The sequence below is a fragment of the Balaenoptera ricei genome, chromosome 4 (genome assembly GCF_028023285.1).
Source record: "Balaenoptera ricei isolate mBalRic1 chromosome 4, mBalRic1.hap2, whole genome shotgun sequence".
Lineage (NCBI taxonomy): Eukaryota > Metazoa > Chordata > Mammalia > Artiodactyla > Balaenopteridae > Balaenoptera > Balaenoptera ricei.
Window position 1 is genome coordinate 40,100,048 of NC_082642.1, and position 66,266 is coordinate 40,166,313.

The 66,266-nt window shown below is 53.6% G+C and overlaps 7 protein-coding genes across 7 annotated transcripts; all 7 read right to left on the reverse strand.

Annotated features, from left to right (window-relative positions):
• Positions 1-8,414: 8,414 nt before the first annotated feature.
• LOC132364338 (double homeobox protein 4-like protein 4) lies at positions 8,415-13,679 on the reverse strand. The gene is made up of 5 exons (XM_059919954.1): positions 13,637-13,679; positions 11,748-11,902; positions 10,187-10,307; positions 9,625-9,779; positions 8,415-9,104 (listed from the first exon to the last, which is right to left on the reverse strand). The coding sequence occupies exons 1-5, from the start codon at positions 13,677-13,679 to the stop codon at positions 8,415-8,417; spliced, it is 1,164 nt and encodes a 387-aa protein (XP_059775937.1).
• A 3,060-nt stretch (positions 13,680-16,739) lies between these two features.
• On the reverse strand, positions 16,740-22,002 carry LOC132364339 (double homeobox protein 4-like protein 4). The gene is made up of 5 exons (XM_059919955.1): positions 21,960-22,002; positions 20,071-20,225; positions 18,512-18,632; positions 17,950-18,104; positions 16,740-17,429 (listed from the first exon to the last, which is right to left on the reverse strand). Exons 1-5 carry the CDS (start codon positions 22,000-22,002, stop codon positions 16,740-16,742), a joined length of 1,164 nt encoding a protein of 387 aa, XP_059775938.1.
• A 3,065-nt stretch (positions 22,003-25,067) lies between these two features.
• Positions 25,068-30,322, reverse strand: LOC132364340 (double homeobox protein 4-like protein 4). Its single transcript, XM_059919956.1, has 5 exons — positions 30,280-30,322; positions 28,391-28,545; positions 26,840-26,960; positions 26,278-26,432; positions 25,068-25,757 (listed from the first exon to the last, which is right to left on the reverse strand). The coding sequence occupies exons 1-5, from the start codon at positions 30,320-30,322 to the stop codon at positions 25,068-25,070; spliced, it is 1,164 nt and encodes a 387-aa protein (XP_059775939.1).
• Positions 30,323-33,381: 3,059 nt separating this feature from the next.
• Positions 33,382-38,640, reverse strand: LOC132364341 (double homeobox protein 4-like protein 4). Its single transcript, XM_059919958.1, has 5 exons — positions 38,598-38,640; positions 36,709-36,863; positions 35,154-35,274; positions 34,592-34,746; positions 33,382-34,071 (listed from the first exon to the last, which is right to left on the reverse strand). Exons 1-5 carry the CDS (start codon positions 38,638-38,640, stop codon positions 33,382-33,384), a joined length of 1,164 nt encoding a protein of 387 aa, XP_059775941.1.
• A 3,067-nt stretch (positions 38,641-41,707) lies between these two features.
• LOC132364342 (double homeobox protein 4-like protein 4) lies at positions 41,708-46,966 on the reverse strand. Its single transcript, XM_059919959.1, has 5 exons — positions 46,924-46,966; positions 45,035-45,189; positions 43,480-43,600; positions 42,918-43,072; positions 41,708-42,397 (listed from the first exon to the last, which is right to left on the reverse strand). The coding sequence occupies exons 1-5, from the start codon at positions 46,964-46,966 to the stop codon at positions 41,708-41,710; spliced, it is 1,164 nt and encodes a 387-aa protein (XP_059775942.1).
• A 3,067-nt stretch (positions 46,967-50,033) lies between these two features.
• Positions 50,034-54,997, reverse strand: LOC132364343 (double homeobox protein 4-like protein 4). Its single transcript, XM_059919960.1, has 7 exons — positions 54,992-54,997; positions 54,393-54,460; positions 53,732-53,748; positions 53,351-53,505; positions 51,806-51,926; positions 51,244-51,398; positions 50,034-50,723 (listed from the first exon to the last, which is right to left on the reverse strand). Exons 1-7 carry the CDS (start codon positions 54,995-54,997, stop codon positions 50,034-50,036), a joined length of 1,212 nt encoding a protein of 403 aa, XP_059775943.1.
• Positions 54,998-58,347: 3,350 nt separating this feature from the next.
• LOC132364344 (double homeobox protein 4-like protein 4) lies at positions 58,348-63,604 on the reverse strand. Its single transcript, XM_059919961.1, has 5 exons — positions 63,562-63,604; positions 61,673-61,827; positions 60,120-60,240; positions 59,558-59,712; positions 58,348-59,037 (listed from the first exon to the last, which is right to left on the reverse strand). Exons 1-5 carry the CDS (start codon positions 63,602-63,604, stop codon positions 58,348-58,350), a joined length of 1,164 nt encoding a protein of 387 aa, XP_059775944.1.
• Positions 63,605-66,266: the final 2,662 nt, after the last annotated feature.

Consider the following 66,266-nt stretch of genomic DNA (forward strand, 5'->3'; position numbering starts at 1 on the left):
TTCTCCTTTCTCTCGCCCGTGGCTCTGCCTCCCAGGAAAGGAGGCTTGAACGGGGCTCGGGGGAAGGTCTTCCTACCTCCCCCTAAGCCTGTGGCACTGGGGAGCCTGGCAGCATGTCGAGCAAGGCCTGGAATTCTTCCTCGCTGAGGGGGGCTTCCAGGGTTGCGGCAAGTTCCTCTTCCTCTGCGTCCGCATTCGGAAAAGGGCCTGCCTTGTCCAGAATGTCCGCGTCTGACAAGAGTTCATCCAGGAGGCTTGAGGAGCCTGGAAGGGCTGAGTGCTGGGGCTGTTGCTCCAGCTGGGGAGATGTCTCTTCACTTGAGGTTGGCTGCTGCGGCCAGAAGTGTGTCTCTGGGGGTGCAGGCGGCAAGATGTCCCCCTGGGCAGGCTGCCCACTGGCGATGACAGCATGTGTCCCTTCGCCCCACGGAACTGTGACCGGCAGAGGCTGCGGGTACTGGCATCCCTGAAGTGCTGCCAGGCTGGGCTGGACCACGATGAACATCAACGGGTGGCCCACACAGCACCCAGAGGCAGCCCCTGGCACAAGAAAGGTGGGGGAGAAAACAGGAGTGGCCGCAGCAAAGGACTGCGTGCTCTCAGGTGCATGAGAGGGAGGATAACGATGAGAGCTGCTATGGACAGTGGGCGGGGGGCTTTGGTCCGACAGGGCAGTCACGGCTGATGTGGCATCTGGTCCTTCGGCCAGGGCATTCACAGGCCCACTAGCGCTCTGCTTTGGGTGCCGAGCTCTTCGGTTCTGGAACCATATCTAGGGAACCATATGGGGAGACAGGAACATTAGCAGCGCGACAGTCCAGATCTACTTGCCGCCGCCCCATCCCCGGCCGGCCCCGCCCCGGCCCGCCCTGCCCTGCCCTGCCCTGCCCTGCCCTGCCCTCCAATCTGTCAGGTCCATGGCAAGTACTGGTGGGCCTCATCTAAGGGCCATTTAACCTAGAGCTTTCGCCTTGGCTCTTGAAAATGCGGGAGGACGTCAGGGCAGCACAGGACCCACCCCACCCCTCCCCACCCCTGGCTTTGAGGAGAGCCGTCATTGACCGGCTACAACCTCAGGCCCCTCCCTGGCTGCCCAGGACTTCCATTGCCCTCTCCTCTTCCGGAAAGGGATGCCTTCAGATCAGCCCCCTTAGTGTATTCGTAGGACGAAGGGAACCTCCTCCCAATCCCCCCTCGCCAAGCCTACCTATATCCAGCAGCAACACGTCACAAGGTTTAACACTCCTTCCTCGTGGGAGAAGCCAAGTCCCACCCACTGGTGGAGAACTTACCTGGATTCGAGGTTCGGGAATTCCTGTCTGGTGAGCCAATTCTTCCCTGGCAGCAATGGATGGAAATCGATCCCTCTCAAAGGCTTGCACAAGGACCCTTGTTTGAGAAGGAGAGATGAAAGTCCTCTTTCGCCTGGCCTCTCTTCCCAAGCTTTCTGAAGAAGAACACACAGAGAAGAGAGGACATTCAGGCCAATTGCAGCACATTCACGGCAGATGCAGTGTGTGGTATGTAGGAAGTGGTATGTCATAGATCAAGATCGATACATCGATACGTCTTATTCAGTGCTACGTGAAAATGCCCCATGTGATGGAAGAAGGGATTTCTGCACATCCGGGCAGGTTCTGGACCCGAAGATTCCAAGCCTTCCCGGCCATGCATCTCCCCACCCTCCAACAGGGCCATGATGCTCCTGTGTGGAACAGGAATGGGGCAAGAAGCCAAGATATCATGGTTTCCTCTCTGAAGCGTTCCTGGCCTCCCACGGTCATCCACGTTCAGAGATGATTGTGTCTCAAGGGGATGCTCGGGGGAAAGGCCTTTGGATTGCTGGGTACTTACCTCGAGTCAAAGCCTGAGGTGGTGGCGGCCGCAGCGGCTGCGACTGCCCTCCTTTGAAGGCATTCTCCGACAGCAATCGGCTCTGCTTTAGGCGTCTTCTTCGTTGGTTTTGAAATCAAACCTGGGTACAAAGAAAGAAAGCCTTGTCACTCAATGCTCATGCACGTACTTCCAAGATCGATTGCAGGGATGCACCACAGAACAAACGCACAAACGCGCCAGCCAGCCAGCCAGCCAGCAACAAGCCGACTACTGGAGACCCAGTATGGCCCCTCTGCCCCCAGTGGAAATAGTTACGAGTCAAAGGGACTGAACTCTCACTGGCAGGTAGAATGTAGACTCCCACTTTCACCTCTGAAGAAGTGCACCAGATTCCAGAATACACAATCTGTGTCCGTGAAAATAATCCTTCCTCTTCGAGTCACCTTACTGGTGCCCAGAGTAATGACTTGTGACACAGGAGGAGACAATGCTTGCTTTCCCACAGTCAGAATGGGCTGGATAGCTACCTCTCTCTCTCTCTCTCTCTCTCTCTCTCTCTCTCTCTCTCTCCCCCGCCCCACCCCTCCTCATCAAAACTACCAGTTTCTCTCTGGGTCTTTTGGTCTCCGTCTACGATTCTCCGCATCTACCTGTTGACGTCTGTCTCTGTTGCCACCCGCCCGCCTGCCCACCTGCCTGCCTGCCTGCCTTCCCCTCTCTCTGTCTCTGTCCCAGGCTCTCAGGCTCAATCTCCTTTCCCTCATTTGCTCTCTTTGCCTCCCCTTTGGCATGGTCCATGCCCGATTCATGGTTCCCTGCCTCTCTTATGTCCCCACAGGCGGTACTGTCTCATAACACGCAATCATATCCATTAGCAAGTGCCCCCATGAAAACCACACTTCCCATGCTGCCTGGGAACTACTCATTGACAGTCACTTCTCAGGGACTACATGCCTCCATCACTCTTAGGTCAGGAGACTCTTATGTACCCGCTCCCCATCTTCAGAATATGTGTCCTTGTCTTCAACAGTGAAGCCGTGTGCATGCTACCTCATTCCCCGAGGCCGAAGTGCAGTGTGGACCTGTGCTTGTGTGCGTGTGTGTGTGCATGTTTTTAGACGTTTCTGACGGTGGTGTGTGGAAAATGTGACGCCCTGAGAAAACGTGTTCGTAGGGAAAGCCAATCAGTCTTTGGCGACGCTTTGTAAGGTCGCAGGCGAGGTGTTCCTACCTTTGGTGACTCCTCTCCAACCTGCCCAGAGAGGGAAGTCTTCAGCACGGCTAGTTCCTCGGAGGCCAGCCATCAAGGGAACACCTCCCTGGCACCACCAGGCCCTCCTGCTTCCTTGGCCCCTCGCCCTTTATTCTTGACCACCCATTTGAATGGACCTCTCGCCACACAGCTCAGTCTGGCCACGTTTTCCAAAGGGAGCCACCTTCCTTGCCAAGATTCGAGTCCCTGCTGTCTGGAGCACCCAGAAGAGGAAGCCCCAAGGGCAAGGACTCCAGCTGGCATAGGGCGACTTGCGTCTGGACATGGACCCCGAGAGGGAGGATGGATCGAGAGACTCGGACGTACCTGAATTCTGCTTTCTGGAATGCCCAGTTCTCGTGCCAGCCGTTCTCTGGTCGTTATCCCGGGGTAGGGGTTCTGTTGAAAGAGTGCTTGCAGGGTGTCCTTCTGACTCAGCCTCAGAACCAGTCTCCTCCTTCGAGATGGTCTTGAGAGTCGGCCTGTGGGAGAGAAAAGGGGGAATGTGTCAGGGGCGAATCCATGGAGGTGCAAACCAATGGTACCGGCACAGCGCTGGTCTTTGTGCCACGTGAAAAATCTCTAAGCCAGGGGAAGACTCTGCATTTGGAACAACCGTGGGCACACCCTGAAAGCCACGCTGAGTGGGACTCTGTGGGCTCAAGCTAAGCTGAGGGTCAAGGCTAGGGGGATCCCCCCACCACTCGCCAAGGATCCACAGGGCGCCATGCAAGCAGAAGGGGAAAGCCCTAGAAAAACAGGCTAACGTGACCAAAATGGGTGGAAGGATTGTCCACCTGTGGAGGCCTCAGAAAGTCTTGATGGCTCCTACCAGATTTACCTTGACCTCTATGCTAACGAGAGGAGCCCGGCTTCTGGCCTGTCATACGCACAGGGCACATCCGCTTTCACTATTTGAAAGGAAATGAGACGAAAGCCAAACGAAGCCAGACAAACACACAAGCCAACCCCAAACACAGAACTCACTAGGAGATTGTTAAGAAGACCCAATTTTTTGAGATAAGGACCAACGTGGGGCCCCGTCTGATGGCGCCCACCCACCCACACACCCACAACAGCCCAGTATTCTTCGGAAGATGAGTTTCCCTTTCCAGGCACCAAGGTCTTGCTGACTCGCCCTGTGTGTGTGCTATTCTTTCAGTTGGGCAGCCTTGAAGGGCTGCCCCCATCCCTGTCCTATTGGAGGTTGCGTCTTTCTGGTGGCAAGGGAATAGATGGGTGTTTGTTTCCTGCCTTCTAAGGCGGGAGCCGGGTGTGATGGCCAGGGTGGGTGTGGTTTCAGGCACGTCCTGCACATCCTTGAGATTTGAGTTTCCTGAACTCTCTCCAACTCTAGGACAACACCAACCCTTCTGCAAGGGCCACCCGCTCTAGCAGCTGGCAGCTGGTGACGTAGGGTCGTCTCCAGGTCTCGCGCTGGAAGGAGACAAGGCAAGGCAAGGGTTTCGGACCCCCAACGGGGACTTCCTTTAAAAGCGCCCTTCCTTCCTGCCAGCTCCAAGGAAAATCTTTGGAAAGCACTCAAGGAACGAACGTGTCACACTGCGGATTTTGCCTTTCCAGAGGCTCCTGCACTGGCTACCTTGGAGTCCAATGAGAGACAGTTCGAGTGCTCCTGGAATCTCTGTTTCCCAGGCTCTAGCTTTCAGTTGTGCTCAAAGAAAAACTCTCTTTTTCTTCTATTCTTAATACATACTGGATGTGGATTCTTTCCATGGACACCATGGAAGTTAACCAGTTCAAATGGAACACGAAACCAAAGAGAGCAAATCCGTAACAACAGCAAGAATAGAACATGGGAAACCAACTCAAAATCCCAAACACGGTCAACTGGAAAAGAGTGTCAGTTTAGTTGGGAACGTTTTCAAACACTCGTGTTCCGTTCAGTGCAACCACAGGCTGGGATTTTTGGTAGAGAAGCCATTGTCAGGCAACAGGCCTACCTACTTCCATGTCGATTTCAAGAAGGAAAACAAACGAACCATCAAACCAGAAATATGTACGTGAATTGCCCAAACCAAGGTGCATCCTTTTGCCCAACTGATTCCAGAAACATGTCCCAGCATATCTGTCCGTGCCAATTAGTGGTCATTGGGAAACTTCAACCTTCGTGGTGATCAACCCTTGGGGTGGGGAGGTGCATGAGTGTATTTGGAGGACCCAACCCCAGAGCCCAGATGCTGAGGGCAACGTACCTGTGGAGGTGCTGTATGTGCCGGACGAGCTCGACGAATCCATGGTGGGAGACCCACACGGATGGCATGGAAGCTGCTGGCCAACTGCTCAGTGCTGAGAAGCTCAGGATTTATAATGGATGAGGATGCCCCGCCCCTATTTATGTAAATAGCCGCAGATGGTGGGGAACCCTTCCTTGCAAATTGAGAACCTGGAAGGAATCCCGTGAGGCAAGTGGGCGTTGGAATGGAAGGCCTGTTCGGAGGCTCCCAGGTCTCTTTGAAGCTGCCGCCCTCGTCATCCTTTCCCAGAATGCTTGGGGTCCAGTGCTCTCTCGTTTTCACACCTTTTCACATTCCACACATAGTTTTGCTCTCCGTGGAATTCCCCAACTCTGAGTCCCTCACGCTTAGCTGTGTCACTGTACTTTCCAAAATGGAGAGAGAACCTGGAGCCTAGCTTTCCTCGAGTACGTTTCCCACTTCGTTCATCACCACCAGGACGTCATTGCCTCCCACTCTTAAAGCATTTCCTTGGCTGGGGTTTGAGTTCCCGATAATTCACACACTAAGCTTGACTGCTTATCTAGGGTCTACCCATGGTCCTCAACAGTTCGGGACTTTTTCAGAGGTACCCTGAAACCCACCCCCTTGCTCACATGCCATGGAGAGACCAGAGAAAGGGGCAGGCCACACGTGTAGGTTTCACAAGCCAAGGAACTTAATTTCAGTGCTTGTCCTTGGCGTCCACAAGACGAAGTCGGGTTCACTTTCACTGGTCAACTGGCATCTGGAAGAAGAAGAAGAGAGGAAGAAGAAGAGGAGGAGGAGGAGGAGGAAGAAGAAGAAGAGGAGGAAGAAGGAGAGGGATATGAAGCAAGTTATATGATGGATGATGACACAGCTTGGTTTGAAAGGAATGCTTTGGATTCCAAATACAACCATCCCAACATTTTCGGGGCGTTTGCGCTGCAGAGAATTGAAAACTTAGAAGCAAACAAACAAAACAACCACACAGAAACACAGAACCATCTCTAATGTGTTCTTCTGCCACCACGTGGATTAACATGAGGACAGTGAGCTTATTTAGAAACAGTGGGGAATTGGAGTAATTACACCACTAATTCGTGAAAATATGGCTGGGGCGTGTGTGTTTGTGTGATCTGTGTGTTTGATTTTCTGCACCCACCCACTAAGGGCGGTTGTCGGGTGGTCCCCGTGGACGGATGCCACCGGGGCTAGTAGGAGTCTGCAAGTCCCAGGAGGCCCAGGAGGATGTCCTGAGGAGGTGCAGGTCCTCGTCCCTTGCCCTCAAGTGCCAGAGATCAGAGGGGGGGGGGCGTGACCATCTTGTTGGATCAGGGTGGTTTTTCCCGAGAAGGTGGAAGTTTTGGCTGAGATAATCACGGAAACATGGGATTTGCTGGCTCCTCCCAGAAGGCACGGGCTTCCAGACTTGGACCGGCTCCCTCCTGGACAATCCAGGTGGGGTAAGCTTGCTTGGGAGAGTAGAAGCTTTGATCAGCATGGCAGCCAGGACATCCTGAGAGCCCGCAGGTGTGTTTATGCACAGTCCACCAGTGGCCTCCCTGTGGACGTTCCGCTGCCCGTCCCTGGGCTCCGAGATTTCGCTGGAGCAGCCAGCATTGAACCCCCAAGATGGTAAAGCCACAGCTCCTAGCTCTAGCTAGCGTCTGTGCAAGTCCTGCCACCCACAATGATCTCAGTGTTTCCCGGCACACTGTGACCCAGTGTTCCTCCCGCCCTCTTGAAAGCACCATCTTTTCCATAAGCTGTCTCTTACCGCATCTCCAGTCATACTTGTCCTGACGCTATCGTGGCCAGATTCTTTGCCCAGAAGCCCTATGCCACCTGTATGGCCCTTGAAACTGACGTTTCCTTTCTGCCCAAGGGAAAGAAGGAGAGAGAGAGAGAGAGAGGAAGAGAGAGACAGAGAGGGAGAGAGACAGAGAGAGAGAGAGACAGAGAGAGAGGGCTGTATATTGCTCTAGAGCTCTGGAGAAAGGGGAGCCTAAGACAGAGGAGTGACTGGGAGGGAGCTGAGGACTAGATGTGTCTGCAGAGATATACACACTATAGAGCTAGAGACCCGGATGCAGTTGTAGCTAGAGACTCAGATACATCGGTGTACACACATTCAAGTGGCAACTCTCAGATTATTTTCCTACTTCGTGCCGCTGACACACCCATGCTGGACATGGGGAGCACGGATTGAGCCAATCGAGAATCACTCAACACAGAGTGTACGAGGCACATGTGTTGGAAAATATTTTTGAAAGAAGCAGTGGAAGGGATCACCTGCCACGACGTTACGATGCCACAGGCATTTGGTTTTTCAGTTCCTTTGTGCATCGCTTTAGTTGTAACACGGCTTATCTTTTGAGAGGTGTGCGCGTGTGGTGTGTGGCCGTAGACAGACAATGAGAGAGAGAGAGGGACGGAGAGAGATTATTTGCCTGCATAATAAACTGGGCACAGTTGTTACTATGAACTCTGGCAATGAAAGTGTTTGCATAGTTCTGTCCTTGTGTGCAAAGGGCGATACCCTTAGGAACCCTTCCACACCATGCACCCAGAAACCAAGTGAAGGTTGTCACTGAGAGACTGTTTTCTTGATTCCACTAGGGTGTGTTTGTGGCTACAAGCTACGGGACTAGACAGGGGCGTCTGGACCACCTTCCCATGCTGTCCCAGGCCAAGGGAGGGATTTCACCTCCCCGAGGAAATGCGGGAGAATACAAAGCGACCAAAGCACAACGAAGAACTTGAACTGAGTGCCAAGATTTATTGATTGGATCAATGGAATGTCACATACAACGGGGAAATCCAGTTCAGCCTTGGGTCCTCCTCGTTGTCATTGGAAGGCTAGAATTCCTTGAGGCTTCGGAGGTGGTGTCCCTCCTGGTGCCCATGCTTCCTGACAGTCCGTGTGGAGCATGGCATTGCTCGTAGACACAACGCAGTTGCGGTCGACAGTCTTCTTGCCTTGGTCGCCCTGCCAGACACTATCATGAGCGTTGCTTGTTCCTTCTCCTTTCTCTCGCCCGTGGCTCTGCCTCCCAGGAAAGGAGGCTTGAACGGGGCTCGGGGGAAGGTCTTCCTACCTCCCCCTAAGCCTGTGGCACTGGGGAGCCTGGCAGCATGTCGAGCAAGGCCTGGAATTCTTCCTCGCTGAGGGGGGCTTCCAGGGTTGCGGCAAGTTCCTCTTCCTCTGCGTCCGCATTCGGAAAAGGGCCTGCCTTGTCCAGAATGTCCGCGTCTGACAAGAGTTCATCCAGGAGGCTTGAGGAGCCTGGAAGGGCTGAGTGCTGGGGCTGTTGCTCCAGCTGGGGAGATGTCTCTTCACTTGAGGTTGGCTGCTGCGGCCAGAAGTGTGTCTCTGGGGGTGCAGGCGGCAAGATGTCCCCCTGGGCAGGCTGCCCACTGGCGATGACAGCATGTGTCCCTTCGCCCCACGGAACTGTGACCGGAAGAGGCTGCGGGTACTGGCATCCCTGAAGTGCTGCCAGGCTGGGCTGGACCACGATGAACATCAACGGGTGGCCCACACAGCACCCAGAGGCAGCCCCTGGCACAAGAAAGGTGGGGGAGAAAACAGGAGTGGCCGCAGCAAAGGACTGCGTGCTCTCAGGTGCATGAGAGGGAGGATAACGATGAGAGCTGCTATGGACAGTGGGCGGGGGGCCTTGGTCCGACAGGGCAGTCACGGCTGATGTGGCATCTGGTCCTTCGGCCAGGGCATTCACAGGCCCACTAGCGCTCTGCTTTGGGTGCCGAGCTCTTCGGTTCTGGAACCATATCTAGGGAACCATATGGGGAGACAGGAACATTAGCAGCGCGACAGTCCAGATCTACTTGCCGCCGCCCCATCCCCGGCCGGCCCCGCCCCGGCCCGCCCTGCCCTGCCCTGCCCTGCCCTGCCCTGCCCTCCAATCTGTCAGGTCCATGGCAAGTACTGGTGGGCCTCATCTAAGGGCCATTTAACCTAGAGCTTTCGCCTTGGCTCTTGAAAATGCGGGAGGACGTCAGGGCAGCACAGGACCCACCCCACCCCTCCCCACCCCTGGCTTTGAGGAGAGCCGTCATTGACCGGCTACAACCTCAGGCCCCTCCCTGGCTGCCCAGGACTTCCATTGCCCTCTCCTCTTCCGGAAAGGGATGCCTTCAGATCAGCCCCCTTAGTGTATTCGTAGGACGAAGGGAACCTCCTCCCAATCCCCCCTCGCCAAGCCTACCTATATCCAGCAGCAACACGTCACAAGGTTTAACACTCCTTCCTCGTGGGAGAAGCCAAGTCCCACCCACTGGTGGAGAACTTACCTGGATTCGAGGTTCGGGAATTCCTGTCTGGTGAGCCAATTCTTCCCTGGCAGCAATGGATGGAAATCGATCCCTCTCAAAGGCTTGCACAAGGACCCTTGTTTGAGAAGGAGAGATGAAAGTCCTCTTTCGCCTGGCCTCTCTTCCCAAGCTTTCTGAAGAAGAACACACAGAGAAGAGAGGACATTCAGGCCAATTGCAGCACATTCACGGCAGATGCAGTGTGTGGTATGTAGGAAGTGGTATGTCATAGATCAAGATCGATACATCGATACGTCTTATTCAGTGCTACGTGAAAATGCCCCATGTGATGGAAGAAGGGATTTCTGCACATCCGGGCAGGTTCTGGACCCGAAGATTCCAAGCCTTCCCGGCCATGCATCTCCCCACCCTCCAACAGGGCCATGATGCTCCTGTGTGGAACAGGAATGGGGCAAGAAGCCAAGATATCATGGTTTCCTCTCTGAAGCGTTCCTGGCCTCCCACGGTCATCCACGTTCAGAGATGATTGTGTCTCAAGGGGATGCTCGGGGGAAAGGCCTTTGGATTGCTGGGTACTTACCTCGAGTCAAAGCCTGAGGTGGTGGCGGCCGCAGCGGCTGCGACTGCCCTCCTTTGAAGGCATTCTCCGACAGCAATCGGCTCTGCTTTAGGCGTCTTCTTCGTTGGTTTTGAAACCAAACCTGGGTACAAAGAAAGAAAGCCTTGTCACTCAATGCTCATGCACGTACTTCCAAGATCGATTGCAGGGATGCACCACAGAACAAACGCACAAACGCGCCAGCCAGCCAGCCAGCCAGCAACAAGCCGACTACTGGAGACCCAGTATGGCCCCTCTGCCCCCAGTGGAAATAGTTACGAGTCAAAGGGACTGAACTCTCACTGGCAGGTAGAATGTAGACTCCCACTTTCACCTCTGAAGAAGTGCACCAGATTCCAGAATACACAATCTGTGTCCGTGAAAATAATCCTTCCTCTTCGAGTCACCTTACTGGTGCCCAGAGTAATGACTTGTGACACAGGAGGAGACAATGCTTGCTTTCCCACAGTCAGAATGGGCTGGATAGCTACCTCTCTCTCTCTCTCTCTCTCTCTCTCTCTCTCTCTCTCTCTCCCCCGCCCCACCCCTCCTCATCAAAACTACCAGTTTCTCTCTGGGTCTTTTGGTCTCCGTCTACGATTCTCCGCATCTACCTGTTGACGTCTGTCTCTGTTGCCACCCGCCCGCCTGCCCACCTGCCTGCCTGCCTGCCTTCCCCTCTCTCTGTCTCTGTCCCAGGCTCTCAGGCTCAATCTCCTTTCCCTCATTTGCTCTCTTTGCCTCCCCTTTGGCATGGTCCATGCCCGATTCATGGTTCCCTGCCTCTCTTATGTCCCCACAGGCGGTACTGTCTCATAACACGCAATCATATCCATTAGCAAGTGCCCCCATGAAAACCACACTTCCCATGCTGCCTGGGAACTACTCATTGACAGTCACTTCTCAGGGACTACATGCCTCCATCACTCTTAGGTCAGGAGACTCTTATGTACCCGCTCCCCATCTTCAGAATATGTGTCCTTGTCTTCAACAGTGAAGCCGTGTGCATGCTACCTCATTCCCCGAGGCCGAAGTGCAGTGTGGACCTGTGCTTGTGTGCGTGTGTGTGTGCATGTTTTTAGACGTTTCTGACGGTGGTGTGTGGAAAATGTGACGCCCTGAGAAAACGTGTTCGTAGGGAAAGCCAATCAGTCTTTGGCGACGCTTTGTAAGGTCGCAGGCGAGGTGTTCCTACCTTTGGTGACTCCTCTCCAACCTGCCCAGAGAGGGAAGTCTTCAGCACGGCTAGTTCCTCGGAGGCCAGCCATCAAGGGAACACCTCCCTGGCACCACCAGGCCCTCCTGCTTCCTTGGCCCCTCGCCCTTTATTCTTGACCACCCATTTGAATGGACCTCTCGCCACACAGCTCAGTCTGGCCACGTTTTCCAAAGGGAGCCACCTTCCTTGCCAAGATTCGAGTCCCTGCTGTCTGGAGCACCCAGAAGAGGAAGCCCCAAGGGCAAGGACTCCAGCTGGCATAGGGCGACTTGCGTCTGGACATGGACCCCGAGAGGGAGGATGGATCGAGAGACTCGGACGTACCTGAATTCTGCTTTCTGGAATGCCCAGTTCTCGTGCCAGCCGTTCTCTGGTCGTTATCCCGGGGTAGGGGTTCTGTTGAAAGAGTGCTTGCAGGGTGTCCTTCTGACTCAGCCTCAGAACCAGCCTCCTCCTTCGAGATGGTCTTGAGAGTCGGCCTGTGGGAGAGAAAAGGGGGAATGTGTCAGGGGCGAATCCATGGAGGTGCAAACCAATGGTACCGGCACAGCGCTGGTCTTTGTGCCACGTGAAAAATCTCTAAGCCAGGGGAAGACTCTGCATTTGGAACAACCGTGGGCACACCCTGAAAGCCACGCTGAGTGGGACTCTGTGGGCTCAAGCTAAGCTGAGGGTCAAGGCTAGGGGGATCCCCCCACCACTCGCCAAGGATCCACAGGGCGCCATGCAAGCAGAAGGGGAAAGCCCTAGAAAAACAGGCTAACGTGACCAAAATGGGTGGAAGGATTGTCCACCTGTGGAGGCCTCAGAAAGTCTTGATGGCTCCTACCAGATTTACCTTGACCTCTATGCTAACGAGAGGAGCCCGGCTTCTGGCCTGTCATACGCACAGGGCACATCCGCTTTCACTATTTGAAAGGAAATGAGACGAAAGCCAAACGAAGCCAGACAAACACACAAGCCAACCCCAAACACAGAACTCACTAGGAGATTGTTAAGAAGACCCAATTTTTTGAGATAAGGACCAACGTGGGGCCCCGTCTGATGGCGCCCACCCACCCACACACCCACAACAGCCCAGTATTCTTCGGAAGATGAGTTTCCCTTTCCAGGCACCAAGGTCTTGCTGACTCGCCCTGTGTGTGTGCTATTCTTTCAGTTGGGCAGCCTTGAAGGGCTGCCCCCATCCCTGTCCTATTGGAGGTTGCGTCTTTCTGGTGGCAAGGGAATAGATGGGTGTTTGTTTCCTGCCTTCTAAGGCGGGAGCCGGGTGTGATGGCCAGGGTGGGTGTGGTTTCAGGCACGTCCTGCACATCCTTGAGATTTGAGTTTCCTGAACTCTCTCCAACTCTAGGACAACACCAACCCTTCTGCAAGGGCCACCCGCTCTAGCAGCTGGCAGCTGGTGACGTAGGGTCGTCTCCAGGTCTCGCGCTGGAAGGAGACAAGGCAAGGCAAGGGTTTCGGACCCCCAACGGGGACTTCCTTTAAAAGCGCCCTTCCTTCCTGCCAGCTCCAAGGAAAATCTTTGGAAAGCACTCAAGGAACGAACGTGTCACACTGCGGATTTTGCCTTTCCAGAGGCTCCTGCACTGGCTACCTTGGAGTCCAATGAGAGACAGTTCGAGTGCTCCTGGAATCTCTGTTTCCCAGGCTCTAGCTTTCAGTTGTGCTCAAAGAAAAACTCTCTTTTTCTTCTATTCTTAATACATACTGGATGTGGATTCTTTCCATGGACACCATGGAAGTTAACCAGTTCAAATGGAACACGAAACCAAAGAGAGCAAATCCGTAACAACAGCAAGAATAGAACATGGGAAACCAACTCAAAATCCCAAACACGGTCAACTGGAAAAGAGTGTCAGTTTAGTTGGGAACGTTTTCAAACACTCGTGTTCCGTTCAGTGCAACCACAGGCTGGGATTTTTGGTAGAGAAGCCATTGTCAGGCAACAGGCCTACCTACTTCCATGTCGATTTCAAGAAGGAAAACAAACGAACCATCAAACCAGAAATATGTACGTGAATTGCCCAAACCAAGGTGCATCCTTTTGCCCAACTGATTCCAGAAACATGTCCCAGCATATCTGTCCGTGCCAATTAGTGGTCATTGGGAAACTTCAACCTTCGTGGTGATCAACCCTTGGGGTGGGGAGGTGCATGAGTGTATTTGGAGGACCCAACCCCAGAGCCCAGATGCTGAGGGCAACGTACCTGTGGAGGTGCTGTATGTGCCGGACGAGCTCGACGAATCCATGGTGGGAGACCCACACGGATGGCATGGAAGCTGCTGGCCAACTGCTCAGTGCTGAGAAGCTCAGGATTTATAATGGATGAGGATGCCCCGCCCCTATTTATGTAAATAGCCGCAGATGGTGGGGAACCCTTCCTTGCAAATTGAGAACCTGGAAGGAATCCCGTGAGGCAAGTGGGCGTTGGAATGGAAGGCCTGTTCGGAGGCTCCCAGGTCTCTTTGAAGCTGCCGCCCTCGTCATCCTTTCCCAGAATGCTTGGGGTCCAGTGCTCTCTCGTTTTCACACCTTTTCACATTCCACACATAGTTTTGCTCTCCGTGGAATTCCCCAACTCTGAGTCCCTCACGCTTAGCTGTGTCACTGTACTTTCCAAAATGGAGAGAGAACCTGGAGCCTAGCTTTCCTCGAGTACGTTTCCCACTTCGTTCATCACCACCAGGACGTCATTGCCTCCCACTCTTAAAGCATTTCCTTGGCTGGGGTTTGAGTTCCCGATAATTCACACACTAAGCTTGACTGCTTATCTAGGGTCTACCCATGGTCCTCAACAGTTCGGGACTTTTTCAGAGGTACCCTGAAACCCACCCCCTTGCTCACATGCCATGGAGAGACCAGAGAAAGGGGCAGGCCACACGTGTAGGTTTCACAAGCCAAGGAACTTAATTTCAGTGCTTGTCCTTGGCGTCCACAAGACGAAGTCGGGTTCACTTTCACTGGTCAACTGGCATCTGGAAGAAGAAGAAGAGAGGAAGAAGAAGAGGAGGAGGAGGAGGAGGAAGAAGAAGAAGAGGAGGAAGAAGGAGAGGGATATGAAGCAAGTTATATGATGGATGATGACACAGCTTGGTTTGAAAGGAATGCTTTGGATTCCAAATACAACCATCCCAACATTTTCGGGGCGTTTGCGCTGCAGAGAATTGAAAACTTAGAAGCAAACAAACAAAACAACCACACAGAAACACAGAACCATCTCTAATGTGTTCTTTTGCCACCACGTGGATTAACATGAGGACAGTGAGCTTATTTAGAAACAGTGGGGAATTGGAGTAATTACACCACTAATTCGTGAAAATATGGCTGGGGCGTGTGTGTTTGTGTGATCTGTGTGTTTGATTTTCTGCACCCACCCACTAAGGGCGGTTGTCGGGTGGTCCCCGTGGACGGATGCCACCGGGGCTAGTAGGAGTCTGCAAGTCCCAGGAGGCCCAGGAGGATGTCCTGAGGAGGTGCAGGTCCTCGTCCCTTGCCCTCAAGTGCCAGAGATCAGAGGGGGGGGGGGCGTGACCATCTTGTTGGATCAGGGTGGTTTTTCCCGAGAAGGTGGAAGTTTTGGCTGAGATAATCACGGAAACATGGGATTTGCTGGCTCCTCCCAGAAGGCACGGGCTTCCAGACTTGGACCGGCTCCCTCCTGGACAATCCAGGTGGGGTAAGCTTGCTTGGGAGAGTAGAAGCTTTGATCAGCATGGCAGCCAGGACATCCTGAGAGCCCGCAGGTGTGTTTATGCACAGTCCACCAGTGGCCTCCCTGTGGACGTTCCGCTGCCCGTCCCTGGGCTCCGAGATTTCGCTGGAGCAGCCAGCATTGAACCCCCAAGATGGTAAAGCCACAGCTCCTAGCTCTAGCTAGCGTCTGTGCAAGTCCTGCCACCCACAAGGATCTCAGTGTTTCCCGGCACACTGTGACCCAGTGTTCCTCCCGCCCTCTTGAAAGCACCATCTTTTCCATAAGCTGTCTCTTACCGCATCTCCAGTCATACTTGTCCTGACGCTATCGTGGCCAGATTCTTTGCCCAGAAGCCCTATGCCACCTGTATGGCCCTTGAAACTGACGTTTCCTTTCTGCCCAAGGGAAAGAAGGAGAGAGAGAGAGAGAGAGGAAGAGAGAGGGAGAGAGACAGAGAGAGAGAGAGACAGAGAGAGAGGGCTGTATATTGCTCTAGAGCTCTGGAGAAAGGGCAGCCTAAGACAGATGAGTGACTGGGAGGGAGCTGAGGACTAGATGTGTCTGCAGAGATATACACACTATAGAGCTAGAGACCCGGATGCAGTTGTAGCTAGAGACTCAGATACATCGGTGTACACACATTCAAGTGGCAACTCTCAGATTATTTTCCTACTTCGTGCCGCTGACACACCCATGCTGGACATGGGGAGCACGGATTGAGCCAATCGAGAATCACTCAACACAGAGTGTACGAGGCACATGTGTTGGAAAATATTTTTGAAAGAAGCAGTGGAAGGGATCACCTGCCACGACGTTACGATGCCACAGGCATTTGGTTTTTCAGTTCCTTTGTGCATCGCTTTAGTTGTAACACGGCTTATCTTTTGAGAGGTGTGCGCGTGTGGTGTGTGGCCGTAGACAGACAATGAGAGAGAGAGAGGGACGGAGAGAGATTATTTGCCTGCATAATAAACTGGGCACAGTTGTTACTATGAACTCTGGCAATGAAAGTGTTTGCATAGTTCTGTCCTTGTGTGCAAAGGGCGATACCCTTAGGAACCCTTCCACACCATGCACCCAGAAACCAAGTGAAGGTTGTCACTGAGAGACTGTTTTCTTGATTCCACTAGGGTGTGTTTGTGGCTACAAGCTACGGGACTAGACAGGGGCGTCTGGACCACCTTCCCATGCTGTCCCAGGCCAAGGGAGGGATTTCACCTCCCCGAGGAAATGCGGGAGAATACAAAGCGACCAAAGCACAACGAAGAACTTGAACTGAGTGCCAAGATTTATTGATTGGATCAATGGAATGTCACATACAACGGGGAAATCCAGTTCAGCCTTGGGTCCTCCTCGTTGTCATTGGAAGGCTAGAATTCCTTGAGGCTTCGGAGGTGGTGTCCCTCCTGGTGCCCATGCTTCCTGACAGTCCGTGTGGAGCATGGCATTGCTCGTAGACACAACGCAGTTGCGGTCGACAGTCTTCTTGCCTTGGTCGCCCTGCCAGACACTATCATGAGCGTTGCTTGTTCCTTCTCCTTTCTCTCGCCCGTGGCTCTGCCTCCCAGGAAAGGAGGCTTGAACGGGGCTCGGGGGAAGGTCTTCCTACCTCCCCCTAAGCCTGTGGCACTGGGGAGCCTGGCAGCATGTCGAGCAAGGCCTGGAATTCTTCCTCGCTGAGGGGGGCTTCCAGGGTTGCGGCAAGTTCCTCTTCCTCTGCGTCCGCATTCGGAAAAGGGCCTGCCTTGTCCAGAATGTCCGCGTCTGACAAGAGTTCATCCAGGAGGCTTGAGGAGCCTGGAAGGGCTGAGTGCTGGGGCTGTTGCTCCAGCTGGGGAGATGTCTCTTCACTTGAGGTTGGCTGCTGCGGCCAGAAGTGTGTCTCTGGGGGTGCAGGCGGCAAGATGTCCCCCTGGGCAGGCTGCCCACTGGCGATGACAGCATGTGTCCCTTCGCCCCACGGAACTGTGACCGGAAGAGGCTGCGGGTACTGGCATCCCTGAAGTGCTGCCAGGCTGGGCTGGACCACGATGAACATCAACGGGTGGCCCACACAGCACCCAGAGGCAGCCCCTGGCACAAGAAAGGTGGGGGAGAAAACAGGAGTGGCCGCAGCAAAGGACTGCGTGCTCTCAGGTGCATGAGAGGGAGGATAACGATGAGAGCTGCTATGGACAGTGGGCGGGGGGCCTTGGTCCGACAGGGCAGTCACGGCTGATGTGGCATCTGGTCCTTCGGCCAGGGCATTCACAGGCCCACTAGCGCTCTGCTTTGGGTGCCGAGCTCTTCGGTTCTGGAACCATATCTAGGGAACCATATGGGGAGACAGGAACATTAGCAGCGCGACAGTCCAGATCTACTTGCCGCCGCCCCATCCCCGGCCGGCCCCGCCCCGGCCCGCCCTGCCCTGCCCTGCCCTGCCCTGCCCTGCCCTCCAATCTGTCAGGTCCATGGCAAGTACTGGTGGGCCTCATCTAAGGGCCATTTAACCTAGAGCTTTCGCCTTGGCTCTTGAAAATGCGGGAGGACGTCAGGGCAGCACAGGACCCACCCCACCCCTCCCCACCCCTGGCTTTGAGGAGAGCCGTCATTGACCGGCTACAACCTCAGGCCCCTCCCTGGCTGCCCAGGACTTCCATTGCCCTCTCCTCTTCCGGAAAGGGATGCCTTCAGATCAGCCCCCTTAGTGTATTCGTAGGACGAAGGGAACCTCCTCCCAATCCCCCCTCGCCAAGCCTACCTATATCCAGCAGCAACACGTCACAAGGTTTAACACTCCTTCCTCGTGGGAGAAGCCAAGTCCCACCCACTGGTGGAGAACTTACCTGGATTCGAGGTTCGGGAATTCCTGTCTGGTGAGCCAATTCTTCCCTGGCAGCAATGGATGGAAATCGATCCCTCTCAAAGGCTTGCACAAGGACCCTTGTTTGAGAAGGAGAGATGAAAGTCCTCTTTCGCCTGGCCTCTCTTCCCAAGCTTTCTGAAGAAGAACACACAGAGAAGAGAGGACATTCAGGCCAATTGCAGCACATTCACGGCAGATGCAGTGTGTGGTATGTAGGAAGTGGTATGTCATAGATCAAGATCGATACATCGATACGTCTTATTCAGTGCTACGTGAAAATGCCCCATGTGATGGAAGAAGGGATTTCTGCACATCCGGGCAGGTTCCGGACCCGAAGATTCCAAGCCTTCCCGGCCATGCATCTCCCCACCCTCCAACAGGGCCATGATGCTCCTGTGTGGAACAGGAATGGGGCAAGAAGCCAAGATATCATGGTTTCCTCTCTGAAGCGTTCCTGGCCTCCCACGGTCATCCACGTTCAGAGATGATTGTGTCTCAAGGGGATGCTCGGGGGAAAGGCCTTTGGATTGCTGGGTACTTACCTCGAGTCAAAGCCTGAGGTGGTGGCGGCCGCAGCGGCTGCGACTGCCCTCCTTTGAAGGCATTCTCCGACAGCAATCGGCTCTGCTTTAGGCGTCTTCTTCGTTGGTTTTGAAACCAAACCTGGGTACAAAGAAAGAAAGCCTTGTCACTCAATGCTCATGCACGTACTTCCAAGATCGATTGCAGGGATGCACCACAGAACAAACGCACAAACGCGCCAGCCAGCCAGCCAGCCAGCAACAAGCCGACTACTGGAGACCCAGTATGGCCCCTCTGCCCCCAGTGGAAATAGTTACGAGTCAAAGGGACTGAACTCTCACTGGCAGGTAGAATGTAGACTCCCACTTTCACCTCTGAAGAAGTGCACCAGATTCCAGAATACACAATCTGTGTCCGTGAAAATAATCCTTCCTCTTCGAGTCACCTTACTGGTGCCCAGAGTAATGACTTGTGACACAGGAGGAGACAATGCTTGCTTTCCCACAGTCAGAATGGGCTGGATAGCTACCTCTCTCTCTCTCTCTCTCTCTCTCTCTCTCTCTCTCCCCCGCCCCACCCCTCCTCATCAAAACTACCAGTTTCTCTCTGGGTCTTTTGGTCTCCGTCTACGATTCTCCGCATCTACCTGTTGACGTCTGTCTCTGTTTGTTGCCACCCGCCCGCCTGCCCACCTGCCTGCCTGCCTGCCTTCCCCTCTCTCTGTCTCTGTCCCAGGCTCTCAGGCTCAATCTCCTTTCCCTCATTTGCTCTCTTTGCCTCCCCTTTGGCATGGTCCATGCCCGATTCATGGTTCCCTGCCTCTCTTATGTCCCCACAGGCGGTACTGTCTCATAACACGCAATCATATCCATTAGCAAGTGCCCCCATGAAAACCACACTTCCCATGCTGCCTGGGAACTACTCATTGACAGTCACTTCTCAGGGACTACATGCCTCCATCACTCTTAGGTCAGGAGACTCTTATGTACCCGCTCCCCATCTTCAGAATATGTGTCCTTGTCTTCAACAGTGAAGCCGTGTGCATGCTACCTCATTCCCCGAGGCCGAAGTGCAGTGTGGACCTGTGCTTGTGTGCGTGTGTGTGTGCATGTTTTTAGACGTTTCTGACGGTGGTGTGTGGAAAATGTGACGCCCTGAGAAAACGTGTTCGTAGGGAAAGCCAATCAGTCTTTGGCGACGCTTTGTAAGGTCGCAGGCGAGGTGTTCCTACCTTTGGTGACTCCTCTCCAACCTGCCCAGAGAGGGAAGTCTTCAGCACGGCTAGTTCCTCGGAGGCCAGCCATCAAGGGAACACCTCCCTGGCACCACCAGGCCCTCCTGCTTCCTTGGCCCCTCGCCCTTTATTCTTGACCACCCATTTGAATGGACCTCTCGCCACACAGCTCAGTCTGGCCACGTTTTCCAAAGGGAGCCACCTTCCTTGCCAAGATTCGAGTCCCTGCTGTCTGGAGCACCCAGAAGAGGAAGCCCCAAGGGCAAGGACTCCAGCTGGCATAGGGCGACTTGCGTCTGGACATGGACCCCGAGAGGGAGGATGGATCGAGAGACTCGGACGTACCTGAATTCTGCTTTCTGGAATGCCCAGTTCTCGTGCCAGCCGTTCTCTGGTCGTTATCCCGGGGTAGGGGTTCTGTTGAAAGAGTGCTTGCAGGGTGTCCTTCTGACTCAGCCTCAGAACCAGCCTCCTCCTTCGAGATGGTCTTGAGAGTCGGCCTGTGGGAGAGAAAAGGGGGAATGTGTCAGGGGCGAATCCATGGAGGTGCAAACCAATGGTACCGGCACAGCGCTGGTCTTTGTGCCACGTGAAAAATCTCTAAGCCAGGGGAAGACTCTGCATTTGGAACAACCGTGGGCACACCCTGAAAGCCACGCTGAGTGGGACTCTGTGGGCTCAAGCTAAGCTGAGGGTCAAGGCTAGGGGGATCCCCCCACCACTCGCCAAGGATCCACAGGGCGCCATGCAAGCAGAAGGGGAAAGCCCTAGAAAAACAGGCTAACGTGACCAAAATGGGTGGAAGGATTGTCCACCTGTGGAGGCCTCAGAAAGTCTTGATGGCTCCTACCAGATTTACCTTGACCTCTATGCTAACGAGAGGAGCCCGGCTTCTGGCCTGTCATACGCACAGGGCACATCCGCTTTCACTATTTGAAAGGAAATGAGACGAAAGCCAAACGAAGCCAGACAAACACACAAGCCAACCCCAAACACAGAACTCACTAGGAGATTGTTAAGAAGACCCAATTTTTTGAGATAAGGACCAACGTGGGGCCCCGTCTGATGGCGCCCACCCACCCACACACCCACAACAGCCCAGTATTCTTCGGAAGATGAGTTTCCCTTTCCAGGCACCAAGGTCTTGCTGACTCGCCCTGTGTGTGTGCTATTCTTTCAGTTGGGCAGCCTTGAAGGGCTGCCCCCATCCCTGTCCTATTGGAGGTTGCGTCTTTCTGGTGGCAAGGGAATAGATGGGTGTTTGTTTCCTGCCTTCTAAGGCGGGAGCCGGGTGTGATGGCCAGGGTGGGTGTGGTTTCAGGCACGTCCTGCACATCCTTGAGATTTGAGTTTCCTGAACTCTCTCCAACTCTAGGACAACACCAACCCTTCTGCAAGGGCCACCCGCTCTAGCAGCTGGCAGCTGGTGACGTAGGGTCGTCTCCAGGTCTCGCGCTGGAAGGAGACAAGGCAAGGCAAGGGTTTCGGACCCCCAACGGGGACTTCCTGTAAAAGCGCCCTTCCTTCCTGCCAGCTCCAAGGAAAATCTTTGGAAAACACTCAAGGAACGAACGTGTCACACTGCGGATTTTGCCTTTCCAGAGGCTCCTGCACTGGCTACCTTGGAGTCCAATGAGAGACAGTTCGAGTGCTCCTGGAATCTCTGTTTCCCAGGCTCTAGCTTTCAGTTGTGCTCAAAGAAAAACTCTCTTTTTCTTCTATTCTTAATACATACTGGATGTGGATTCTTTCCATGGACACCATGGAAGTTAACCAGTTCAAATGGAACACGAAACCAAAGAGAGCAAATCCGTAACAACAGCAAGAATAGAACATGGGAAACCAACTCAAAATCCCAAACACGGTCAACTGGAAAAGAGTGTCAGTTTAGTTGGGAACGTTTTCAAACACTCGTGTTCCGTTCAGTGCAACCACAGGCTGGGATTTTTGGTAGAGAAGCCATTGCCAGGCAACAGGCCTACCTACTTCCATGTCGATTTCAAGAAGGAAAACAAACGAACCATCAAACCAGAAATATGTACGTGAATTGCCCAAACCAAGGTGCATCCTTTTGCCCAACTGATTCCAGAAACATGTCCCAGCATATCTGTCCGTGCCAATTAGTGGTCATTGGGAAACTTCAACCTTCGTGGTGATCAACCCTTGGGGTGGGGAGGTGCATGAGTGTATTTGGAGGACCCAACCCCAGAGCCCAGATGCTGAGGGCAACGTACCTGTGGAGGTGCTGTATGTGCCGGACGAGCTCGACGAATCCATGGTGGGAGACCCACACGGATGGCATGGAAGCTGCTGGCCAACTGCTCAGTGCTGAGAAGCTCAGGATTTATAATGGATGAGGATGCCCCGCCCCTATTTATGTAAATAGCCGCAGATGGTGGGGAACCCTTCCTTGCAAATTGAGAACCTGGAAGGAATCCCGTGAGGCAAGTGGGCGTTGGAATGGAAGGCCTGTTCGGAGGCTCCCAGGTCCCTTTGAAGCTGCCGCCCTCGTCATCCTTTCCCAGAATGCTTGGGGTCCAGTGCTCTCTCGTTTTCACACCTTTTCACATTCCACACATAGTTTTGCTCTCCGTGGAATTCCCCAACTCTGAGTCCCTCACGCTTAGCTGTGTCACTGTACTTTCCAAAATGGAGAGAGAACCTGGAGCCTAGCTTTCCTCGAGTACGTTTCCCACTTCGTTCATCACCACCAGGACGTCATTGCCTCCCACTCTTAAAGCATTTCCTTGGCTGGGGTTTGAGTTCCCGATAATTCACACACTAAGCTTGACTGCTTATCTAGGGTCTACCCATGGTCCTCAACAGTTCGGGACTTTTTCAGAGGTACCCTGAAACCCACCCCCTTGCTCACATGCCATGGAGAGACCAGAGAAAGGGGCAGGCCACACGTGTAGGTTTCACAAGCCAAGGAACTTAATTTCAGTGCTTGTCCTTGGCGTCCACAAGACGAAGTCGGGTTCACTTTCACTGGTCAACTGGCATCTGGAAGAAGAAGAAGAGAGGAAGAAGAAGAGGAGGAGGAGGAGGAGGAAGAAGAAGAAGAGGAGGAAGAAGGAGAGGGATATGAAGCAAGTTATATGATGGATGATGACACAGCTTGGTTTGAAAGGAATGCTTTGGATTCCAAATACAACCATCCCAACATTTTCGGGGCGTTTGCGCTGCAGAGAATTGAAAACTTAGAAGCAAACAAACAAAACAACCACACAGAAACACAGAACCATCTCTAATGTGTTCTTCTGCCACCACGTGGATTAACATGAGGACAGTGAGCTTATTTAGAAACAGTGGGGAATTGGAGTAATTACACCACTAATTCGTGAAAATATGGCTGGGGCGTGTGTGTTTGTGTGATCTGTGTGTTTGATTTTCTGCACCCACCCACTAAGGGCGGTTGTCGGGTGGTCCCCGTGGACGGATGCCACCGGGGCTAGTAGGAGTCTGCAAGTCCCAGGAGGCCCAGGAGGATGTCCTGAGGAGGTGCAGGTCCTCGTCCCTTGTCCTCAAGTGCCAGAGATCAGAGTGGGGGTCGTGACCATCTTGTTGGATCAGGGTGGTTTTTCCCGAGAAGGTGGAAGTTTTGGCTGAGATAATCACGGAAACATGGGATTTGCTGGCTCCTCCCAGAAGGCACGGGCTTCCAGACTTGGACCGGCTCCCTCCTGGACAATCCAGGTGGGGTAAGCTTGCTTGGAAGAGTAGAAGCTTTGATCAGCATGGCAGCCAGGACATCCTGAGAGCCCGCAGGTGTGTTTATGCACAGTCCACCAGTGGCCTCCCTGTGGACGTTCCGCTGCCCGTCCCTGGGCTCCGAGATTTCACTGGAGCAGCCAGCATTGAACCCCCAAGATGGTAAAGCCACAGCTCCTAGCTCTAGCTAGCGTCTGTGCAAGTCCTGCCACCCACAAGGATCTCAGTGTTTCCCGGCACACTGTGACCCAGTGTTCCTCCCGCCCTCTTGAAAGCACCATCTTTTCCATAAGCTGTCTCTTACCGCATCTCCAGTCATACTTGTCCTGACGCTATCGTGGCCAGATTCTTTGCCCAGAAGCCCTATGCCACCTGTATGGCCCTTGAAACTGACGTTTCCTTTCTGCCCAAGGGAAAGAAGGAGAGAGAGAGAGAGAGAGGAAGAGAGAGACAGAGAGGGAGAGAGACAGAGAGAGAGAGAGACAGAGAGAGAGGGCTGTATATTGCTCTAGAGCTCTGGAGAAAGGGGAGCCTAAGACAGAGGAGTGACTGGGAGGGAGCTGAGGACTAGATGTGTCTGCAGAGATATACACACTATAGAGCTAGAGACCCGGATGCAGTTGTAGCTAGAGACTCAGATACATCGGTGTACACACATTCAAGTGGCAACTCTCAGATTATTTTCCTACTTCGTGCCGCTGACACACCCATGCTGGACATGGGGAGCACGGATTGAGCCAATCGAGAATCACTCAACACAGAGTGTACGAGGCACATGTGTTGGAAAATATTTTTGAAAGAAGCAGTGGAAGGGATCACCTGCCACGACGTTACGATGCCACAGGCATTTGGTTTTTCAGTTCCTTTGTGCATCGCTTTAGTTGTAACACGGCTTATCTTTTGAGAGGTGTGCGCGTGTAGTGTGTGGCCGTAGACAGACAATGAGAGAGAGAGAGGGACGGAGAGAGATTATTTGCCTGCATAATAAACTGGGCACAGTTGTTACTATGAACTCTGGCAATGAAAGTGTTTGCATAGTTCTGTCCTCGTGTGCAAAGGGCGATACCCTTAGGAACCCTTCCACACCATGCACCCAGAAACCAAGTGAAGGTTGTCACTGAGAGACTGTTTTCTTGATTCCACTAGGGTGTGTTTGTGGCTACAAGCTACGGGACTAGACAGGGGCGTCTGGACCACCTTCCCATGCTGTCCCAGGCCAAGGGAGGGATTTCACCTCCCCGAGGAAATGCGGGAGAATACAAAGCGACCAAAGCACAACGAAGAACTTGAACTGAGTGCCAAGATTTATTGATTGGATCAATGGAATGTCACATACAACGGGGAAATCCAGTTCAGCCTTGGGTCCTCCTCGTTGTCATTGGAAGGCTAGAATTCCTTGAGGCTTCAGAGGTGGTGTCCCTCCTGGTGCCCATGCTTCCTGACAGTCCGTGTGGAGCATGGCATTGCTCGTAGACACAACGCAGTTGCGGTCGACAGTCTTCTTGCCTTGGTCGCCCTGCCAGACACTATCATGAGCGTTGCTTGTTCCTTCTCCTTTCTCTCGCCCGTGGCTCTGCCTCCCAGGAAAGGAGGCTTGAACGGGGCTCGGGGGAAGGTCTTCCTACCTCCCCCTAAGCCTGTGGCACTGGGGAGCCTGGCAGCATGTCGAGCAAGGCCTGGAATTCTTCCTCGCTGAGGGGGGCTTCCAGGGTTGCGGCAAGTTCCTCTTCCTCTGCGTCCGCATTCGGAAAAGGGCCTGCCTTGTCCAGAATGTCCGCGTCTGACAAGAGTTCATCCAGGAGGCTTGAGGAGCCTGGAAGGGCTGAGTGCTGGGGCTGTTGCTCCAGCTGGGGAGATGTCTCTTCACTTGAGGTTGGCTGCTGCGGCCAGAAGTGTGTCTCTGGGGGTGCAGGCGGCAAGATGTCCCCCTGGGCAGGCTGCCCACTGGCGATGACAGCATGTGTCCCTTCGCCCCACGGAACTGTGACCGGAAGAGGCTGCGGGTACTGGCATCCCTGAAGTGCTGCCAGGCTGGGCTGGACCACGATGAACATCAACGGGTGGCCCACACAGCACCCAGAGGCAGCCCCTGGCACAAGAAAGGTGGGGGAGAAAACAGGAGTGGCCGCAGCAAAGGACTGCGTGCTCTCAGGTGCATGAGAGGGAGGATAACGATGAGAGCTGCTATGGACAGTGGGCGGGGGGCTTTGGTCCGACAGGGCAGTCACGGCTGATGTGGCATCTGGTCCTTCGGCCAGGGCATTCACAGGCCCACTAGCGCTCTGCTTTGGGTGCCGAGCTCTTCGGTTCTGGAACCATATCTAGGGAACCATATGGGGAGACAGGAACATTAGCAGCGCGACAGTCCAGATCTACTTGCCGCCGCCCCATCCCCGGCCGGCCCCGCCCCGGCCCGCCCTGCCCTGCCCTGCCCTGCCCTGCCCTGCCCTCCAATCTGTCAGGTCCATGGCAAGTACTGGTGGGCCTCATCTAAGGGCCATTTAACCTAGAGCTTTCGCCTTGGCTCTTGAAAATGCGGGAGGACGTCAGGGCAGCACAGGACCCACCCCACCCCTCCCCACCCCTGGCTTTGAGGAGAGCCGTCATTGACCGGCTACAACCTCAGGCCCCTCCCTGGCTGCCCAGGACTTCCATTGCCCTCTCCTCTTCCGGAAAGGGATGCCTTCAGATCAGCCCCCTTAGTGTATTCGTAGGATGAAGGGAACCTCCTCCCAATCCCCCCTCGCCAAGCCTACCTATATCCAGCAGCAACACGTCACAAGGTTTAACACTCCTTCCTCGTGGGAGAAGCCAAGTCCCACCCACTGGTGGAGAACTTACCTGGATTCGAGGTTCGGGAATTCCTGTCTGGTGAGCCAATTCTTCCCTGGCAGCAATGGATGGAAATCGATCCCTCTCAAAGGCTTGCACAAGGACCCTTGTTTGAGAAGGAGAGATGAAAGTCCTCTTTCGCCTGGCCTCTCTTCCCAAGCTTTCTGAAGAAGAACACACAGAGAAGAGAGGACATTCAGGCCAATTGCAGCACATTCACGGCAGATGCAGTGTGTGGTATGTAGGAAGTGGTATGTCATAGATCAAGATCGATACATCGATACGTCTTATTCAGTGCTACGTGAAAATGCCCCATGTGATGGAAGAAGGGATTTCTGCACATCCGGGCAGGTTCCGGACCCGAAGATTCCAAGCCTTCCCGGCCATGCATCTCCCCACCCTCCAACAGGGCCATGATGCTCCTGTGTGGAACAGGAATGGGGCAAGAAGCCAAGATATCATGGTTTCCTCTCTGAAGCGTTCCTGGCCTCCCACGGTCATCCACGTTCAGAGATGATTGTGTCTCAAGGGGATGCTCGGGGGAAAGGCCTTTGGATTGCTGGGTACTTACCTCGAGTCAAAGCCTGAGGTGGTGGCGGCCGCAGCGGCTGCGACTGCCCTCCTTTGAAGGCATTCTCCGACAGCAATCGGCTCTGCTTTAGGCGTCTTCTTCGTTGGTTTTGAAACCAAACCTGGGTACAAAGAAAGAAAGCCTTGTCACTCAATGCTCATGCACGTACTTCCAAGATCGATTGCAGGGATGCACCACAGAACAAACGCACAAACGCGCCAGCCAGCCAGCCAGCCAGCAACAAGCCGACTACTGGAGACCCAGTATGGCCCCTCTGCCCCCAGTGGAAATAGTTACGAGTCAAAGGGACTGAACTCTCACTGGCAGGTAGAATGTAGACTCCCACTTTCACCTCTGAAGAAGTGCACCAGATTCCAGAATACACAATCTGTGTCCGTGAAAATAATCCTTCCTCTTCGAGTCACCTTACTGGTGCCCAGAGTAATGACTTGTGACACAGGAGGAGACAATGCTTGCTTTCCCACAGTCAGAATGGGCTGGATAGCTACCTCTCTCTCTCTCTCTCTCTCTCTCTCTCTCTCCCCCGCCCCACCCCTCCTCATCAAAACTACCAGTTTCTCTCTGGGTCTTTTGGTCTCCGTCTACGATTCTCCGCATCTACCTGTTGACGTCTGTCTCTGTTGCCACCCGCCCGCCTGCCCACCTGCCTGCCTGCCTGCCTTCCCCTCTCTCTGTCTCTGTCCCAGGCTCTCAGGCTCAATCTCCTTTCCCTCATTTGCTCTCTTTGCCTCCCCTTTGGCACGGTCCATGCCCGATTCATGGTTCCCTGCCTCTCTTATGTCCCCACAGGCGGTACTGTCTCATAACACGCAATCATATCCATTAGCAAGTGCCCCCATGAAAACCACACTTCCCATGCTGCCTGGGAACTACTCATTGACAGTCACTTCTCAGGGACTACATGCCTCCATCACTCTTAGGTCAGGAGACTCTTATGTACCCGCTCCCCATCTTCAGAATATGTGTCCTTGTCTTCAACAGTGAAGCCGTGTGCATGCTACCTCATTCCCCGAGGCCGAAGTGCAGTGTGGACCTGTGCTTGTGTGCGTGTGTGTGTGCATGTTTTTAGACGTTTCTGACGGTGGTGTGTGGAAAATGTGACGCCCTGAGAAAACGTGTTCGTAGGGAAAGCCAATCAGTCTTTGGCGACGCTTTGTAAGGTCGCAGGCGAGGTGTTCCTACCTTTGGTGACTCCTCTCCAACCTGCCCAGAGAGGGAAGTCTTCAGCACGGCTAGTTCCTCGGAGGCCAGCCATCAAGGGAACACCTCCCTGGCACCACCAGGCCCTCCTGCTTCCTTGGCCCCTCGCCCTTTATTCTTGACCACCCATTTGAATGGACCTCTCGCCACACAGCTCAGTCTGGCCACGTTTTCCAAAGGGAGCCACCTTCCTTGCCAAGATTCGAGTCCCTGCTGTCTGGAGCACCCAGAAGAGGAAGCCCCAAGGGCAAGGACTCCAGCTGGCATAGGGCGACTTGCGTCTGGACATGGACCCCGAGAGGGAGGATGGATCGAGAGACTCGGACGTACCTGAATTCTGCTTTCTGGAATGCCCAGTTCTCGTGCCAGCCGTTCTCTGGTCGTTATCCCGGGGTAGGGGTTCTGTTGAAAGAGTGCTTGCAGGGTGTCCTTCTGACTCAGCCTCAGAACCAGCCTCCTCCTTCGAGATGGTCTTGAGAGTCGGCCTGTGGGAGAGAAAAGGGGGAATGTGTCAGGGGCGAATCCATGGAGGTGCAAACCAATGGTACCGGCACAGCGCTGGTCTTTGTGCCTCGTGAAAAATCTCTAAGCCAGGGGAAGACTCTGCATTTGGAACAACCGTGGGCACACCCTGAAAGCCACGCTGAGTGGGACTCTGTGGGCTCAAGCTAAGCTGAGGGTCAAGGCTAGGGGGATCCCCCCACCACTCGCCAAGGATCCACAGGGCGCCATGCAAGCAGAAGGGGAAAGCCCTAGAAAAACAGGCTAACGTGACCAAAATGGGTGGAAGGATTGTCCACCTGTGGAGGCCTCAGAAAGTCTTGATGGCTCCTACCAGATTTACCTTGACCTCTATGCTAACGAGAGGAGCCCGGCTTCTGGCCTGTCATACGCACAGGGCACATCCGCTTTCACTATTTGAAAGGAAATGAGACGAAAGCCAAACGAAGCCAGACAAACACACAAGCCAACCCCAAACACAGAACTCACTAGGAGATTGTTAAGAAGACCCAATTTTTTGAGATAAGGACCAACGTGGGGCCCCGTCTGATGGCGCCCACCCACCCACACACCCACAACAGCCCAGTATTCTTCGGAAGATGAGTTTCCCTTTCCAGGCACCAAGGTCTTGCTGACTCGCCCTGTGTGTGTGCTATTCTTTCAGTTGGGCAGCCTTGAAGGGCTGCCCCCATCCCTGTCCTATTTGAGGTTGCGTCTTTCTGGTGGCAAGGGAATAGATGGGTGTTTGTTTCCTGCCTTCTAAGGCGGGAGCCGGGTGTGATGGCCAGGGTGGGTGTGGTTTCAGGCACGTCCTGCACATCCTTGAGATTTGAGTTTCCTGAACTCTCTCCAACTCTAGGACAACACCAACCCTTCTGCAAGGGCCACCCGCTCTAGCAGCTGGCAGCTGGTGACGTAGGGTCGTCTCCAGGTCTCGCGCTGGAAGGAGACAAGGCAAGGCAAGGGTTTCGGACCCCCAACGGGGACTTCCTGTAAAAGCGCCCTTCCTTCCTGCCAGCTCCAAGGAAAATCTTTGGAAAGCACTCAAGGAACGAACGTGTCACACTGCGGATTTTGCCTTTCCAGAGGCTCCTGCACTGGCTACCTTGGAGTCCAATGAGAGACAGTTCGAGTGCTCCTGGAATCTCTGTTTCCCAGGCTCTAGCTTTCAGTTGTGCTCAAAGAAAAACTCTCTTTTTCTTCTATTCTTAATACATACTGGATGTGGATTCTTTCCATGGACACCATGGAAGTTAACCAGTTCAAATGGAACACGAAACCAAAGAGAGCAAATCCGTAACAACAGCAAGAATAGAACATGGGAAACCAACTCAAAATCCCAAACACGGTCAACTGGAAAAGAGTGTCAGTTTAGTTGGGAACGTTTTCAAACACTCGTGTTCCGTTCAGTGCAACCACAGGCTGGGATTTTTGGTAGAGAAGCCATTGTCAGGCAACAGGCCTACCTACTTCCATGTCGATTTCAAGAAGGAAAACAAACGAACCATCAAACCAGAAATATGTACGTGAATTGCCCAAACCAAGGTGCATCCTTTTGCCCAACTGATTCCAGAAACATGTCCCAGCATATCTGTCCGTGCCAATTAGTGGTCATTGGGAAACTTCAACCTTCGTGGTGATCAACCCTTGGGGTGGGGAGGTGCATGAGTGTATTTGGAGGACCCAACCCCAGAGCCCAGATGCTGAGGGCAACGTACCTGTGGAGGTGCTGTATGTGCCGGACGAGCTCGACGAATCCATGGTGGGAGACCCACACGGATGGCATGGAAGCTGCTGGCCAACTGCTCAGTGCTGAGAAGCTCAGGATTTATAATGGATGAGGATGCCCCGCCCCTATTTATGTAAATAGCCGCAGATGGTGGGGAACCCTTCCTTGCAAATTGAGAACCTGGAAGGAATCCCGTGAGGCAAGTGGGCGTTGGAATGGAAGGCCTGTTCGGAGGCTCCCAGGTCCCTTTGAAGCTGCCGCCCTCGTCATCCTTTCCCAGAATGCTTGGGGTCCAGTGCTCTCTCGTTTTCACACCTTTTCACATTCCACACATAGTTTTGCTCTCCGTGGAATTCCCCAACTCTGAGTCCCTCACGCTTAGCTGTGTCACTGTACTTTCCAAAATGGAGAGAGAACCTGGAGCCTAGCTTTCCTCGAGTACGTTTCCCACTTCGTTCATCACCACGAGGACGTCATTGCCTCCCACTCTTAAAGCATTTCCTTGGCTGGGGTTTGAGTTCCCGATAATTCACACACTAAGCTTGACTGCTTATCTAGGGTCTACCCATGGTCCTCAACAGTTCGGGACTTTTTCAGAGGTACCCTGAAACCCACCCCCTTGCTCACATGCCATGGAGAGACCAGAGAAAGGGGCAGGCCACACGTGTAGGTTTCACAAGCCAAGGAACTTAATTTCAGTGCTTGTCCTTGGCGTCCACAAGACGAAGTCGGGTTCACTTTCACTGGTCAACTGGCATCTGGAAGAAGAAGAAGAGAGGAAGAAGAAGAGGAGGAGGAGGAGGAGGAAGAAGAAGAAGAGGAGGAAGAAGGAGAGGGATATGAAGCAAGTTATATGATGGATGATGACACAGCTTGGTTTGAAAGGAATGCTTTGGATTCCAAATACAACCATCCCAACATTTTCGGGGCGTTTGCGCTGCAGAGAATTGAAAACTTAGAAGCAAACAAACAAAACAACCACACAGAAACACAGAACCATCTCTAATGTGTTCTTCTGCCACCACGTGGATTAACATGAGGACAGTGAGCTTATTTAGAAACAGTGGGGAATTGGAGTAATTACACCACTAATTCGTGAAAATATGGCTGGGGCGTGTGTGTTTGTGTGATCTGTGTGTTTGATTTTCTGCACCCACCCACTAAGGGCGGTTGTCGGGTGGTCCCCGTGGACGGATGCCACCGGGGCTAGTAGGAGTCTGCAAGTCCCAGGAGGCCCAGGAGGATGTCCTGAGGAGGTGCAGGTCCTCGTCCCTTGCCCTCAAGTGCCAGAGATCAGAGGGGGGGGGGCGTGACCATCTTGTTGGATCAGGGTGGTTTTTCCCGAGAAGGTGGAAGTTTTGGCTGAGATAATCACGGAAACATGGGATTTGCTGGCTCCTCCCAGAAGGCACGGGCTTCCAGATTTGGACCGGCTCCCTCCTGGACAATCCAGGTGGGGTAAGGTTGCTTGGGAGAGTAGAAGCTTTGATCAGCATGGCAGCCAGGACATCCTGAGAGCCCGCAGGTGTGTTTATGCACAGTCCACCAGTGGCCTCCCTGTGGACGTTCCGCTGCCCGTCCCTGGGCTCCGAGATTTCGCTGGAGCAGCCAGCATTGAACCCCCAAGATGGTAAAGCCACAGCTCCTAGCTCTAGCTAGCGTCTGTGCAAGTCCTGCCACCCACAAGGATCTCAGTGTTTCCCGGCACACTGTGACCCAGTGTTCCTCCCGCCCTCTTGAAAGCACCATCTTTTCCATAAGCTGTCTCTTACCGCATCTCCAGTCATACTTGTCCTGACGCTATCGTGGCCAGATTCTTTGCCCAGAAGCCCTATGCCACCTGTATGGCCCTTGAAACTGACGTTTCCTTTCTGCCCAAGGGAAAGAAGGAGAGAGAGAGAGAGAGAGGAAGAGAGAGGGAGAGAGACAGAGAGAGAGAGAGACAGAGAGAGAGGGCTGTATATTGCTCTAGAGCTCTGGAGAAAGGGCAGCCTAAGACAGAGGAGTGACTGGGAGGGAGCTGAGGACTAGATGTGTCTGCAGAGATATACACACTATAGAGCTAGAGACCCGGATGCAGTTGTAGCTAGAGACTCAGATACATCGGTGTACACACATTCAAGTGGCAACTCTCAGATTATTTTCCTACTTCGTGCCGCTGACACACCCATGCTGGACATGGGGAGCACGGATTGAGCCAATCGAGAATCACTCAACACAGAGTGTACGAGGCACATGTGTTGGAAAATATTTTTGAAAGAAGCAGTGGAAGGGATCACCTGCCACGACGTTACGATGCCACAGGCATTTGGTTTTTCAGTTCCTTTGTGCATCGCTTTAGTTGTAACACGGCTTATCTTTTGAGAGGTGTGCGCGTGTGGTGTGTGGCCGTAGACAGACAATGAGAGAGAGAGAGGGACGGAGAGAGATTATTTGCCTGCATAATAAACTGGGCACAGTTGTTACTATGAACTCTGGCAATGAAAGTGTTTGCATAGTTCTGTCCTTGTGTGCAAAGGGCGATACCCTTAGGAACCCTTCCACACCATGCACCCAGAAACCAAGTGAAGGTTGTCACTGAGAGACTGTTTTCTTGATTCCACTAGGGTGTGTTTGTGGCTACAAGCTACGGGACTAGACAGGGGCGTCTGGACCACCTTCCCATGCTGTCCCAGGCCAAGGGAGGGATTTCACCTCCCCGAGGAAATGCGGGAGAATACAAAGCGACCAAAGCACAACGAAGAACTTGAACTGAGTGCCAAGATTTATTGATTGGATCAATGGAATGTCACATACAACGGGGAAATCCAGTTCAGCCTTGGGTCCTCCTCGTTGTCATTGGAAGGCTAGAATTCCTTGAGGCTTCAGAGGTGGTGTCCCTCCTGGTGCCCATGCTTCCTGACAGTCCGTGTGGAGCATGGCATTGCTCGTAGACACAACGCAGTTGCGGTCGACAGTCTTCTTGCCTTGGTCGCCCTGCCAGACACTATCATGAGCGTTGCTTGTTCCTTCTCCTTTCTCTCGCCCGTGGCTCTGCCTCCCAGGAAAGGAGGCTTGAACGGGGCTCGGGGGAAGGTCTTCCTACCTCCCCCTAAGCCTGTGGCACTGGGGAGCCTGGCAGCATGTCGAGCAAGGCCTGGAATTCTTCCTCGCTGAGGGGGGCTTCCAGGGTTGCGGCAAGTTCCTCTTCCTCTGCGTCCGCATTCGGAAAAGGGCCTGCCTTGTCCAGAATGTCCGCGTCTGACAAGAGTTCATCCAGGAGGCTTGAGGAGCCTGGAAGGGCTGAGTGCTGGGGCTGTTGCTCCAGCTGGGGAGATGTCTCTTCACTTGAGGTTGGCTGCTGCGGCCAGAAGTGTGTCTCTGGGGGTGCAGGCGGCAAGATGTCCCCCTGGGCAGGCTGCCCACTGGCGATGACAGCATGTGTCCCTTCGCCCCACGGAACTGTGACCGGAAGAGGCTGCGGGTACTGGCATCCCTGAAGTGCTGCCAGGCTGGGCTGGACCACGATGAACATCAACGGGTGGCCCACACAGCACCCAGAGGCAGCCCCTGGCACAAGAAAGGTGGGGGAGAAAACAGGAGTGGCCGCAGCAAAGGACTGCGTGCTCTCAGGTGCATGAGAGGGAGGATAACGATGAGAGCTGCTATGGACAGTGGGCGGGGGGCTTTGGTCCGACAGGGCAGTCACGGCTGATGTGGCATCTGGTCCTTCGGCCAGGGCATTCACAGGCCCACTAGCGCTCTGCTTTGGGTGCCGAGCTCTTCGGTTCTGGAACCATATCTAGGGAACCATATGGGGAGACAGGAACATTAGCAGCGCGACAGTCCAGATCTACTTGCCGCCGCCCCATCCCCGGCCGGCCCCGCCCCGGCCCGCCCTGCCCTGCCCTGCCCTGCCCTGCCCTGCCCTCCAATCTGTCAGGTCCATGGCAAGTACTGGTGGGCCTCATCTAAGGGCCATTTAACCTAGAGCTTTCGCCTTGGCTCTTGAAAATGCGGGAGGACGTCAGGGCAGCACAGGACCCACCCCACCCCTCCCCACCCCTGGCTTTGAGGAGAGCCGTCATTGACCGGCTACAACCTCAGGCCCCTCCCTGGCTGCCCAGGACTTCCATTGCCCTCTCCTCTTCCGGAAAGGGATGCCTTCAGATCAGCCCCCTTAGTGTATTCGTAGGACGAAGGGAACCTCCTCCCAATCCCCCCTCGCCAAGCCTACCTATATCCAGCAGCAACACGTCACAAGGTTTAACACTCCTTCCTCGTGGGAGAAGCCAAGTCCCACCCACTGGTGGAGAACTTACCTGGATTCGAGGTTCGGGAATTCCTGTCTGGTGAGCCAATTCTTCCCTGGCAGCAATGGATGGAAATCGATCCCTCTCAAAGGCTTGCACAAGGACCCTTGTTTGAGAAGGAGAGATGAAAGTCCTCTTTCGCCTGGCCTCTCTTCCCAAGCTTTCTGAAGAAGAACACACAGAGAAGAGAGGACATTCAGGCCAATTGCAGCACATTCACGGCAGATGCAGTGTGTGGTATGTAGGAAGTGGTATGTCATAGATCAAGATCGATACATCGATACGTCTTATTCAGTGCTACGTGAAAATGCCCCATGTGATGGAAGAAGGGATTTCTGCACATCCGGGCAGGTTCCGGACCCGAAGATTCCAAGCCTTCCCGGCCATGCATCTCCCCACCCTCCAACAGGGCCATGATGCTCCTGTGTGGAACAGGAATGGGGCAAGAAGCCAAGATATCATGGTTTCCTCTCTGAAGCGTTCCTGGCCTCCCACGGTCATCCACGTTCAGAGATGATTGTGTCTCAAGGGGATGCTCGGGGGAAAGGCCTTTGGATTGCTGGGTACTTACCTCGAGTCAAAGCCTGAGGTGGTGGCGGCCGCAGCGGCTGCGACTGCCCTCCTTTGAAGGCATTCTCCGACAGCAATCGGCTCTGCTTTAGGCGTCTTCTTCGTTGGTTTTGAAACCAAACCTGGGTACAAAGAAAGAAAGCCTTGTCACTCAATGCTCATGCACGTACTTCCAAGATCGATTGCAGGGATGCACCACAGAACAAACGCACAAACGCGCCAGCCAGCCAGCCAGCCAGCAACAAGCCGACTACTGGAGACCCAGTATGGCCCCTCTGCCCCCAGTGGAAATAGTTACGAGTCAAAGGGACTGAACTCTCACTGGCAGGTAGAATGTAGACTCCCACTTTCACCTCTGAAGAAGTGCACCAGATTCCAGAATACACAATCTGTGTCCGTGAAAATAATCCTTCCTCTTCGAGTCACCTTACTGGTGCCCAGAGTAATGACTTGTGACACAGGAGGAGACAATGCTTGCTTTCCCACAGTCAGAATGGGCTGGATAGCTACCTCTCTCTCTCTCTCTCTCTCTCTCTCTCTCTCTCTCCCCCGCCCCACCCTTCCTCATCAAAACTACCAGTTTCTCTCTGGGTCTTTTGGTCTCCGTCTACGATTCTCCGCATCTACCTGTTGACGTCTGTCTCTGTTGCCACCCGCCCGCCTGCCCACCTGCCTGCCTGCCTGCCTTCCCCTCTCTCTGTCTCTGTCCCAGGCTCTCAGGCTCAATCTCCTTTCCCTCATTTGCTCTCTTTGCCTCCCCTTTGGCATGGTCCATGCCCGATTCATGGTTCCCTGCCTCTCTTATGTCCCCACAGGCGGTACTGTCTCATAACACGCAATCATATCCATTAGCAAGTGCCCCCATGAAAACCACACTTCCCATGCTGCCTGGGAACTACTCATTGACAGTCACTTCTCAGGGACTACATGCCTCCATCACTCTTAGGTCAGGAGACTCTTATGTACCCGCTCCCCATCTTCAGAATATGTGTCCTTGTCTTCAACAGTGAAGCCGTGTGCATGCTACCTCATTCCCCGAGGCCGAAGTGCAGTGTGGACCTGTGCTTGTGTGCGTGTGTGTGTGCATGTTTTTAGACGTTTCTGACGGTGGTGTGTGGAAAATGTGACGCCCTGAGAAAACGTGTTCGTAGGGAAAGCCAATCAGTCTTTGGCGACGCTTTGTAAGGTCGCAGGCGAGGTGTTCCTACCTTTGGTGACTCCTCTCCAACCTGCCCAGAGAGGGAAGTCTTCAGCACGGCTAGTTCCTCGGAGGCCAGCCATCAAGGGAACACCTCCCTGGCACCACCAGGCCCTCCTGCTTCCTTGGCCCCTCGCCCTTTATTCTTGACCACCCATTTGAATGGACCTCTCGCCACACAGCTCAGTCTGGCCACGTTTTCCAAAGGGAGCCACCTTCCTTGCCAAGATTCGAGTCCCTGCTGTCTGGAGCACCCAGAAGAGGAAGCCCCAAGGGCAAGGACTCCAGCTGGCATAGGGCGACTTGCGTCTGGACATGGACCCCGAGAGGGAGGATGGATCGAGAGACTCGGACGTACCTGAATTCTGCTTTCTGGAATGCCCAGTTCTCGTGCCAGCCGTTCTCTGGTCGTTATCCCGGGGTAGGGGTTCTGTTGAAAGAGTGCTTGCAGGGTGTCCTTCTGACTCAGCCTCAGAACCAGCCTCCTCCTTCGAGATGGTCTTGAGAGTCGGCCTGTGGGAGAGAAAAGGGGGAATGTGTCAGGGGCGAATCCATGGAGGTGCAAACCAATGGTACCGGCACAGCGCTGGTCTTTGTGCCACGTGAAAAATCTCTAAGCCAGGGGAAGACTCTGCATTTGGAACAACCGTGGGCACACCCTGAAAGCCACGCTGAGTGGGACTCTGTGGGCTCAAGCTAAGCTGAGGGTCAAGGCTAGGGGGATCCCCCCACCACTCGCCAAGGATCCACAGGGCGCCATGCAAGCAGAAGGGGAAAGCCCTAGAAAAACAGGCTAACGTGACCAAAATGGGTGGAAGGATTGTCCACCTGTGGAGGCCTCAGAAAGTCTTGATGGCTCCTACCAGATTTACCTTGACCTCTATGCTAACGAGAGGAGCCCGGCTTCTGGCCTGTCATACGCACAGGGCACATCCGCTTTCACTATTTGAAAGGAAATGAGACGAAAGCCAAACGAAGCCAGACAAACACACAAGCCAACCCCAAACACAGAACTCACTAGGAGATTGTTAAGAAGACCCAATTTTTTGAGATAAGGACCAACGTGGGGCCCCGTCTGATGGCGCCCACCCACCCACACACCCACAACAGCCCAGTATTCTTCGGAAGATGAGTTTCCCTTTCCAGGCACCAAGGTCTTGCTGACTCGCCCTGTGTGTGTGCTATTCTTTCAGTTGGGCAGCCTTGAAGGGCTGCCCCCATCCCTGTCCTATTGGAGGTTGCGTCTTTCTGGTGGCAAGGGAATAGATGGGTGTTTGTTTCCTGCCTTCTAAGGCGGGAGCCGGGTGTGATGGCCAGGGTGGGTGTGGTTTCAGGCACGTCCTGCACATCCTTGAGATTTGAGTTTCCTGAACTCTCTCCAACTCTAGGACAACACCAACCCTTCTGCAAGGGCCACCCGCTCTAGCAGCTGGCAGCTGGTGACGTAGGGTCGTCTCCAGGTCTCGCGCTGGAAGGAGACAAGGCAAGGCAAGGGTTTCGGACCCCCAACGGGGACTTCCTGTAAAAGCGCCCTTCCTTCCTGCCAGCTCCAAGGAAAATCTTTGGAAAGCACTCAAGGAACGAACGTGTCACACTGCGGATTTTGCCTTTCCAGAGGCTCCTGCACTGGCTACCTTGGAGTCCAATGAGAGACAGTTCGAGTGCTCCTGGAATCTCTGTTTCCCAGGCTCTAGCTTTCAGTTGTGCTCAAAGAAAAACTCTCTTTTTCTTCTATTCTTAATACATACTGGATGTGGATTCTTTCCATGGACACCATGGAAGTTAACCAGTTCAAATGGAACACGAAACCAAAGAGAGCAAATCCGTAACAACAGCAAGAATAGAACATGGGAAACCAACTCAAAATCCCAAACACGGTCAACTGGAAAAGAGTGTCAGTTTAGTTGGGAACGTTTTCAAACACTCGTGTTCCGTTCAGTGCAACCACAGGCTGGGATTTTTGGTAGAGAAGCCATTGTCAGGCAACAGGCCTACCTACTTCCATGTCGATTTCAAGAAGGAAAACAAACGAACCATCAAACCAGAAATATGTACGTGAATTGCCCAAACCAAGGTGCATCCTTTTGCCCAACTGATTCCAGAAACATGTCCCAGCATATCTGTCCGTGCCAATTAGTGGTCATTGGGAAACTTCAACCTTCGTGGTGATCAACCCTTGGGGTGGGGAGGTGCATGAGTGTATTTGGAGGACCCAACCCCAGAGCCCAGATGCTGAGGGCAACGTACCTGTGGAGGTGCTGTATGTGCCGGACGAGCTCGACGAATCCATGGTGGGAGACCCACACGGATGGCATGGAAGCTGCTGGCCAACTGCTCAGTGCTGAGAAGCTCAGGATTTATAATGGATGAGGATGCCCCGCCCCTATTTATGTAAATAGCCGCAGATGGTGGGGAACCCTTCCTTGCAAATTGAGAACCTGGAAGGAATCCCGTGAGGCAAGTGGGCGTTGGAATGGAAGGCCTGTTCGGAGGCTCCCAGGTCCCTTTGAAGCTGCCGCCCTCGTCATCCTTTCCCAGAATGCTTGGGGTCCAGTGCTCTCTCGTTTTCACACCTTTTCACATTCCACACATAGTTTTGCTCTCCGTGGAATTCCCCAACTCTGAATCCCTCACGCTTAGCTGTGTCACTGTACTTTCCAAAATGGAGAGAGAACCTGGAGCCTAGCTTTCCTCGAGTACGTTTCCCACTTCGTTCATCACCACCAGGACGTCATTGCCTCCCACTCTTAAAGCATTTCCTTGGCTGGGGTTTGAGTTCCCGATAATTCACACACTAAGCTTGACTGCTTATCTAGGGTCTACCCATGGTCCTCAACAGTTCGGGACTTTTTCAGAGGTACCCTGAAACCCACCCCCTTGCTCACATGCCATGGAGAGACCAGAGAAAGGGGCAGGCCACACGTGTAGGTTTCACAAGCCAAGGAACTTAATTTCAGTGCTTGTCCTTGGCATCCACAAGACGAAGTCGGGTTCACTTTCACTGGTCAACTGGCATCTGGAAGAAGAAGAAGAGAGGAAGAAGAAGAGGAGGAGGAGGAGGAGGAAGAAGAAGAAGAGGAGGAAGAAGGAGAGGGATATGAAGCAAGTTATATGATGGATGATGACACAGCTTGGTTTGAAAGGAATGCTTTGGATTCCAAATACAACCATCCCAACATTTTCGGGGCGTTTGCGCTGCAGAGAATTGAAAACTTAGAAGCAAACAAACAAAACAACCACACAGAAACACAGAACCATCTCTAATGTGTTCTTCTGCCACCACGTGGATTAACATGAGGACAGTGAGCTTATTTAGAAACAGTGGGGAATTGGAGTAATTACACCACTAATTCGTGAAAATATGGCTGGGGCGTGTGTGTTTGTGTGATCTGTGTGTTTGATTTTCTGCACCCACCCACTAAGGGCGGTTGTCGGGTGGTCCCCGTGGACGGATGCCACCGGGGCTAGTAGGAGTCTGCAAGTCCCAGGAGGCCCAGGAGGATGTCCTGAGGAGGTGCAGGTCCTGGTCCCTTGTCCTCAAGTGCCAGAGATCAGAGTGGGGGTCGTGACCATCTTGTTGGATCAGGGTGGTTTTTCCCGAGAAGGTGGAAGTTTTGGCTGAGATAATCACGGAAACATGGGATTTGCTGGCTCCTCCCAGAAGGCACGGGCTTCCAGACTTGGACCGGCTCCCTCCTGGACAATCCAGGTGGGGTAAGCTTGCTTGGGAGAGTAGAAGCTTTGATCAGCATGGCAGCCAGGACATCCTGAGAGCCCGCAGGTGTGTTTATGCACAGTCCACCAGTGGCCTCCCTGTGGACGTTCCGCTGCCCGTCCCTGGGCTCCGAGATTTCACTGGAGCAGCCAGCATTGAACCCCCAAGATGGTAAAGCCACAGCTCCTAGCTCTAGCTAGCGTCTGTGCAAGTCCTGCCACCCACAAGGATCTCAGTGTTTCCCGGCACACTGTGACCCAGTGTTCCTCCCGCCCTCTTGAAAGCACCATCTTTTCCATAAGCTGTCTCTTACCGCATCTCCAGTCATACTTGTCCTGACGCTATCGTGGCCAGATTCTTTGCCCAGAAGCCCTATGCCACCTGTATGGCCCTTGAAACTGACGTTTCCTTTCTGCCCAAGGGAAAGAAGGAGAGAGAGAGAGAGAGAGAGGAAGAGAGAGACAGAGAGGGAGAGAGACAGAGAGAGAGAGAGACAGAGAGAGAGGGCTGTATATTGCTCTAGAGCTCTGGAGAAAGGGGAGCCTAAGACAGAGGAGTGACTGGGAGGGAGCTGAGGACTAGATGTGTCTGCAGAGATATACACACTATAGAGCTAGAGACCCGGATGCAGTTGTAGCTAGAGACTCAGATACATCGGTGTACACACATTCAAGTGGCAACTCTCAGATTATTTTCCTACTTCGTGCCGCTGACACACCCATGCTGGACATGGGGAGCACGGATTGAGCCAATCGAGAATCACTCAACACAGAGTGTACGAGGCACATGTGTTGGAAAATATTTTTGAAAGAAGCAGTGGAAGGGATCACCTGCCACGACGTTACGATGCCACAGGCATTTGGTTTTTCAGTTCCTTTGTGCATCGCTTTAGTTGTAACACGGCTTATCTTTTGAGAGGTGTGCGCGTGTAGTGTGTGGCCGTAGACAGACAATGAGAGAGAGAGAGGGACGGAGAGAGATTATTTGCCTGCATAATAAACTGGGCACAGTTGTTACTATGAACTCTGGCAATGAAAGTGTTTGCATAGTTCTGTCCTTGTGTGCAAAGGGCGATACCCTTAGGAACCCTTCCACACCATGCACCCAGAAACCAAGTGAAGGTTGTCACTGAGAGACTGTTTTCTTGATTCCACTAGGGTGTGTTTGTGGCTACAAGCTACGGGACTAGACAGGGGCGTCTGGACCACCTTCCCATGCTGTCCCAGGCCAAGGGAGGGATTTCACCTCCCCGAGGAAATGCGGGAGAATACAAAGCGACCAAAGCACAACGAAGAACTTGAACTGAGTGCCAAGATTTATTGATTGGATCAATGGAATGTCACATACAACGGGGAAATCCAGTTCAGCCTTGGGTCCTCCTCGTTGTCATTGGAAGGCTAGAATTCCTTGAGGCTTCAGAGGTGGTGTCCCTCCTGGTGCCCATGCTTCCTGACAGTCCGTGTGGAGCATGGCATTGCTCGTAGACACAACGCAGTTGCGGTCGACAGTCTTCTTGCCTTGGTCGCCCTGCCAGACACTATCATGAGCGTTGCTTGTTCCTTCTCCTTTCTCTCGCCCGTGGCTCTGCCTCCCAGGAAAGGAGGCTTGAACGGGGCTCGGGGGAAGGTCTTCCTACCTCCCCCTAAGCCTGTGGCACTGGGGAGCCTGGCAGCATGTCGAGCAAGGCCTGGAATTCTTCCTCGCTGAGGGGGGCTTCCAGGGTTGCGGCAAGTTCCTCTTCCTCTGCGTCCGCATTCGGAAAAGGGCCTGCCTTGTCCAGAATGTCCGCGTCTGACAAGAGTTCATCCAGGAGGCTTGAGGAGCCTGGAAGGGCTGAGTGCTGGGGCTGTTGCTCCAGCTGGGGAGATGTCTCTTCACTTGAGGTTGGCTGCTGCGGCCAGAAGTGTGTCTCTGGGGGTGCAGGCGGCAAGATGTCCCCCTGGGCAGGCTGCCCACTGGCGATGACAGCATGTGTCCCTTCGCCCCACGGAACTGTGACCGGAAGAGGCTGCGGGTACTGGCATCCCTGAAGTGCTGCCAGGCTGGGCTGGACCACGATGAACATCAACGGGTGGCCCACACAGCACCCAGAGGCAGCCCCTGGCACAAGAAAGGTGGGGGAGAAAACAGGAGTGGCCGCAGCAAAGGACTGCGTGCTCTCAGGTGCATGAGAGGGAGGATAACGATGAGAGCTGCTATGGACAGTGGGCGGGGGGCTTTGGTCCGACAGGGCAGTCACGGCTGATGTGGCATCTGGTCCTTCGGCCAGGGCATTCACAGGCCCACTAGCGCTCTGCTTTGGGTGCCGAGCTCTTCGGTTCTGGAACCATATCTAGGGAACCATATGGGGAGACAGGAACATTAGCAGCGCGACAGTCCAGATCTACTTGCCGCCGCCCCATCCCCGGCCGGCCCCGCCCCGGCCCGCCCTGCCCTGCCCTGCCCTGCCCTGCCCTGCCCTCCAATCTGTCAGGTCCATGGCAAGTACTGGTGGGCCTCATCTAAGGGCCATTTAACCTAGAGCTTTCGCCTTGGCTCTTGAAAATGCGGGAGGACGTCAGGGCAGCACAGGACCCACCCCACCCCTCCCCACCCCTGGCTTTGAGGAGAGCCGTCATTGACCGGCTACAACCTCAGGCCCCTCCCTGGCTGCCCAGGACTTCCATTGCCCTCTCCTCTTCCGGAAAGGGATGCCTTCAGATCAGCCCCCTTAGTGTATTCGTAGGACGAAGGGAACCTCCTCCCAATCCCCCCTCGCCAAGCCTACCTATATCCAGCAGCAACACGTCACAAGGTTTAACACTCCTTCCTCGTGGGAGAAGCCAAGTCCCACCCACTGGTGGAGAACTTACCTGGATTCGAGGTTCGGGAATTCCTGTCTGGTGAGCCAATTCTTCCCTGGCAGCAATGGATGGAAATCGATCCCTCTCAAAGGCTTGCACAAGGACCCTTGTTTGAGAAGGAGAGATGAAAGTCCTCTTTCGCCTGGCCTCTCTTCCCAAGCTTTCTGAAGAAGAACACACAGAGAAGAGAGGACATTCAGGCCAATTGCAGCACATTCACGGCAGATGCAGTGTGTGGTATGTAGGAAGTGGTATGTCATAGATCAAGATCGATACATCGATACGTCTTATTCAGTGCTACGTGAAAATGCCCCATGTGATGGAAGAAGGGATTTCTGCACATCCGGGCAGGTTCCGGACCCGAAGATTCCAAGCCTTCCCGGCCATGCATCTCCCCACCCTCCAACAGGGCCATGATGCTCCTGTGTGGAACAGGAATGGGGCAAGAAGCCAAGATATCATGGTTTCCTCTCTGAAGCGTTCCTGGCCTCCCACGGTCATCCACGTTCAGAGATGATTGTGTCTCAAGGGGATGCTCGGGGGAAAGGCCTTTGGATTGCTGGGTACTTACCTCGAGTCAAAGCCTGAGGTGGTGGCGGCCGCAGCGGCTGCGACTGCCCTCCTTTGAAGGCATTCTCCGACAGCAATCGGCTCTGCTTTAGGCGTCTTCTTCGTTGGTTTTGAAACCAAACCTGGGTACAAAGAAAGAAAGCCTTGTCACTCAATGCTCATGCACGTACTTCCAAGATCGATTGCAGGGATGCACCACAGAACAAACGCACAAACGCGCCAGCCAGCCAGCCAGCCAGCAACAAGCCGACTACTGGAGACCCAGTATGGCCCCTCTGCCCCCAGTGGAAATAGTTACGAGTCAAAGGGACTGAACTCTCACTGGCAGGTAGAATGTAGACTCCCACTTTCACCTCTGAAGAAGTGCACCAGATTCCAGAATACACAATCTGTGTCCGTGAAAATAATCCTTCCTCTTCGAGTCACCTTACTGGTGCCCAGAGTAATGACTTGTGACACAGGAGGAGACAATGCTTGCTTTCCCACAGTCAGAATGGGCTGGATAGCTACCTCTCTCTCTCTCTCTCTCTCTCTCTCTCTCTCTCTCCCCCGCCCCACCCTTCCTCATCAAAACTACCAGTTTCTCTCTGGGTCTTTTGGTCTCCGTCTACGATTCTCCGCATCTACCTGTTGACGTCTGTCTCTGTTGCCACCCGCCCGCCTGCCCACCTGCCTGCCTGCCTGCCTTCCCCTCTCTCTGTCTCTGTCCCAGGCTCTCAGGCTCAATCTCCTTTCCCTCATTTGCTCTCTTTGCCTCCCCTTTGGCATGGTCCATGCCCGATTCATGGTTCCCTGCCTCTCTTATGTCCCCACAGGCGGTACTGTCTCATAACACGCAATCATATCCATTAGCAAGTGCCCCCATGAAAACCACACTTCCCATGCTGCCTGGGAACTACTCATTGACAGTCACTTCTCAGGGACTACATGCCTCCATCACTCTTAGGTCAGGAGACTCTTATGTACCCGCTCCCCATCTTCAGAATATGTGTCCTTGTCTTCAACAGTGAAGCCGTGTGCATGCTACCTCATTCCCCGAGGCCGAAGTGCAGTGTGGACCTGTGCTTGTGTGCGTGTGTGTGTGCATGTTTTTAGACGTTTCTGACGGTGGTGTGTGGAAAATGTGACGCCCTGAGAAAACGTGTTCGTAGGGAAAGCCAATCAGTCTTTGGCGACGCTTTGTAAGGTCGCAGGCGAGGTGTTCCTACCTTTGGTGACTCCTCTCCAACCTGCCCAGAGAGGGAAGTCTTCAGCACGGCTAGTTCCTCGGAGGCCAGCCATCAAGGGAACACCTCCCTGGCACCACCAGGCCCTCCTGCTTCCTTGGCCCCTCGCCCTTTATTCTTGACCACCCATTTGAATGGACCTCTCGCCACACAGCTCAGTCTGGCCACGTTTTCCAAAGGGAGCCACCTTCCTTGCCAAGATTCGAGTCCCTGCTGTCTGGAGCACCCAGAAGAGGAAGCCCCAAGGGCAAGGACTCCAGCTGGCATAGGGCGACTTGCGTCTGGACATGGACCCCGAGAGGGAGGATGGATCGAGAGACTCGGACGTACCTGAATTCTGCTTTCTGGAATGCCCAGTTCTCGTGCCAGCCGTTCTCTGGTCGTTATCCCGGGGTAGGGGTTCTGTTGAAAGAGTGCTTGCAGGGTGTCCTTCTGACTCAGCCTCAGAACCAGCCTCCTCCTTCGAGATGGTCTTGAGAGTCGGCCTGTGGGAGAGAAAAGGGGGAATGTGTCAGGGGCGAATCCATGGAGGTGCAAACCAATGGTACCGGCACAGCGCTGGTCTTTGTGCCACGTGAAAAATCTCTAAGCCAGGGGAAGACTCTGCATTTGGAACAACCGTGGGCACACCCTGAAAGCCACGCTGAGTGGGACTCTGTGGGCTCAAGCTAAGCTGAGGGTCAAGGCTAGGGGGATCCCCCCACCACTCGCCAAGGATCCACAGGGCGCCATGCAAGCAGAAGGGGAAAGCCCTAGAAAAACAGGCTAACGTGACCAAAATGGGTGGAAGGATTGTCCACCTGTGGAGGCCTCAGAAAGTCTTGATGGCTCCTACCAGATTTACCTTGACCTCTATGCTAACGAGAGGAGCCCGGCTTCTGGCCTGTCATACGCACAGGGCACATCCGCTTTCACTATTTGAAAGGAAATGAGACGAAAGCCAAACGAAGCCAGACAAACACACAAGCCAACCCCAAACACAGAACTCACTAGGAGATTGTTAAGAAGACCCAATTTTTTGAGATAAGGACCAACGTGGGGCCCCGTCTGATGGCGCCCACCCACCCACACACCCACAACAGCCCAGTATTCTTCGGAAGATGAGTTTCCCTTTCCAGGCACCAAGGTCTTGCTGACTCGCCCTGTGTGTGTGCTATTCTTTCAGTTGGGCAGCCTTGAAGGGCTGCCCCCATCCCTGTCCTATTGGAGGTTGCGTCTTTCTGGTGGCAAGGGAATAGATGGGTGTTTGTTTCCTGCCTTCTAAGGCGGGAGCCGGGTGTGATGGCCAGGGTGGGTGTGGTTTCAGGCACGTCCTGCACATCCTTGAGATTTGAGTTTCCTGAACTCTCTCCAACTCTAGGACAACACCAACCCTTCTGCAAGGGCCACCCGCTCTAGCAGCTGGCAGCTGGTGACGTAGGGTCGTCTCCAGGTCTCGCGCTGGAAGGAGACAAGGCAAGGCAAGGGTTTCGGACCCCCAACGGGGACTTCCTGTAAAAGCGCCCTTCCTTCCTGCCAGCTCCAAGGAAAATCTTTGGAAAGCACTCAAGGAACGAACGTGTCACACTGCGGATTTTGCCTTTCCAGAGGCTCCTGCACTGGCTACCTTGGAGTCCAATGAGAGACAGTTCGAGTGCTCCTGGAATCTCTGTTTCCCAGGCTCTAGCTTTCAGTTGTGCTCAAAGAAAAACTCTCTTTTTCTTCTATTCTTAATACATACTGGATGTGGATTCTTTCCATGGACACCATGGAAGTTAACCAGTTCAAATGGAACACGAAACCAAAGAGAGCAAATCCGTAACAACAGCAAGAATAGAACATGGGAAACCAACTCAAAATCCCAAACACGGTCAACTGGAAAAGAGTGTCAGTTTAGTTGGGAACGTTTTCAAACACTCGTGTTCCGTTCAGTGCAACCACAGGCTGGGATTTTTGGTAGAGAAGCCATTGTCAGGCAACAGGCCTACCTACTTCCATGTCGATTTCAAGAAGGAAAACAAACGAACCATCAAACCAGAAATATGTACGTGAATTGCCCAAACCAAGGTGCATCCTTTTGCCCAACTGATTCCAGAAACATGTCCCAGCATATCTGTCCGTGCCAATTAGTGGTCATTGGGAAACTTCAACCTTCGTGGTGATCAACCCTTGGGGTGGGGAGGTGCATGAGTGTATTTGGAGGACCCAACCCCAGAGCCCAGATGCTGAGGGCAACGTACCTGTGGAGGTGCTGTATGTGCCGGACGAGCTCGACGAATCCATGGTGGGAGACCCACACGGATGGCATGGAAGCTGCTGGCCAACTGCTCAGTGCTGAGAAGCTCAGGATTTATAATGGATGAGGATGCCCCGCCCCTATTTATGTAAATAGCCGCAGATGGTGGGGAACCCTTCCTTGCAAATTGAGAACCTGGAAGGAATCCCGTGAGGCAAGTGGGCGTTGGAATGGAAGGCCTGTTCGGAGGCTCCCAGGTCCCTTTGAAGCTGCCGCCCTCGTCATCCTTTCCCAGAATGCTTGGGGTCCAGTGCTCTCTCGTTTTCACACCTTTTCACATTCCACACATAGTTTTGCTCTCCGTGGAATTCCCCAACTCTGAATCCCTCACGCTTAGCTGTGTCACTGTACTTTCCAAAATGGAGAGAGAACCTGGAGCCTAGCTTTCCTCGAGTACGTTTCCCACTTCGTTCATCACCACCAGGACGTCATTGCCTCCCACTCTTAAAGCATTTCCTTGGCTGGGGTTTGAGTTCCCGATAATTCACACACTAAGCTTGACTGCTTATCTAGGGTCTACCCATGGTCCTCAACAGTTCGGGACTTTTTCAGAGGTACCCTGAAACCCACCCCCTTGCTCACATGCCATGGAGAGACCAGAGAAAGGGGCAGGCCACACGTGTAGGTTTCACAAGCCAAGGAACTTAATTTCAGTGCTTGTCCTTGGCATCCACAAGACGAAGTCGGGTTCACTTTCACTGGTCAACTGGCATCTGGAAGAAGAAGAAGAGAGGAAGAAGAAGAGGAGGAGGAGGAGGAGGAAGAAGAAGAAGAGGAGGAAGAAGGAGAGGGATATGAAGCAAGTTATATGATGGATGATGACACAGCTTGGTTTGAAAGGAATGCTTTGGATTCCAAATACAACCATCCCAACATTTTCGGGGCGTTTGCGCTGCAGAGAATTGAAAACTTAGAAGCAAACAAACAAAACAACCACACAGAAACACAGAACCATCTCTAATGTGTTCTTCTGCCACCACGTGGATTAACATGAGGACAGTGAGCTTATTTAGAAACAGTGGGGAATTGGAGTAATTACACCACTAATTCGTGAAAATATGGCTGGGGCGTGTGTGTTTGTGTGATCTGTGTGTTTGATTTTCTGCACCCACCCACTAAGGGCGGTTGTCGGGTGGTCCCCGTGGACGGATGCCACCGGGGCTAGTAGGAGTCTGCAAGTCCCAGGAGGCCCAGGAGGATGTCCTGAGGAGGTGCAGGTCCTGGTCCCTTGTCCTCAAGTGCCAGAGATCAGAGTGGGGGTCGTGACCATCTTGTTGGATCAGGGTGGTTTTTCCCGAGAAGGTGGAAGTTTTGGCTGAGATAATCACGGAAACATGGGATTTGCTGGCTCCTCCCAGAAGGCACGGGCTTCCAGACTTGGACCGGCTCCCTCCTGGACAATCCAGGTGGGGTAAGCTTGCTTGGGAGAGTAGAAGCTTTGATCAGCATGGCAGCCAGGACATCCTGAGAGCCCGCAGGTGTGTTTATGCACAGTCCACCAGTGGCCTCCCTGTGGACGTTCCGCTGCCCGTCCCTGGGCTCCGAGATTTCACTGGAGCAGCCAGCATTGAACCCCCAAGATGGTAAAGCCACAGCTCCTAGCTCTAGCTAGCGTCTGTGCAAGTCCTGCCACCCACAAGGATCTCAGTGTTTCCCGGCACACTGTGACCCAGTGTTCCTCCCGCCCTCTTGAAAGCACCATCTTTTCCATAAGCTGTCTCTTACCGCATCTCCAGTCATACTTGTCCTGACGCTATCGTGGCCAGATTCTTTGCCCAGAAGCCCTATGCCACCTGTATGGCCCTTGAAACTGACGTTTCCTTTCTGCCCAAGGGAAAGAAGGAGAGAGAGAGAGAGAGAGAGGAAGAGAGAGACAGAGAGGGAGAGAGACAGAGAGAGAGAGAGACAGAGAGAGAGGGCTGTATATTGCTCTAGAGCTCTGGAGAAAGGGGAGCCTAAGACAGAGGAGTGACTGGGAGGGAGCTGAGGACTAGATGTGTCTGCAGAGATATACACACTATAGAGCTAGAGACCCGGATGCAGTTGTAGCTAGAGACTCAGATACATCGGTGTACACACATTCAAGTGGCAACTCTCAGATTATTTTCCTACTTCGTGCCGCTGACACACCCATGCTGGACATGGGGAGCACGGATTGAGCCAATCGAGAATCACTCAACACAGAGTGTACGAGGCACATGTGTTGGAAAATATTTTTGAAAGAAGCAGTGGAAGGGATCACCTGCCACGACGTTACGATGCCACAGGCATTTGGTTTTTCAGTTCCTTTGTGCATCGCTTTAGTTGTAACACGGCTTATCTTTTGAGAGGTGTGCGCGTGTAGTGTGTGGCCGTAGACAGACAATGAGAGAGAGAGAGGGACGGAGAGAGATTATTTGCCTGCATAATAAACTGGGCACAGTTGTTACTATGAACTCTGGCAATGAAAGTGTTTGCATAGTTCTGTCCTTGTGTGCAAAGGGCGATACCCTTAGGAACCCTTCCACACCATGCACCCAGAAACCAAGTGAAGGTTGTCACTGAGAGACTGTTTTCTTGATTCCACTAGGGTGTGTTTGTGGCTACAAGCTACGGGACTAGACAGGGGCGTCTGGACCACCTTCCCATGCTGTCCCAGGCCAAGGGAGGGATTTCACCTCCCCGAGGAAATGCGGGAGAATACAAAGCGACCAAAGCACAACGAAGAACTTGAACTGAGTGCCAAGATTTATTGATTGGATCAATGGAATGTCACATACAACGGGGAAATCCAGTTCAGCCTTGGGTCCTCCTCGTTGTCATTGGAAGGCTAGAATTCCTTGAGGCTTCAGAGGTGGTGTCCCTCCTGGTGCCCATGCTTCCTGACAGTCCGTGTGGAGCATGGCATTGCTCGTAGACACAACGCAGTTGCGGTCGACAGTCTTCTTGCCTTGGTCGCCCTGCCAGACACTATCATGAGCGTTGCTTGTTCCTTCTCCTTTCTCTCGCCCGTGGCTCTGCCTCCCAGGAAAGGAGGCTTGAACGGGGCTCGGGGGAAGGTCTTCCTACCTCCCCCTAAGCCTGTGGCACTGGGGAGCCTGGCAGCATGTCGAGCAAGGCCTGGAATTCTTCCTCGCTGAGGGGGGCTTCCAGGGTTGCGGCAAGTTCCTCTTCCTCTGCGTCCGCATTCGGAAAAGGGCCTGCCTTGTCCAGAATGTCCGCGTCTGACAAGAGTTCATCCAGGAGGCTTGAGGAGCCTGGAAGGGCTGAGTGCTGGGGCTGTTGCTCCAGCTGGGGAGATGTCTCTTCACTTGAGGTTGGCTGCTGCGGCCAGAAGTGTGTCTCTGGGGGTGCAGGCGGCAAGATGTCCCCCTGGGCAGGCTGCCCACTGGCGATGACAGCATGTGTCCCTTCGCCCCACGGAACTGTGACCGGAAGAGGCTGCGGGTACTGGCATCCCTGAAGTGCTGCCAGGCTGGGCTGGACCACGATGAACATCAACGGGTGGCCCACACAGCACCCAGAGGCAGCCCCTGGCACAAGAAAGGTGGGGGAGAAAACAGGAGTGGCCGCAGCAAAGGACTGCGTGCTCTCAGGTGCATGAGAGGGAGGATAACGATGAGAGCTGCTATGGACAGTGGGCGGGGGGCTTTGGTCCGACAGGGCAGTCACGGCTGATGTGGCATCTGGTCCTTCGGCCAGGGCATTCACAGGCCCACTAGCGCTCTGCTTTGGGTGCCGAGCTCTTCGGTTCTGGAACCATATCTAGGGAACCATATGGGGAGACAGGAACATTAGCAGCGCGACAGTCCAGATCTACTTGCCGCCGCCCCATCCCCGGCCGGCCCCGCCCCGGCCCGCCCTGCCCTGCCCTGCCCTGCCCTGCCCTGCCCTCCAATCTGTCAGGTCCATGGCAAGTACTGGTGGGCCTCATCTAAGGGCCATTTAACCTAGAGCTTTCGCCTTGGCTCTTGAAAATGCGGGAGGACGTCAGGGCAGCACAGGACCCACCCCACCCCTCCCCACCCCTGGCTTTGAGGAGAGCCGTCATTGACCGGCTACAACCTCAGGCCCCTCCCTGGCTGCCCAGGACTTCCATTGCCCTCTCCTCTTCCGGAAAGGGATGCCTTCAGATCAGCCCCCTTAGTGTATTCGTAGGACGAAGGGAACCTCCTCCCAATCCCCCCTCGCCAAGCCTACCTATATCCAGCAGCAACACGTCACAAGGTTTAACACTCCTTCCTCGTGGGAGAAGCCAAGTCCCACCCACTGGTGGAGAACTTACCTGGATTCGAGGTTCGGGAATTCCTGTCTGGTGAGCCAATTCTTCCCTGGCAGCAATGGATGGAAATCGATCCCTCTCAAAGGCTTGCACAAGGACCCTTGTTTGAGAAGGAGAGATGAAAGTCCTCTTTCGCCTGGCCTCTCTTCCCAAGCTTTCTGAAGAAGAACACACAGAGAAGAGAGGACATTCAGGCCAATTGCAGCACATTCACGGCAGATGCAGTGTGTGGTATGTAGGAAGTGGTATGTCATAGATCAAGATCGATACATCGATACGTCTTATTCAGTGCTACGTGAAAATGCCCCATGTGATGGAAGAAGGGATTTCTGCACATCCGGGCAGGTTCCGGACCCGAAGATTCCAAGCCTTCCCGGCCATGCATCTCCCCACCCTCCAACAGGGCCATGATGCTCCTGTGTGGAACAGGAATGGGGCAAGAAGCCAAGATATCATGGTTTCCTCTCTGAAGCGTTCCTGGCCTCCCACGGTCATCCACGTTCAGAGATGATTGTGTCTCAAGGGGATGCTCGGGGGAAAGGCCTTTGGATTGCTGGGTACTTACCTCGAGTCAAAGCCTGAGGTGGTGGCGGCCGCAGCGGCTGCGACTGCCCTCCTTTGAAGGCATTCTCCGACAGCAATCGGCTCTGCTTTAGGCGTCTTCTTCGTTGGTTTTGAAACCAAACCTGGGTACAAAGAAAGAAAGCCTTGTCACTCAATGCTCATGCACGTACTTCCAAGATCGATTGCAGGGATGCACCACAGAACAAACGCACAAACGCGCCAGCCAGCCAGCCAGCCAGCAACAAGCCGACTACTGGAGACCCAGTATGGCCCCTCTGCCCCCAGTGGAAATAGTTACGAGTCAAAGGGACTGAACTCTCACTGGCAGGTAGAATGTAGACTCCCACTTTCACCTCTGAAGAAGTGCACCAGATTCCAGAATACACAATCTGTGTCCGTGAAAATAATCCTTCCTCTTCGAGTCACCTTACTGGTGCCCAGAGTAATGACTTGTGACACAGGAGGAGACAATGCTTGCTTTCCCACAGTCAGAATGGGCTGGATAGCTACCTCTCTCTCTCTCTCTCTCTCTCTCTCCCCCGCCCCACCCCTCCTCATCAAAACTACCAGTTTCTCTCTGGGTCTTTTGGTCTCCGTCTACGATTCTCCGCATCTACCTGTTGACGTCTGTCTCTGTTGCCACCCGCCCGCCTGCCCACCTGCCTGCCTGCCTGCCTTCCCCTCTCTCTGTCTCTGTCCCAGGCTCTCAGGCTCAATCTCCTTTCCCTCATTTGCTCTCTTTGCCTCCCCTTTGGCACGGTCCATGCCCGATTCATGGTTCCCTGCCTCTCTTATGTCCCCACAGGCGGTACTGTCTCATAACACGCAATCATATCCATTAGCAAGTGCCCCCATGAAAACCACACTTCCCATGCTGCCTGGGAACTACTCATTGACAGTCACTTCTCAGGGACTACATGCCTCCATCACTCTTAGGTCAGGAGACTCTTATGTACCCGCTCCCCATCTTCAGAATATGTGTCCTTGTCTTCAACAGTGAAGCCGTGTGCATGCTACCTCATTCCCCGAGGCCGAAGTGCAGTGTGGACCTGTGCTTGTGTGCGTGTGTGTGTGCATGTTTTTAGACGTTTCTGACGGTGGTGTGTGGAAAATGTGACGCCCTGAGAAAACGTGTTCGTAGGGAAAGCCAATCAGTCTTTGGCGACGCTTTGTAAGGTCGCAGGCGAGGTGTTCCTACCTTTGGTGACTCCTCTCCAACCTGCCCAGAGAGGGAAGTCTTCAGCACGGCTAGTTCCTCGGAGGCCAGCCATCAAGGGAACACCTCCCTGGCACCACCAGGCCCTCCTGCTTCCTTGGCCCCTCGCCCTTTTTTCTTGACCACCCATTTGAATGGACCTCTCGCCACACAGCTCAGTCTGGCCACGTTTTCCAAAGGGAGCCACCTTCCTTGCCAAGATTCGAGACCCTGCTGTCAGGAGCACCCAGAAGAGGAAGCCCCAAGGGCAAGGACTCCAGCTGGCGTAGGGCGACTTGCGTCTGGACATGGACCCCGAGAGGGAGGATGGATCGAGAGACTCGGACGTACCTGAATTCTGCTTTCTGGAATGCCCAGTTCTCGTGCCAGCCGTTCTCTGGTCGTTATCCCGGGGTAGGGGTTCTGTTGAAAGAGTGCTTGCAGGGTGTCCTTCTGACTCAGCCTCAGAACCAGCCTCCTCCTTCGAGATGGTCTTGAGAGTCGGCCTGTGGGAGAGAAAAGGGGGAATGTGTCAGGGGCGAATCCATGGAGGTGCAAACCAATGGTACCGGCACAGCGCTGGTCCTTGTGCCACGTGAAAAATCTCTAAGCCAGGGGAAGACTCTGCATTTGGAACAACCGTGGGCACACCCTGAAAGCCACGCTGAGTGGGACCCTGTGGACTCAAGCTAAGCTGAGGGTCAAGGCTATGGTTATCCCCCCACCACTCACCAAAGATCCACAGGGCGCTATGCAAGCAGAAGGGGAAAGCCCTAGAGAAACAGGCTAACGTGACCAAAATGGGTGGAAGGATTGTCCACCTGTGGAGGCCTCAGAAAGTCTTGATGGCTCCTACCAGATTTACCTTGAACTCTATGCTAACGAGAGGAGCCCGGCTTCTGGTCTGTCATACGCACAGGGCACATCCGCTTTCACTATTTGAAAGGAAATGTGACGAAAGCCAAACAAAGCCAGACAAACACACAAGCCAACCCCAAACACAGAACTCACTAGGAGATTGTTAAGAAGACCCACATTTTTGAGATAATGACCAACGTGCGGCCCCGTCTGATGGCGCCCGCCCACGCACACACCCACAACAGCCCAGTATTCTTCGGAAGATGAGTTTCCCTTTCCAGGCACCAAGGTCTTGCTGACTCGCCCTGTGTGTGTGCTATTCTTTCAGTTGGGCAGCCTTGAAGGGCTGCCCCCATCCCTGTCCTATTGGAGGTTGCGTCTTTCTGGTGGCAAGGGAATAGATGGGTGTTTGTTTCCTGCCTTCTAAGGCGGGAGCCGGGTGTGATGGCCAGGGTGGGTGTGGTTTCAGGCACGTCCTGCACATCCTTGAGATTTGAGTTTCCTGAACTCTCTCCAACTCTAGGACAACACCAACCCTTCTGCAAGGGCCACCCGCTCTAGCAGCTGGCAGCTGGTGACGTAGGGTCGTCTCCAGGTCTCGCGCTGGAAGGAGACAAGGCAAGGCAAGGGTTTCGGACCCCCAACGGGGACTTCCTTTAAAAGCGCCCTTCCTTCCTGCCAGCTCCAAGGAAAATCTTTGGAAAGCACTCAAGGAACGAACGTGTCACACTGCGGATTTTGCCTTTCCAGAGGCTCCTGCACTGGCTACCTTGGAGTCCAATGAGAGACAGTTCGAGTGCTCCTGGAATCTCTGTTTCCCAGGCTCTAGCTTTCAGTTGTGCTCAAAGAAAAACTCTCTTTTTCTTCTATTCTTAATACATACTGGATGTGGATTCTTTCCATGGACACCATGGAAGTTAACCAGTTCAAATGGAACACGAAACCAAAGAGAGCAAATCCGTAACAACAGCAAGAATAGAACATGGGAAACCAACTCAAAATCCCAAACACGGTCAACTGGAAAAGAGTGTCAGTTTAGTTGGGAACGTTTTCAAACACTCGTGTTCCGTTCAGTGCAACCACAGGCTGGGATTTTTGGTAGAGAAGCCATTGCCAGGCAACAGGCCTACCTACTTCCATGTCGATTTCAAGAAGGAAAACAAACGAACCATCAAACCAGAAATATGTACGTGAATTGCCCAAACCAAGGTGCATCCTTTTGCCCAACTGATTCCAGAAACATGTCCCAGCATATCTGTCCGTGCCAATTAGTGGTCATTGGGAAACTTCAACCTTCGTGGTGATCAACCCTTGGGGTGGGGAGGTGCATGAGTGTATTTGGAGGACCCAACCCCAGAGCCCAGATGCTGAGGGCAACGTACCTGTGGAGGTGCTGTATGTGCCGGACGAGCTCGACGAATCCATGGTGGGAGACCCACACGGATGGCATGGAAGCTGCTGGCCAACTGCTCAGTGCTGAGAAGCTCAGGATTTATAATGGATGAGGATGCCCCGCCCCTATTTATGTAAATAGCCGCAGATGGTGGGGAACCCTTCCTTGCAAATTGAGAACCTGGAAGGAATCCCGTGAGGCAAGTGGGCGTTGGAATGGAAGGCCTGTTCGGAGGCTCCCAGGTCCCTTTGAAGCTGCCGCCCTCGTCATCCTTTCCCAGAATGCTTGGGGTCCAGTGCTCTCTCGTTTTCACACCTTTTCACATTCCACACATAGTTTTGCTCTCCGTGGAATTCCCCAACTCTGAGTCCCTCACGCTTAGCTGTGTCACTGTACTTTCCAAAATGGAGAGAGAACCTGGAGCCTAGCTTTCCTCGAGTACGTTTCCCACTTCGTTCATCACCACCAGGACGTCATTGCCTCCCACTCTTAAAGCATTTCCTTGGCTGGGGTTTGAGTTCCCGATAATTCACACACTAAGCTTGACTGCTTATCTAGGGTCTACCCATGGTCCTCAACAGTTCGGGACTTTTTCAGAGGTACCCTGAAACCCACCCCCTTGCTCACATGCCATGGAGAGACCAGAGAAAGGGGCAGGCCACACGTGTAGGTTTCACAAGCCAAGGAACTTAATTTCAGTGCTTGTCCTTGGCGTCCACAAGACGAAGTCGGGTTCACTTTCACTGGTCAACTGGCATCTGGAAGAAGAAGAAGAGAGGAAGAAGAAGAGGAGGAGGAGGAGGAGGAAGAAGAAGAAGAGGAGGAAGAAGGAGAGGGATATGAAGCAAGTTATATGATGGATGATGACACAGCTTGGTTTGAAAGGAATGCTTTGGATTCCAAATACAACCATCCCAACATTTTCGGGGCGTTTGCGCTGCAGAGAATTGAAAACTTAGAAGCAAACAAACAAAACAACCACACAGAAACACAGAACCATCTCTAATGTGTTCTTCTGCCACCACGTGGATTAACATGAGGACAGTGAGCTTATTTAGAAACAGTGGGGAATTGGAGTAATTACACCACTAATTCGTGAAAATATGGCTGGGGCGTGTGTGTTTGTGTGATCTGTGTGTTTGATTTTCTGCACCCACCCACTAAGGGCGGTTGTCGGGTGGTCCCCGTGGACGGATGCCACCGGGGCTAGTAGGAGTCTGCAAGTCCCAGGAGGCCCAGGAGGATGTCCTGAGGAGGTGCAGGTCCTGGTCCCTTGTCCTCAAGTGCCAGAGATCAGAGTGGGGGTCGTGACCATCTTGTTGGATCAGGGTGGTTTTTCCCGAGAAGGTGGAAGTTTTGGCTGAGATAATCACGGAAACATGGGATTTGCTGGCTCCTCCCAGAAGGCACGGGCTTCCAGACTTGGACCGGCTCCCTCCTGGACAATCCAGGTGGGGTAAGCTTGCTTGGAAGAGTAGAAGCTTTGATCAGCATGGCAGCCAGGACATCCTGAGAGCCCGCAGGTGTGTTTATGCACAGTCCACCAGTGGCCTCCCTGTGGACGTTCCGCTGCCCGTCCCTGGGCTCCGAGATTTCACTGGAGCAGCCAGCATTGAACCCCCAAGATGGTAAAGCCACAGCTCCTAGCTCTAGCTAGCGTCTGTGCAAGTCCTGCCACCCACAAGGATCTCAGTGTTTCCCGGCACACTGTGACCCAGTGTTCCTCCCGCCCTCTTGAAAGCACCATCTTTTCCATAAGCTGTCTCTTACCGCATCTCCAGTCATACTTGTCCTGACGCTATCGTGGCCAGATTCTTTGCCCAGAAGCCCTATGCCACCTGTATGGCCCTTGAAACTGACGTTTCCTTTCTGCCCAAGGGAAAGAAGGAGAGAGAGAGAGAGAGAGGAAGAGAGAGACAGAGAGGGAGAGAGACAGAGAGAGAGAGAGACAGAGAGAGAGGGCTGTATATTGCTCTAGAGCTCTGGAGAAAGGGGAGCCTAAGACAGAGGAGTGACTGGGAGGGAGCTGAGGACTAGATGTGTCTGCAGAGATATACACACTATAGAGCTAGAGACCCGGATGCAGTTGTAGCTAGAGACTCAGATACATCGGTGTACACACATTCAAGTGGCAACTCTCAGATTATTTTCCTACTTCGTGCCGCTGACACACCCATGCTGGACATGGGGAGCACGGATTGAGCCAATCGAGAATCACTCAACACAGAGTGTACGAGGCACATGTGTTGGAAAATATTTTTGAAAGAAGCAGTGGAAGGGATCACCTGCCACGACGTTACGATGCCACAGGCATTTGGTTTTTCAGTTCCTTTGTGCATCGCTTTAGTTGTAACACGGCTTATCTTTTGAGAGGTGTGCGCGTGTAGTGTGTGGCCGTAGACAGACAATGAGAGAGAGAGAGGGACGGAGAGAGATTATTTGCCTGCATAATAAACTGGGCACAGTTGTTACTATGAACTCTGGCAATGAAAGTGTTTGCATAGTTCTGTCCTCGTGTGCAAAGGGCGATACCCTTAGGAACCCTTCCACACCATGCACCCAGAAACCAAGTGAAGGTTGTCACTGAGAGACTGTTTTCTTGATTCCACTAGGGTGTGTTTGTGGCTACAAGCTACGGGACTAGACAGGGGCGTCTGGACCACCTTCCCATGCTGTCCCAGGCCAAGGGAGGGATTTCACCTCCCCGAGGAAATGCGGGAGAATACAAAGCGACCAAAGCACAACGAAGAACTTGAACTGAGTGCCAAGATTTATTGATTGGATCAATGGAATGTCACATACAACGGGGAAATCCAGTTCAGCCTTGGGTCCTCCTCGTTGTCATTGGAAGGCTAGAATTCCTTGAGGCTTCAGAGGTGGTGTCCCTCCTGGTGCCCATGCTTCCTGACAGTCCGTGTGGAGCATGGCATTGCTCGTAGACACAACGCAGTTGCGGTCGACAGTCTTCTTGCCTTGGTCGCCCTGCCAGACACTATCATGAGCGTTGCTTGTTCCTTCTCCTTTCTCTCGCCCGTGGCTCTGCCTCCCAGGAAAGGAGGCTTGAACGGGGCTCGGGGGAAGGTCTTCCTACCTCCCCCTAAGCCTGTGGCACTGGGGAGCCTGGCAGCATGTCGAGCAAGGCCTGGAATTCTTCCTCGCTGAGGGGGGCTTCCAGGGTTGCGGCAAGTTCCTCTTCCTCTGCGTCCGCATTCGGAAAAGGGCCTGCCTTGTCCAGAATGTCCGCGTCTGACAAGAGTTCATCCAGGAGGCTTGAGGAGCCTGGAAGGGCTGAGTGCTGGGGCTGTTGCTCCAGCTGGGGAGATGTCTCTTCACTTGAGGTTGGCTGCTGCGGCCAGAAGTGTGTCTCTGGGGGTGCAGGCGGCAAGATGTCCCCCTGGGCAGGCTGCCCACTGGCGATGACAGCATGTGTCCCTTCGCCCCACGGAACTGTGACCGGAAGAGGCTGCGGGTACTGGCATCCCTGAAGTGCTGCCAGGCTGGGCTGGACCACGATGAACATCAACGGGTGGCCCACACAGCACCCAGAGGCAGCCCCTGGCACAAGAAAGGTGGGGGAGAAAACAGGAGTGGCCGCAGCAAAGGACTGCGTGCTCTCAGGTGCATGAGAGGGAGGATAACGATGAGAGCTGCTATGGACAGTGGGCGGGGGGCTTTGGTCCGACAGGGCAGTCACGGCTGATGTGGCATCTGGTCCTTCGGCCAGGGCATTCACAGGCCCACTAGCGCTCTGCTTTGGGTGCCGAGCTCTTCGGTTCTGGAACCATATCTAGGGAACCATATGGGGAGACAGGAACATTAGCAGCGCGACAGTCCAGATCTACTTGCCGCCGCCCCATCCCCGGCCGGCCCCGCCCCGGCCCGCCCTGCCCTGCCCTGCCCTGCCCTGCCCTGCCCTCCAATCTGTCAGGTCCATGGCAAGTACTGGTGGGCCTCATCTAAGGGCCATTTAACCTAGAGCTTTCGCCTTGGCTCTTGAAAATGCGGGAGGACGTCAGGGCAGCACAGGACCCACCCCACCCCTCCCCACCCCTGGCTTTGAGGAGAGCCGTCATTGACCGGCTACAACCTCAGGCCCCTCCCTGGCTGCCCAGGACTTCCATTGCCCTCTCCTCTTCCGGAAAGGGATGCCTTCAGATCAGCCCCCTTAGTGTATTCGTAGGATGAAGGGAACCTCCTCCCAATCCCCCCTCGCCAAGCCTACCTATATCCAGCAGCAACACGTCACAAGGTTTAACACTCCTTCCTCGTGGGAGAAGCCAAGTCCCACCCACTGGTGGAGAACTTACCTGGATTCGAGGTTCGGGAATTCCTGTCTGGTGAGCCAATTCTTCCCTGGCAGCAATGGATGGAAATCGATCCCTCTCAAAGGCTTGCACAAGGACCCTTGTTTGAGAAGGAGAGATGAAAGTCCTCTTTCGCCTGGCCTCTCTTCCCAAGCTTTCTGAAGAAGAACACACAGAGAAGAGAGGACATTCAGGCCAATTGCAGCACATTCACGGCAGATGCAGTGTGTGGTATGTAGGAAGTGGTATGTCATAGATCAAGATCGATACATCGATACGTCTTATTCAGTGCTACGTGAAAATGCCCCATGTGATGGAAGAAGGGATTTCTGCACATCCGGGCAGGTTCCGGACCCGAAGATTCCAAGCCTTCCCGGCCATGCATCTCCCCACCCTCCAACAGGGCCATGATGCTCCTGTGTGGAACAGGAATGGGGCAAGAAGCCAAGATATCATGGTTTCCTCTCTGAAGCGTTCCTGGCCTCCCACGGTCATCCACGTTCAGAGATGATTGTGTCTCAAGGGGATGCTCGGGGGAAAGGCCTTTGGATTGCTGGGTACTTACCTCGAGTCAAAGCCTGAGGTGGTGGCGGCCGCAGCGGCTGCGACTGCCCTCCTTTGAAGGCATTCTCCGACAGCAATCGGCTCTGCTTTAGGCGTCTTCTTCGTTGGTTTTGAAACCAAACCTGGGTACAAAGAAAGAAAGCCTTGTCACTCAATGCTCATGCACGTACTTCCAAGATCGATTGCAGGGATGCACCACAGAACAAACGCACAAACGCGCCAGCCAGCCAGCCAGCCAGCAACAAGCCGACTACTGGAGACCCAGTATGGCCCCTCTGCCCCCAGTGGAAATAGTTACGAGTCAAAGGGACTGAACTCTCACTGGCAGGTAGAATGTAGACTCCCACTTTCACCTCTGAAGAAGTGCACCAGATTCCAGAATACACAATCTGTGTCCGTGAAAATAATCCTTCCTCTTCGAGTCACCTTACTGGTGCCCAGAGTAATGACTTGTGACACAGGAGGAGACAATGCTTGCTTTCCCACAGTCAGAATGGGCTGGATAGCTACCTCTCTCTCTCTCTCTCTCTCTCTCTCTCTCTCTCCCCCGCCCCACCCCTCCTCATCAAAACTACCAGTTTCTCTCTGGGTCTTTTGGTCTCCGTCTACGATTCTCCGCATCTACCTGTTGACGTCTGTCTCTGTTGCCACCCGCCCGCCTGCCCACCTGCCTGCCTGCCTGCCTTCCCCTCTCTCTGTCTCTGTCCCAGGCTCTCAGGCTCAATCTCCTTTCCCTCATTTGCTCTCTTTGCCTCCCCTTTGGCACGGTCCATGCCCGATTCATGGTTCCCTGCCTCTCTTATGTCCCCACAGGCGGTACTGTCTCATAACACGCAATCATATCCATTAGCAAGTGCCCCCATGAAAACCACACTTCCCATGCTGCCTGGGAACTACTCATTGACAGTCACTTCTCAGGGACTACATGCCTCCATCACTCTTAGGTCAGGAGACTCTTATGTACCCGCTCCCCATCTTCAGAATATGTGTCCTTGTCTTCAACAGTGAAGCCGTGTGCATGCTACCTCATTCCCCGAGGCCGAAGTGCAGTGTGGACCTGTGCTTGTGTGCGTGTGTGTGTGCATGTTTTTAGACGTTTCTGACGGTGGTGTGTGGAAAATGTGACGCCCTGAGAAAACGTGTTCGTAGGGAAAGCCAATCAGTCTTTGGCGACGCTTTGTAAGGTCGCAGGCGAGGTGTTCCTACCTTTGGTGACTCCTCTCCAACCTGCCCAGAGAGGGAAGTCTTCAGCACGGCTAGTTCCTCGGAGGCCAGCCATCAAGGGAACACCTCCCTGGCACCACCAGGCCCTCCTGCTTCCTTGGCCCCTCGCCCTTTATTCTTGACCACCCATTTGAATGGACCTCTCGCCACACAGCTCAGTCTGGCCACGTTTTCCAAAGGGAGCCACCTTCCTTGCCAAGATTCGAGTCCCTGCTGTCTGGAGCACCCAGAAGAGGAAGCCCCAAGGGCAAGGACTCCAGCTGGCATAGGGCGACTTGCGTCTGGACATGGACCCCGAGAGGGAGGATGGATCGAGAGACTCGGACGTACCTGAATTCTGCTTTCTGGAATGCCCAGTTCTCGTGCCAGCCGTTCTCTGGTCGTTATCCCGGGGTAGGGGTTCTGTTGAAAGAGTGCTTGCAGGGTGTCCTTCTGACTCAGCCTCAGAACCAGCCTCCTCCTTCGAGATGGTCTTGAGAGTCGGCCTGTGGGAGAGAAAAGGGGGAATGTGTCAGGGGCGAATCCATGGAGGTGCAAACCAATGGTACCGGCACAGCGCTGGTCTTTGTGCCACGTGAAAAATCTCTAAGCCAGGGGAAGACTCTGCATTTGGAACAACCGTGGGCACACCCTGAAAGCCACGCTGAGTGGGACTCTGTGGGCTCAAGCTAAGCTGAGGGTCAAGGCTAGGGGGATCCCCCCACCACTCGCCAAGGATCCACAGGGCGCCATGCAAGCAGAAGGGGAAAGCCCTAGAAAAACAGGCTAACGTGACCAAAATGGGTGGAAGGATTGTCCACCTGTGGAGGCCTCAGAAAGTCTTGATGGCTCCTACCAGATTTACCTTGACCTCTATGCTAACGAGAGGAGCCCGGCTTCTGGCCTGTCATACGCACAGGGCACATCCGCTTTCACTATTTGAAAGGAAATGAGACGAAAGCCAAACGAAGCCAGACAAACACACAAGCCAACCCCAAACACAGAACTCACTAGGAGATTGTTAAGAAGACCCAATTTTTTGAGATAAGGACCAACGTGGGGCCCCGTCTGATGGCGCCCACCCACCCACACACCCACAACAGCCCAGTATTCTTCGGAAGATGAGTTTCCCTTTCCAGGCACCAAGGTCTTGCTGACTCGCCCTGTGTGTGTGCTATTCTTTCAGTTGGGCAGCCTTGAAGGGCTGCCCCCATCCCTGTCCTATTTGAGGTTGCGTCTTTCTGGTGGCAAGGGAATAGATGGGTGTTTGTTTCCTGCCTTCTAAGGCGGGAGCCGGGTGTGATGGCCAGGGTGGGTGTGGTTTCAGGCACGTCCTGCACATCCTTGAGATTTGAGTTTCCTGAACTCTCTCCAACTCTAGGACAACACCAACCCTTCTGCAAGGGCCACCCGCTCTAGCAGCTGGCAGCTGGTGACGTAGGGTCGTCTCCAGGTCTCGCGCTGGAAGGAGACAAGGCAAGGCAAGGGTTTCGGACCCCCAACGGGGACTTCCTTTAAAAGCGCCCTTCCTTCCTGCCAGCTCCAAGGAAAATCTTTGGAAAGCACTCAAGGAACGAACGTGTCACACTGCGGATTTTGCCTTTCCAGAGGCTCCTGCACTGGCTACCTTGGAGTCCAATGAGAGACAGTTCGAGTGCTCCTGGAATCTCTGTTTCCCAGGCTCTAGCTTTCAGTTGTGCTCAAAGAAAAACTCTCTTTTTCTTCTATTCTTAATACATACTGGATGTGGATTCTTTCCATGGACACCATGGAAGTTAACCAGTTCAAATGGAACACGAAACCAAAGAGAGCAAATCCGTAACAACAGCAAGAATAGAACATGGGAAACCAACTCAAAATCCCAAACACGGTCAACTGGAAAAGAGTGTCAGTTTAGTTGGGAACGTTTTCAAACACTCGTGTTCCGTTCAGTGCAACCACAGGCTGGGATTTTTGGTAGAGAAGCCATTGCCAGGCAACAGGCCTACCTACTTCCATGTCGATTTCAAGAAGGAAAACAAACGAACCATCAAACCAGAAATATGTACGTGAATTGCCCAAACCAAGGTGCATCCTTTTGCCCAACTGATTCCAGAAACATGTCCCAGCATATCTGTCCGTGCCAATTAGTGGTCATTGGGAAACTTCAACCTTCGTGGTGATCAACCCTTGGGGTGGGGAGGTGCATGAGTGTATTTGGAGGACCCAACCCCAGAGCCCAGATGCTGAGGGCAACGTACCTGTGGAGGTGCTGTATGTGCCGGACGAGCTCGACGAATCCATGGTGGGAGACCCACACGGATGGCATGGAAGCTGCTGGCCAACTGCTCAGTGCTGAGAAGCTCAGGATTTATAATGGATGAGGATGCCCCGCCCCTATTTATGTAAATAGCCGCAGATGGTGGGGAACCCTTCCTTGCAAATTGAGAACCTGGAAGGAATCCCGTGAGGCAAGTGGGCGTTGGAATGGAAGGCCTGTTCGGAGGCTCCCAGGTCCCTTTGAAGCTGCCGCCCTCGTCATCCTTTCCCAGAATGCTTGGGGTCCAGTGCTCTCTCGTTTTCACACCTTTTCACATTCCACACATAGTTTTGCTCTCCGTGGAATTCCCCAACTCTGAGTCCCTCACGCTTAGCTGTGTCACTGTACTTTCCAAAATGGAGAGAGAACCTGGAGCCTAGCTTTCCTCGAGTACGTTTCCCACTTCGTTCATCACCACCAGGACGTCATTGCCTCCCACTCTTAAAGCATTTCCTTGGCTGGGGTTTGAGTTCCCGATAATTCACACACTAAGCTTGACTGCTTATCTAGGGTCTACCCATGGTCCTCAACAGTTCGGGACTTTTTCAGAGGTACCCTGAAACCCACCCCCTTGCTCACATGCCATGGAGAGACCAGAGAAAGGGGCAGGCCACACGTGTAGGTTTCACAAGCCAAGGAACTTAATTTCAGTGCTTGTCCTTGGCGTCCACAAGACGAAGTCGGGTTCACTTTCACTGGTCAACTGGCATCTGGAAGAAGAAGAAGAGAGGAAGAAGAAGAGGAGGAGGAGGAGGAGGAAGAAGAAGAAGAGGAGGAAGAAGGAGAGGGATATGAAGCAAGTTATATGATGGATGATGACACAGCTTGGTTTGAAAGGAATGCTTTGGATTCCAAATACAACCATCCCAACATTTTCGGGGCGTTTGCGCTGCAGAGAATTGAAAACTTAGAAGCAAACAAACAAAACAACCACACAGAAACACAGAACCATCTCTAATGTGTTCTTCTGCCACCACGTGGATTAACATGAGGACAGTGAGCTTATTTAGAAACAGTGGGGAATTGGAGTAATTACACCACTAATTCGTGAAAATATGGCTGGGGCGTGTGTGTTTGTGTGATCTGTGTGTTTGATTTTCTGCATCCACCCACTAAGGGCGGTTGTCGGGTGGTCCCCGTGGACGGATGCCACCGGAGCTAGTAGGAGTCTGCAAGTCTCAGGAGGCCCAGGAGTATGTCCTGAGGAGGTGCAGGTCCTCGTCCCTTGTCCTCAAGTGCCAGAGATCAGAGGGGGAGGGGGGTGACCATCTTGTTGGATCAGGGTGGTTTTTCCCGAGAAGGTGGAAGTTTTGGCTGAGATAATCACGGAAACATGGGATTTGCTGGCTCCTCCCAGAAGGCACGGGCTTCCAGAATTGGACCGGCTCCCTCCTGGACAATCCAGGTGGGGTAAGGTTGCTTGGGAGAGTAGAAGCTTTGATCAGCATGGCAGCCAGGACATCCTGAGAGCCCGCAGGTGTGTTTATGCACAGTCCACCAGTGGCCTCCCTGTGGACGTTCCGCTGCCCGTCCCTGGGCTCTGAGTTTTCGCTGGAGCAGCCAGCATTGAACCCCCAAGATGGTAAAGCCACAGCTCCTAGCTCTAGCTAGCGTCTGTGCAAGTCCTGCCACCCACAAGGATCTCAGTGTTTCCCGGCACACTGTGACCCAGTGTTCCTCCCGCCCTCTTGAAAGCACCATCTTTTCCATAAGCTGTCTCTTACCGCATCTCCAGTCATACTTGTCCTGACGCTACCGTGGCCAGATTGTTTTCCCAGAAGCCCTATGCCACCTGTATGGCCCTTGAAACTGACGTTTCCTTTCTGCCCAAGGGAAAGAAGGAGAGAGAGAGAGAGAGGAAGAGAGAGACAGAGAGGGAGAGAGACAGAGAGAGAGAGACAGAGAGAAAGGGCTGTATATTGCTCTAGAGCTCTGGAGAAAGGGGAGCCTAAGACAGAGGAGTGACTGGGAGGGAGCTGAGGACTAGATGTGTCTGCAGAGATATACACACTATAGAGCTAGAGACCCGGATGCAGTTGTAGCTAGAGACTCAGATACATCAGTGTATACACATTCAAGTGGCAACTCTCAGATTATTTTCCTACTTCGTGCTGCTGACACACCCATGCTGGACATTGGGAGCACGGATTGAGCCAATCGAGAATCACTCAACACAGAGTGTACGAGGCACATGTGTTGGAAAATATTTTTGAAAGAAGCAGTGGCAGAGATCACCTTCCACGACGTGAAGATGCCACAGGCATTTGGTTTTTCAGTTCCTTTGTGCATCGCTTTAGTTGTAACACGGCTTATGTTTTGAGAGGTGTGCGCGTGTAGTGTGTGGCCGTAGACAGACAATGAGAGAGAGGGAGGGACAGAGAGATATTGTTTGCCTGCATAATAACCCGGGCACAGTTGTTACTATGAACTCTGTCAATGAAAGTGTTTGCATAGTTCTGTCCTTGTGTGCAAGGACGAGGCCGTTGAGGAACCCTTCCACACCATGCACCCAGAAACCAAGTGAAGGTTGTCACTGAGAGACTGTTTTCTTGATTCCACTAGGGTGTGTTTGTGGCTACAAGCTACGGGACTAGACAGGGGCGTCTGGACCACCTTCCCATGCTGTCCCAGGCCAAGGGAGGGATT

What these genes read in the sequence shown, in the direction of transcription:
- LOC132364340 (XM_059919956.1), bottom strand. Translation starts at nt 30,322, where the DNA reads ATGGATTCGTCGAGCTCGTCCGGCACATACAGCACCTCCACAG. An exon ending in CACATACAGCACCTCCACAG is followed by an intron (nt 28,546 to 30,279) that starts GTACGTTGCCCT and finishes TCTCTCCCACAG; the next exon opens with GCCGACTCTCAAGACCATCT. An exon ending in TTCCCGAACCTCGAATCCAG is followed by an intron (nt 25,758 to 26,277) that starts GTAAGTTCTCCA and finishes ATGGTTCCCTAG; the next exon opens with ATATGGTTCCAGAACCGAAG.
- LOC132364338 (XM_059919954.1), bottom strand. Translation starts at nt 13,679, where the DNA reads ATGGATTCGTCGAGCTCGTCCGGCACATACAGCACCTCCACAG. An exon ending in ACCTCAGGCTTTGACTCGAG is followed by an intron (nt 9,780 to 10,186) that starts GTAAGTACCCAG and finishes GTTCTTCTTCAG; the next exon opens with AAAGCTTGGGAAGAGAGGCC. An exon ending in TTCCCGAACCTCGAATCCAG is followed by an intron (nt 9,105 to 9,624) that starts GTAAGTTCTCCA and finishes ATGGTTCCCTAG; the next exon opens with ATATGGTTCCAGAACCGAAG.
- LOC132364341 (XM_059919958.1), bottom strand. Translation starts at nt 38,640, where the DNA reads ATGGATTCGTCGAGCTCGTCCGGCACATACAGCACCTCCACAG. An exon ending in CACATACAGCACCTCCACAG is followed by an intron (nt 36,864 to 38,597) that starts GTACGTTGCCCT and finishes TCTCTCCCACAG; the next exon opens with GCCGACTCTCAAGACCATCT. An exon ending in ACCTCAGGCTTTGACTCGAG is followed by an intron (nt 34,747 to 35,153) that starts GTAAGTACCCAG and finishes GTTCTTCTTCAG; the next exon opens with AAAGCTTGGGAAGAGAGGCC.
- LOC132364344 (XM_059919961.1), bottom strand. Translation starts at nt 63,604, where the DNA reads ATGGATTCGTCGAGCTCGTCCGGCACATACAGCACCTCCACAG. An exon ending in TTCCAGAAAGCAGAATTCAG is followed by an intron (nt 60,241 to 61,672) that starts GTACGTCCGAGT and finishes CTTTGTACCCAG; the next exon opens with GTTTGGTTTCAAAACCAACG. An exon ending in ACCTCAGGCTTTGACTCGAG is followed by an intron (nt 59,713 to 60,119) that starts GTAAGTACCCAG and finishes GTTCTTCTTCAG; the next exon opens with AAAGCTTGGGAAGAGAGGCC.
- LOC132364343 (XM_059919960.1), bottom strand. An exon ending in TTCCAGAAAGCAGAATTCAG is followed by an intron (nt 51,927 to 53,350) that starts GTACGTCCGAGT and finishes CTTTGTACCCAG; the next exon opens with GTTTGGTTTCAAAACCAACG. An exon ending in TTCCCGAACCTCGAATCCAG is followed by an intron (nt 50,724 to 51,243) that starts GTAAGTTCTCCA and finishes ATGGTTCCCTAG; the next exon opens with ATATGGTTCCAGAACCGAAG.
- LOC132364339 (XM_059919955.1), bottom strand. Translation starts at nt 22,002, where the DNA reads ATGGATTCGTCGAGCTCGTCCGGCACATACAGCACCTCCACAG. An exon ending in TTCCAGAAAGCAGAATTCAG is followed by an intron (nt 18,633 to 20,070) that starts GTACGTCCGAGT and finishes CTTTGTACCCAG; the next exon opens with GTTTGGTTTCAAAACCAACG. An exon ending in ACCTCAGGCTTTGACTCGAG is followed by an intron (nt 18,105 to 18,511) that starts GTAAGTACCCAG and finishes GTTCTTCTTCAG; the next exon opens with AAAGCTTGGGAAGAGAGGCC.
- LOC132364342 (XM_059919959.1), bottom strand. Translation starts at nt 46,966, where the DNA reads ATGGATTCGTCGAGCTCGTCCGGCACATACAGCACCTCCACAG. An exon ending in CACATACAGCACCTCCACAG is followed by an intron (nt 45,190 to 46,923) that starts GTACGTTGCCCT and finishes TCTCTCCCACAG; the next exon opens with GCCGACTCTCAAGACCATCT. An exon ending in TTCCCGAACCTCGAATCCAG is followed by an intron (nt 42,398 to 42,917) that starts GTAAGTTCTCCA and finishes ATGGTTCCCTAG; the next exon opens with ATATGGTTCCAGAACCGAAG.